This window comes from Dipodomys merriami, unplaced genomic scaffold, assembly GCF_024711535.1.
Source record: "Dipodomys merriami isolate MVZ:Mamm:240054 unplaced genomic scaffold, mDipMer1.0.p SCAF_12, whole genome shotgun sequence".
NCBI lineage: Eukaryota > Metazoa > Chordata > Mammalia > Rodentia > Heteromyidae > Dipodomys > Dipodomys merriami.
Genome location: NW_027202493.1, coordinates 13921411 through 13993499, shown reverse-complemented (window position 1 = coordinate 13993499; position 72089 = coordinate 13921411). Strand labels below are relative to the sequence as shown.

At 39.6% G+C, this 72089-nt stretch overlaps 1 protein-coding gene across 3 annotated transcripts; it reads left to right on the top strand.

The window, feature by feature from the left end:
• The first annotated feature begins 16227 nt into the window (after positions 1-16227).
• Eri1 (exoribonuclease 1) lies at positions 16228-44171 on the top strand. Of its 3 annotated transcripts, none has more exons than XM_070016270.1 (7): positions 16228-16514; positions 18889-19064; positions 21863-22073; positions 23514-23597; positions 26662-26771; positions 29677-29791; positions 40146-44171. In XM_070016270.1, the coding sequence occupies exons 1-7, from the start codon at positions 16395-16397 to the stop codon at positions 40386-40388; spliced, it is 1059 nt and encodes a 352-aa protein (XP_069872371.1). In that variant the 5' UTR covers positions 16228-16394; the 3' UTR covers positions 40389-44171. The 3 variants fall into 3 exon arrangements, with proteins under 3 accessions (XP_069872371.1, XP_069872373.1, XP_069872372.1); XM_070016272.1 differs by lacking the exon at positions 16228-16514 and adding an exon at positions 16777-16794; XM_070016271.1 differs by lacking the exon at positions 16228-16514 and adding an exon at positions 16838-16970.
• Positions 44172-72089: the final 27918 nt, after the last annotated feature.

Sequence of the window (72089 nt, the reverse complement as noted above, 5' to 3'; positions counted from 1 at the left end):
TCAGTTGGAGATAAGAGTCTCAGAGACTTTTCTTTCCAGGCTAGCTTTGAACAGCAATCCTCAACTCTTGGGCTACTGAGTAGCTAGGGTTACAGGTATGAGCTATTGGTCCCTGCCTACTTCCTTATAGTACTAACAATATTTCACTGCCTGTATGCCACAATTTATTCTTTCACTTATTGAAGAGTACCTTGGTTGCTTCAAAATCTTACAATCATAAATGTACCTTCTATTAAGACCTAAATTTTCAACTTCTTGGGTATTTTTTTAACTGAACAATGTCCTAACAAGATTTTAAAGACTATGACATAATATGAAGGCACAGAAGAAACATAATCTAGTAAATATATACTCATTCTGATTTGTAGAGTCACCATGAAAGTGACACATGCAGGTATCTCCTATAGATAGTCAAAATATTCCAAATCAGCAATGAGATTTTTCTGAAATGGCAACAACTTAGTAAGAACTAGTGTATAATTTTCTCTCTTTAGTACTATAGATGAATTCACAGAAATTCATATGTTAAAATCAAGCAACTGATATTTTCTGTTTATATGTAAAATGGAGCTGGAGTCTAGGCTCAAATAATAATAAGTAAGCTGCATTTTTCCTAACATAACTATAATCCTGCAAAAAGACATTTTGTGCAAATTCACACACACAAAAAAATACCTCTGTGTGGACATCTGTCCAACATCCATTTGTTTGACCTTACATTGATGCAATTCTCATTATTGATCCTTGTAGCTAAGGATTATTGTTTCAAAATACCTTATGTAATCCTCCTCATTTCACCTTTAAAAACTTTCATCAGCCTTATAAAACTGACAGAACTATTTTATGGCAACAGTGCTACCCTAATATAAGAATATACTATTCATTGGTAAACAAGATATGAAACCTGGACTTTGTGCATGTGAGGTAAATGCTGCCACTATGTTGCCTTTTAAGTAATTGGTCTTAAAGACCCAGCTTTGGCCCTAACAGTATCATAATGTTTTGTTGTGTGGCTTTTTTTTTTACTTGAGATCTGAATCAAAGAAAGAAAGAAAAATTTGCTGAAAATCCAAAGTTGTCAACTGACTGTTATGACCAAAAAAAGTCCCTTCCTAGTCCCTGGCATTGAGAGCAAGGACTGAAATGACCAGTTAATTCACAGACAGAAAGAGCCCAGCCTTGAGATGTTTTTCCAGGCATTTGGTAACTGCAGCTGGTGTTCAGTCCAGGAACTGCCTTAAGTTTTCAGTCATGAGAAATAACACTAATATAATCACATAAGCAGCAATGAGCTCAATGAAATGAGAAAAGTGAGGTAGAGTATTCTCAGCATTTCCATCTCCAAACATCTGTCTTCAGCAACCCTGTCAACCTAAATCAAGCACAGAATCCCTTCAGGATTTGCTTGTCTGTGAATACTGTGACTCACAGGCAGATACTATAGATCGTATCTTCAATATGCAAAGTGAAGGCATTTAGGGCAAGTGGGAATGCTGGATTGAGAAGAAAGAGGTGGGATAGCAATTCCCAATTCTGGCTCCATATTGGCATCTCTTGGACCACCTAAAAAATATATTGAGGTCTGGGAATATGGCTTAGTGATAGAGTGCTTGCTTAGCATGCATGAAGCCCTGGGTTCCATTCATCAGTACCATAAACAGAAAAAGTCAGAGGTGGTGCTGTGGCTCAAGTGCTTGAATGTTAGCCTTGAGCACAAAGAAGCTCAGAGACAGTTCCCAGGCCCTGAGTTCAAGACCCAGGCCTAGCAAAAACAAAAACAAAAACTGCAGCTGGTTCTCTTAGTTTTACATCTTGAATATATGGAGGTACAGGTATTGATCTATCTATCTATCTATCTATCTATCTATCTATCTATCTATCTATCTATCTAATCCTAGGGAGAGTATTGTGAGAATTACCTCTAAATTTCTATTGTTTTCTTCCTCCTAAGTCAGTGCTCAAGATACACACAGTAACTCACCATACTATTAAATTAAAAACTGCATTAAATTAAAAACTGCATTTGTTGCAGTTCCCATTATCTTCTTCAGGCTCTCCTGTCATAAACTGGCTACCACATTTTCAGTTCAATGGTAATCTTATTATTCTGTCTCTATCTCTGCACTGTAAAAGATGTCAGAATGAAATGGAGTCACTTCCATTGAGCTGCACACAAACAAACAAAAACCCAGCTAAATAAAATAAGGCAGTTGTGAGGATGGGATTTCCTGCATGCATATGCCTAATAAGAAGAACTATTCATAAAAGACTTTGCCTGAACATAACCTTGAATTAAGAGCACTACAATCTTTTTTTTTTAATTTAATTTTATTTTATTTGTGAACATACTGTACAGAGGAGTTACAATTACATGGGCAGGATAATGCGTACATTTCTTACCAAGCATTGCAGCCTCCTCCTTTGTTTACCCTTCACAACCCTTCCCAGCCTCCCCCCTCCCCCCCAATCCCAATCCCAATCCTTCTCCTTCCCCCCCTTCCCCCCCCCCCCCCCGCACCGACGGTGTAAAGCTTGTTTTGGACATGACAACTTGTACTTCTCATTGTTGCAACAGGTCCACCTGTATCCTTAAACAACTGGTTTTTCCCCATCTCCTCCACAAGTTATACTGACATCAAATATAGTGAAAGCAGGGGTTATACTGTGGGGGAGGGACATACAAAGCAACAAAGAGATAATCTTATAAATGCGTTAGAAACACATGCATAAAAGAAAAAAACATTAAAATACATATCTAAGGGTTCATTTTCCTGACATCACATTATCTGACCTTTTCCACTTGACTCATACATCTACTAGATATTACAAATAAGGGAAACCATGGGACCTATGTTTCTTTGGGCCTGGCTTACTTCACTTAATATAATTTTTTCCAAGTTTTTCCATTTCCTAACAAATGGGGCAATGTCATTCTTTCTGATGGAGGCATAGAATTCCATTGTGTATATATACCACATTTTCTTGATCCATTCATCTACTGAGGGGCATCTGGGTTGGTTCCATATCTTAGCTATGGTAAATAATGCTGCAATAAACATAGTTGTGCTGAAGACCACTACAATCTTACAAAAACATTGGACTTGGCTGGGAAGGTGGCTCAGTGGTAGAGCGCTTGCCTTGCATGCATGAGGTCCTGGGTTCAATTCCTCAGCACCACGTAAGCAAAAAAAAAAAAAATTGGACTGTGGTAGAATGCCCTGAGTTCAAACCTCAGTAAACATAAAAGAAGAAAAAAACTTTTGCAATAACATTTTCTAACAACTATTTGTTTAATCTTGGACTGATGTAACCCTTATTATTGATTCTTGTAGCCAAGATTTCTTTGAAAATATCTTATGTAATCCATCTAATTTCCCGTTTAAAAATGTCCTCAACATCTGAATGTTCTGATAGTTTGCTATAGCACGTGTTGAGATGATGTATTACTTTTTTTCCCCCTGGAACTATTTTTGAACTGTAGTCCTCCTGACCTCTGCCAACCAAGTAGTTGGGGTTACAGGAATTAATTATTAAACTTCAAGTAATTTTTCTCTCTGCATGTCAGTCATGTAGTCATTAGTCAGCTTAAAATATTCTATAATAATATCTACCCATCATTGTATTCTGACTTCTGTGTCAGTAATTTGTAAAACCTAATCAGGATCTTGGGGAAGGTCAATTCAGTGATAGAGCATGTGTTTGGCACATGTGAGGCCTTGGGGTCAGGTCTCAGCATCAAAGGAAAGAACTAATAAACAAAAAGCCCTGTATTGTAATGAACAATTATGGTAGAGAATTCTTGTCTTGCAACCAGAAGATTTTCCTTTCTAGTTTGGTATTTTTCCATTACAATTACATGAAGATGGTTGGCAAACAAGGAGGATAAGGCCCCAATGTTATAGTAATGCTATAGTAGTCTTGAAACACTAATGTGTAAAATGAAAGGAGATGACAGCACCTGCCAATGACCCAGGTGTCAAATGAGATGAGTACAAAGGTGGCAATCACTGAGCTGGCACTGGACAGGAAGTGCTCAGTAAGCACCTGCCATCATCATGCTTACTGTCATTATTCTTGAGTGGAATAAAAAATATGGGATTAAAGGTCCATCCACAATCTTTTTGCTTCCAAAGATGTGCACATTCTAAAATGTTTGTATTTAAAATGTGCACTTCAAGATCATTTCATTTTCCTCAAGAGCTTTTCCTTTGAACCTAGGCTAAGAGAGGCAATTTAATAGAATTTTCAGTGTTCGTAATTGAATCTATTCCAGATCCAATTTTGACATTCCCAGCCTTGAACCTCTGGGTCTTGTTAATCCTCCTTCATAAAAATCCATATATATATTTTTTCTCAGACTATGTTATGTCTCTACAATCTGTCCATTTATGCTCTATAAATACTAATCCTAGACTTGTGTAACCAGCACTTTCTGGCCTTAATGGCTCCACAGAATTTGCATATAATGCACAGTCTACCCAGCTAGTGTAAGGTGATGAGATACTTTGTGGTACTAAGATTGAAAGAAAAGGCTGGGAGTGCCAGGCTTCTAACCACTTAGATCTTCCCCTGAGAAGGGAGGAAGGACAGAAGCAGACAAAGCTGACTGTCATTAGTAAGCCTCCAGAGAGTTGTGTGCTGAGCTCCAGGATGTAAAGGATTCCTATGGCCTGGACTAAAGACACAGTCTTGGGGCTGCACCTGCATGACATGGAAAAGATAAACTGCCTCTTGGGCTTCATTTCCTTCAAGAAAAGGCTCAGCCATATAAACATCCTGAAACAACAACACAAAAGATCTTTACCAGCAATACATCAGACAAAGGCCTAATAGCCAATATATACAAGGAGCTCAAGAAACGAAGCCTACCCAAGCTTAGTAAAGCAATCACTAACTGGGCAAGGGAGCTAAGGAGAGACTTCTCAGAAGAAGAGAGAAGAATGGCAAAGGAGCACATGAGAAAATCTCTGGCCATAAAGGAAATGCAACTCTGGGATTCCATCTCACCCCGATAGATTGGCCAACATTTTGAATTTGAACAACAACAAATGCTGGCAGGGCTGTGCAGAAAAAGGAATCCTACTGCACTGCTGGTGGGAATATAAAGGAGTACAACCACTATGGAAAGCACTCTGGAGGTTCCTCAAAAAACTAAACATCGACCTTCCTTACAACCCAGCCAAACCACTCCTGGGCATCTACCCTGAAGATCATGAGCTAGGATATGATAAAGACACCTGCACATCCATGTTCATTGCCAAACTATCACAATAGCCAAGATAATAGAGACTGCCCAGATGCCTCACAATAGATCAGTGGATCCAAAAAAAATGTGATACCTATTTACAATGGAATTTTACAAGCCATTAGAAAGAATAAAATAAAGTCATTTGCAGGGAAACGGATGGAACCAGATCAGAGTGGCAAATGGCACAGGTTTCTCTCTGATATGTGGAAGTTAGACCTAAAACACACTGGGATGTGACAAATAACACAGGATTCTAGATACTCACTGGGAGGATAGTCTTAGGAGAGAATCACAAAGGTGCAATGCCCAAGTGCCTCTCCATATTTATATAAAAGAGTATATATACTAAAATGAACTCCTAAGATATGGAAACAAATGACTTTCTTTAATTTGTGGGTTTTTTTCTGATGATTCTATGATTTCTCACACACACACACACACACACACACACACACACACACACACACACACACACACACACACACACACACACATCTCCTGTAAGTCAGGAGGTAGAGCACCAGTCTGACTAGTGTGGGCTACAACGCAAATCCCTGTCCAGCCTAGGCTATGTAGAAAGACCTTGTCTTAGAAAAGAAAGATGGAAAGAAAAATGAAAGAATGAAAGAAGAAAGACAGAAAGACAGACAGAAAGAAAGAAAGAAAGAAAGAAAGAAAGAAAGAAAGAAAGAAAGAAAGGAAGGAAGGAAGAAAGAAAGAAAGAGGGGAGGACAGAGAGAGGGAGGGAGGTAAGAAGGAAGACCAGTGTTGGTAGCTCATAATCCTGACTGCTTGGGAAGCTGAAAACAGGAGGATCAGGGTTTGAAGGCAGCCTGGGAGGGGGGGGGGGGGCGGGACCATCAAGGCCAGCCTAATCAGAGCAGTCGCAAGACCCCTTCTCAACCCATAGCTAGGTGCAGTGTCACACACTTGTTTTCCCAGACTTTATGGAAGGCTGAGATTAGAAAGATCTCCATATCAGGCTAGCTTGGGCAGAAAAGGCCTAGAGACAGATGGTTGTAGAGTCATATACTTGTCATCCAAGCAATGAAGGAAAGTCTAAAAGTAGCTCAGGTAACTTGCATGGGAAAGAGACCCTATCCTAAAAATAATGAGTGAGAAACAGTGCTGGAGGCATGGCTCAGCAATATCAAGATACCCTAGGTAATGTAAGACCCTGAGCTCAAACTTGGGAGAGGAGAAGGAAGAGAAGGAAAAGAAGGAAGAGGAGGAGGAAGAAGAGGAGGCAGAAGTAGTAGAAGCAGGAACTTCTGACCAACATCATAGAAAAGAAAACAAATCCTCCAAATATCTGAACATGAAAAATAGAGACCTGCTCCCTAAGACAGTAATGATAAAGTGACCCATGAGAATTGGCACCTCTCCCTGGAATATACAATGCGAGGAGGGATAGGTTGGAGAACACGTATAGAACAACATTCAGAACAAAGCTTCACTGCCAAAAGAGCTGTAGACCTAGAAACTTTGACATAGGGGAGAAAGGAATACTTATGATCTTTAATCCATATAATTTGTAACTGTTTTGCTATAGCAGTTTAACTATACTGTAACCAAACATTCAGTTTTTAACTTACTTGACTTTTTAAAGCATATACAAATACCTTTTTTGGTGGGGGAACAGGTATAGTACTTGAACTCAAGTGCCATGCACAGACTCAGTTTACTACTTAAGTCACACTTTCAGCAAAGTTTTTTTTGCTGGCTTTTTAAAATTTTTTATTTTTTGTCAGTTGTGGGGCCTGAACTCTGGGCCTGGGTGCTGTCCCTCAGCTCTTCAGCTCAAGGCTAGCACTCTGCCACTTGAGCCACAGTGCCACTTCCAGCTTTTTCTGCTTATCTGGTGCTGAGGAATCAAACCCAGGGCCTCATGCATGCAAGACAAGCACTCTACCACTGAGCCACCTTCTCAGCCCTTGCTGGGTTTTTTGGAGATGAAATTTCATGGATTTATCTGTCCAAATTTGCTTCAAACTAAGACCCTCTAAGCTCACTCTCCTAAGTAGGTAACAGTGTGAGCAACTGCTGCCCAGCAAATACCATTATTTAAAGGTAAGAACATAAGGATGTTAAACAACAATGTGTTGGGGACTATTAAGATAATAATTGTACAAAGTCAATGAGATCATTGCAGATCCATACATTAAATTCATTAAATTCAACAAAAGTATTATAAGACAACAAAACACCTCTAGCTCTTCAAAGCCGAGATTAAAACAATGCAAATGTAATATATACTAAATCTAATTTGAGTTTTTATTCATTGAGAATAAACACCATCTGTTGTGTGTAAGAAATACCTATATTTAGGAGCTGTAAATGTGGCTTAGTGGTAGAGTGCTTGCCTAGCATGCATGAAGCCCTGGGTTCAATCCCTCAGTACCATATACACAGAAAAAGCTTGAAGTGGTGCTATGGCTCAAGGGGTAGAGTACTAGCCTTGAACAAAAGAAGTTCAGGGACAGTACCCAGCCTCTGAGTTCAAGTCTCAGGAGTGGCTAAAAAAAAGAAAAGAAAAAAAGAAATACCTATATTTAGAGGATTAAAATGTGTCCTCATAAATCATCAGAGAAAAAAACGTAGTAATTATAATAAGTTAATCTTATTTGTAATACCCTAAACAAGCATTACATTAAATCTGAAACATGTAATTTGTTTCTATATAAAGTTTTAAAAATATTTTAATATATATTTGATCCTAAAATGAAGTACCACAAAAATGTCATTTAAGTTAATTTGCTTGTAAATTGTGTTTATATTACCATATAAACTAATTTAACTTAATAACATGTGTTACAGTCAAATGGGAGAAAACTGAATGTATCTCTGTATCTCAAATTTACAAAGTATTATATAAAGTGAATTTATAATAAATAAAAGTATATTTACATGTGAAATTACAACCTCATTTTGTGATCTGAAATAATACTGCAATTATTTTTCAAATTCCCTTCATGAATCCTGGTAGTTATGTTTGGATTGCCAATGTCCTCAAATGCTCATATTTTGGCTTAGTGACCAGCTAAGGATGCTATTAGGCGGCAGTGCAGCTTTTGGGAAGTGAGGTTTAAAGGAAGGAATTTAGGTCATTAGGAGCATGTCCTGAGGGCAAATGGATCCCAGTCCCTTTGCTCTTTTTGTGCTGCTTGGAGGCCATGATGTGACTAGTTCTGTTCTGTCCTAGGCTTACTGCTCCATCACAGACCTAAAAACAGTGGAGCCAGATGACCATGGACTAAAACCAGTGAAGTTGGGAGCCTTTTGGCCATTTTTTCCTCCTTGTAGTTTGTTTATCTCAGGCATTTTGTTGCAGAGATGAAAGCAGACTAACACACTGGGCTATACTATAAAACAGATTTACAGATAAATAAGAACTGGAATAACCAAAAACAAAAATAAAACCACTGGGCTGGGAATGTGGCTTAGTGGTGGAGTGCTGCATGCCTGAAGCCCCAGCTTCCATTCCTCAGTACCACATAAGCAGAAAAAAAAATCCTGAACTGGTGCTGTGGCTCAAGTGGTAGAGTGCTTACCTTGAGCACAAAGAGGCTCAGGGACAGTGTCCAGGCCCTGAGTTCAAGCCCCAGGATTGGCAGACAAAAAAACACCCACTAACATCTTGGGAAGAAGGAAGAGTTGGCACTCAGAAGAGTTAATCTGTCAAGAAAATTCTTTGCCCTTAGCTCCTAGGAAAAATGTTCTGCTTAAAAACAGTATCTTCACTTGGGTGCTTTAAGCCACATCATATAGTCCATGTTATTTGTGTAATTTATAATGAGAGCTTTGGGCCATGCAGTATCCGATCAACTTCTAGATTATTGAGAATTTCTATCATGTATGGGATCATATATTTCTAACTTCCCCAATAAAAACCCAAGATATCAAGGTTCTGGGGCACTTTTCTTGTTGGCAAGACTCCATACAAATAATACCATTGATGCCTCCACTGGGAAATGTTGTACTCAGAACTCTCCTGGACTGTACTGATATGTCTCTTCCCTCTGTTCATTTAAGCTATACTCTTTTACAGCAATAGATCATAACTGAGAAGGTCAGCTTTCTGTGAGTTCTAAAGTTTTTGTGGTCTTGAGGACCCTTCAACTTGCAGTTGGTGTCAAAAGTAAGCATGTCCTTGAGGCTACTTGGTTTCTAGTCCTGACTACCACTAATCCAAATAATCACTTGCTCTACAGTTGTATTCAGGCCAGACAGGGTTAATAGTTCTCCACCCTACTCCTATTTTTTTCTGCTTTCCTTGGCATCATTTCCCAAGGTCCCTCCCTTCAGGAGTTATCAATCATTGGCTCCAGCAGTGGCAGTACCTGTCATGCAGGATCTTTAGTGGCTTCAGCCAAGGTTGTAGCAGCTTCTGACCTCTGGGTGGCACTCTGCTTCTCCCTTTCGCCCTTCTGAATGTTTTTTTTTCTGTCAACTTCATCAACATTCCCTGAATGCTTTCACTGTTCTCTTTTGTTGAAAGGACAATGAATGATTCGGATTTTCCTTCCATGTAAAGTAAATAATAATAATATCTGTCCTCTTTGTCACTGAGCTATCATGAGCATCTGTTATTTACTGGTTGTTAAGTTCTTCAAGGCTAATAACGAATCACCAAATCTCATAGCATTATGAACCTGTAAAAAAAGGGCATTATCTTAAGAAAACAAGCATAGAGTAATGATTTTCTGGAAATTCATTCAGGACAAAGAAAGTACACTAAAATATATATCACAATATCATGAGCATTTCACAGGACACATTGTCCTATAGTTAAAGGTATTTATTTTCTGTAGTCCTCATTAGGCAGTGTGGGATGGCTTCTTGGTTTTTGTTTTGTTTCATTAGAGAGATAGTCTCATTACATAGCCAAGGCTAGTCTTGATCACGCAGTCTCCTGCTTCAGCTTCCCCAGTGCTGGGATTATAGGTGTTAGTGCACCACCATGTGGGGCTTGGATGGCTATTAAGAGCTTTAGGTCTGTAGTCAAATCCTAGCTCCAGCATTTCCTGGCTGCATAGCTTTAAGTAAAGGACTTAGTCTCTCTGTGCCTCATCTTCTCATCTGTAAAACAGGGGTAATAGCAGACTTACCTCACATATGTTCTGAAAGTAGAATTCATAAACACAGTAAGGAGCAATTTTTATTTTGATCCTCCTTGCCCATTTAAAATTTATTCAGTTGAAGAAGTATTTCCCTGCTCATAAATGAAAAAAAAAATCAAGTGATTCCATTATGCTTCTGATTATCTTTAAATAATGAATAAGTTCTAAAGACACATTAAATTGTACAATGTCATATTGATATTTAGGATACTGGGTCCCATATAATAAATAAAGCTTCTGAGGCTGAGGGACATAGCTCAAGTGATAGTATTGGCCTAGTATGGAGAAGGCCCTGAGTTCAATTCCAATAGTAATAACAACAACAACAATAATAGCTTTTGACTTCACTGAGATTCCCTGTCTGGGATTTTCTAAGAAGCATCCAGAATTGAGAGCCTGATCTGCTTTATTTCTTTACTTTGAGCCTACAAGCTTAGTTGGGTGCCAGTGGTTGATTCCTATAATCCTAGTTACAGAGGAGGCTGAGATTTAAGGATCAGGGTCCAAATGATCCTGGGCAGGAAAGTCCATGAGCCTTTTAACTCCAATTAGCCACCAGAAAACCAGAAATGGAGATGTAGCTGGTTTGAGTGAAAAAGTAAGGGAAAGTGCCTAGGCCCAAGTTCAAGGCCCTGCTTTCAAGCCTGAGTATGACCACACACACACACACACACACACACACACACACACACACACACACACACACACACACACACACACACACACACACACACACACACACACACACACACAACTACACCACACATGGCCTCCAGGATTGCTCTCCCAATTTGGAAAACAAGTTTCATAGCAGCATAAACCTCATTCACCTTGCTAGTATTATCTTGGGTCTGCCCTTCTCTCTTGCCCTGGATCCTTTTGGTACAAATCAGACAGCAATTGACTGTGCTTCTTCATGGCAGGGGACACCAATCAAGCATTTCTTGCCTAGAGATGAAGACGAAAGCATGCCTGCAGATCCACTGATACACATGAGACAGGAGAAATTTGCACTCTTTCTTTCTGAACACATTGTCTTCATAATTTTCCTTTCAATTGAAATCCTTTTATAGGCAGGCTTATGATACATTATGACGTTTCTCTCAACATTAGCCACTTATAAGATTATAATGGCACAGTGACATCTGTGTATTATGAATTGCCTATGTGTTTGTGGTATGAAAAACCTGATTGCTGCAGCACAGCATAGCATGGGCCTAGCGCTAGTGGCTCATGCCTGTAATCATAGCTACTCAGGAGACTTATATATGAGGATTTTTCAGCCCAGATAGAAAAATCCATGAAACTCTTATCTCCAATTAACTACCCAAAAAAAGCTGGAAGTGGGGCTGTGGCTCAATTGGTAGAGTATTGGCCTTGGGTATAAAAGCTCAGGAACAGTGCCAAGGTCCTAAGTTCAAGCCCCAAGACTGGCACAAAAAAGAAAAGAAAAAAGAAACCAAAGCACATAAGGTTAATCATGTACAGTGTATAATGATAATAAGTGAATAATATTACTGATTTGTGTATTTACTCCACTACTATATATATATATATATATATATATATATATATATATATATAAAGTGAACTTGTATTTATTAAAAGTATGCTGGCTTGTCATCTGGAGCAATGTACTTATATCTCATTTGATGTTTGCATGATAATGAAATTGTGTAACCAATTCCTGAGAATACACTTTGTTAAGTGAAGCTTGACTTCACTTGACTAGACTGAAGGAGTTAAAGATTGTGTAAGAAGTTTGCAAAACCTATTTTGTAAGCTTTCTGGGTAACTCTTCTGCAACACCAGTTGGTGTTTAGTGTCTATTGTCTTCCTGACTGATATAAAACTGTGGAAGCAAGAGTCCCATTTTTTCCATTTCTTATATGTGAAGAGTCCCTAAGCCAGTGCTCAACTCTTGCCCATAATCCTAACTTCTCAGGAGGCTGAGATCTGAGAATCATGGTTCAAAGCCAGCAGGGGTAGTTAAGTTTCTGAGACTCTTATCTCCAAACCCAACCCCCCAAAAAAAGACAGAAGTAGATCTGTGGCTCAAGTGCTAGAGTGTTAGCCTTGAGCAAAAGAAGCTCAGAGACAGCACCCAGACCCTGAGTTAAAACCCCAGGACAAGGACACACACACACACACACACACACACACACACACACACACACACACACACACACACACACACACACACACACACACACACACACACCACAATCAATACAGCTAAAGCCCAGTGAAGTGGCTCACCCCTCTCATCTCAGCAACTTGAGGGATAGAAAGAGAATGTTTGTTCAAGGCTAGCCCAAGGCAAGAAGGCAAGAAGTTAGCAAGGCTTTAATCTCAAAGAACCAGTGAGTGTGGTAATATGGGTAATCCCAGAATGGGAGAAACGAGGATGGAGGATAGGAGGATGGAGATCTGAGGGAGTCTAAGGAGAAAAAACACATACTCTATCTCCAAAATAACCAACCTGAAGAGGGTTGCGGTGGGGGGGGGGGGTGTTTCCAGTGGTAGGGTATTTACATAGCAACTGCAAGGCCCTGAGTTCAAAACACTACTACTGCCCCAAACAAACAAGCCAACAAACAAAAAGAATCTTGGAGGGAATGGCATTGACCATGCCTTTCCTTGAGGTTGTGTGTCACGGTAGGGTGATGTGAGGGAGGTTGATGGAAACTTTAGCATCAGCATCTGCAACACAAACATTCCTAAGTCAAGGGATGATGATTCACTTTTCAGCTTTACAATTGTGAGAACATGTTTCAACACAGCTATTGCTTTTCATTACCAATGTAGGTTAGCATTATGAAATTACACAGGTATTTGATACTTAATAAGAAAATAAGTTCTGTTAAATTATTTGACCCAACAGGAGGCTAATATAAGTGTTCTGAGCATGTTTAAGATTGATGGATGTCTTATTGCTTTATGATATTTTCACGTTTCAGTTTATAATTGGATTCAAAACCAAGGAGTAAATGTATTGTCATGGTGGACACCAGATTTCTCTGGGGAGGAGTCTTCCAAGTCTTCTACGTGGACAGGGGAAGTTCTGGCTACTGCATTCTGAGAGCTCAGCTAGGGTAGGAGGAGCTCAGAAGCTGATATCTTAATCATTACCATGGAGAATAAACATTCTGATTTCTGCAAGTGGTAGGGAGCATCTAGGGCTCTAACTTAGCTTTCAGCTAGCTTGGTCTTTACCTTAAACCCTTTGTCCTCCTCCAGAGAACCCCTCACCCCCATTTGACTGTGAAATACCTTTAAAAGCCCAGCAGTGCCACCTTATGAAGACTTTAAAATCTATATTTATATCTATATATTGCTAGCTCTTAGCTTTCTCACATCAGCTTTGGGATACTGTTTTTCATATTTTTGATTTCTGTTGTTATCCTGTCTTATTTAGCCTCATGTGGGATCAGATCTTAAAACACCTCTTATTTTTATGGGATTTGAGAAGGCAGAAAATTAAATACACGTTTAATCCATCACTTTACCTTGGAAGGTCAAACATGTCTAACTTCTTTTGTAAGGTCTAGTGTTATGAAGCCTTCTTTTGACACATCTGACTTTAGCAGAATGAATTCTCTCCTTCAAAGTCCTTCAAAGATTAGGAGTGTGGCACGCACTGAAATGTATTCTAATTTGTATTTATGTGTGCTTTTTTTCTCCAGGAAATACAAGAAACCTAACACATAAAGATCATGCATTATTTAATTTTATCTATGTCACCCATCATAATAAACATTGAACACATGCTTGATGTACATCGGAATGTATTATTATTGATAAACATTTGCAAAACTCAAACTCATTCACACATATTTCCTACTGTCTAAAAATAATGAAATTCTCCACACCAATTGCTTACTCCTCAAACTAGAACTGAAAACGTGTTCATCTCCTTTATTACCACATAGCTCTCCTTTGTACATCAAATAGAGCACATTTTGCATCGACTGCCCTCTGGTGGCACGTCAAGAAATGAACTTCTTATTCTGCCATATACCCAGTGATGTTAAATCTCAACATATCTCCCTATTTGAGAATGCACCTTTCCCCCCCTTGAATCCAAAGCATGAGCCAGGCATAGATATAGATCAAAAGCCACAATGGATAAAAAAGGGGTTGGTTTGCACCATGAAGTTGATGTCATTCTAGCAAATCACACACACACATATATAACATTTCAAATAACTTGATGACTTTCTGATACAGTAGGAGACATCAGGAAACTGAACCAAAATGCAAATATGAATTATATGTTTAAAATTTATAATCTATTTCTAACATTTGCTTTAGCTTTTTTATTTCTCAATCTCAGTTATTTCTAAATGTCTAAATCCAATGAATTACTTATACTTTAAATGGCAAGTACCTGACGTTCTTCATAGGATAGATAACCTTTCCCCTTTTTAATATGTCATAGATTCAAACTGAGTTTCTTCCACTCAAGAAGTCAAAACAAATCTGAATCCTATAACATGTAAGTTCCGGCATAAATAAGACAAAATGTGCAAAATAAGCTTTCTTAGATTATACTCAGCCGTTGATGCTGTTGTTGAGACAAGATCCTACCAAGTGTTCCAGGCTGGCCTAGGACTGCAGATTTTCCTGTCTCAGCCACCAAATCACTAGAATTACAGGTCTATATCATTACACTGCGTTTAGTGGATTGTGTTTATTTCTTCCTCTTTCTTCTCCCCACTCCCCCTTAAAAAAAATTTTTTTTTGGCAGTATTGAGATTGAACTCACTGCATTGAACTTTCTAAGGCAGTGTATCTCTTTAACCCTTAGATTGTATTCTTGCTAAAAAGGTCCTAGTGCATTCTCTTCTTCCTGTTTTGAAGGTGACATTGTAAGAAACGCAAAGGAGCAGAAAGGTGAACTCAACAGACCAACAGGTTTTACTCAGGAGGAAAACCTGAGAGGGGCAACCAAATCTCCTTCAGCGGGACTGAAGGTGCAATGGTGCACCCTCCTTACTGAAAGGATCTGTCACATCCATGCCAGGGGACCATGCTGAAGCAGACAGACACAGGAGAAAGATTATTACAAGGTTTATTAGAGGAGCCATATTTCCCCGGGAGAGAGAGCGCATGGTAGCCTCTGCTATCTAGGTAGCAGCAGGGTCTGGGGGTAGGAAGTGAGGTAGATGGGAGTTCAGGTGGGTCTGGGCTGAGAGAGGGAGGGGCCAACTATATGGCTGGAACTCCAGGGCAGGGAGGAACTCAGGTCTGGGTGGAGCTGAGGACCCAAGGTGGGCAGAATGCTTACACTTACAACAAGTGAAATTGGGGGGGGGGGTCGGGGTAGGCAGATGGGAGTGGGGTGAGATGGAGGCAAAGTAGGAAAGCAACCTTGAGTAGAAGATTTCAAGGTTGGGTGTCAGCATCAGAGGTGGCCTTGGTCTCAGGCCATATCTCCACTTCGATCTGTTTCATAAAAACATTCAGATCACAAAGAGAAAATCTGCAGTCTCAAGGGAGAAAGAACAAACGCACAAAAGCACAAGAACCGTATTGCCATTAGAATTTTCAAAGCAATACTGGATACAGAAAATCAATGGAGTTAATATTTCAAACTAATGCAAAAGACTTCAGAACCTGCAGAAAACATTAAATAGAAAAGGCCTTCAACACATTTCCCATCAACTTCATAGCGTCCCTCATTAACTCTAGAAAGGAGGCTAGCTACAGCTTCAAGGAAACGCCAGGGTGTGGGCTTCAACAGGGATGACCACGCCCACTTCCCCTCCCGCGCTTGCGCCTCTCGCGCCTCCTGGCCTCTCCGGCGTTCCCCGCGCGCGCTCGCCTAGTGCGCCTGCGCAGCAGACGGACGCCACACGCTCCCGGAAGTGGGAGGTGCCCGTCGGAGTTTGTGTGGCTGCCGCCGCGGGAACGTGAAACCCGGTAATTTTTCAACCGAGAAGAGCGAGGTCGGAGGGATTTGGCGGAGTGAGAGCGAGCCCGGGTGCAGCTGCGGTAGCTGGCTTCTGGGTGCAGGAGCCGGCATGGAGGAAGATGAACCGAGTGGACGGCGTCGCGATGGCGAGGCCCTGGCTCGCGCGCAGCCCGGGTCGCCAGAGACGCCGTGCGAGGAGCAGCAGCAGCCGCGGCCGGGCCATCTCGAGGTGAGCCGCGGGTCCGCGCCCCGCCAGCCCCTCTCTTCCGCGGCCTCCCTCACCGGGGACGCCTCTTGGCCGGTGGTGGTGCTGCGGCGCTGCAGCCCGCACGCCCCGGGCCGCCCCGGACCCGGATCGGGGCCCGGTGAGCCCCCCCCCCCCCGCCCGGCCTCCACCCCGGGTGTGAGGAAACAGTCGTCGGAGAAGTTCCGAGTGAGAATTCTGCAGCAAACGTTCTCTGTTGCCATTCTACCTCCACCTCGCCCCCGCCCCGTCGGCTCTTGGAGAGGTAGTGGTTTCTGAAGTGGGGAGCCCCCCCCCCCCAACCCCCGACCCCTCTACCCAGGAGAGGTCACTTTTCTTAGGACGCCAGCCTCGGCCCTTTCTCCACTGCGCCTCTTGAGTGGAGCTTCGCCTCTGACTTTTCCCTGTGTCCTACTATTTCCCTCCAAACAGAGTACTGAGGTGTGTGTGTGGGGGGGAGATTGGGGGTGACCCGGGGGCTTGAACCCAGGGCTCGGGCACTGTGCCTAGGCTGTTGTACTCAAGGCTAGTGTTCTACCAGTCGAGGCACAGCTCCACTTCGGTCTTTTGGGGGCTTCTGTGGACACAAGACCTTTTCTCCTGCCTTAGCTCGTTGGAACCATGAACCTCAGATCTCAGCCTCCTGAGTAGCTAGGATTTCTGGCGTGAAGGCCCCCCCCCCTCGCCATGCGTCATTCACAGATCCCCGTTGTAGTGGCAAAAATGGTAAAACAAACAAAAATCTTAGATCTTTTTCATTGATTTTTTGTTTGTTTGTTTTTAAATCGCTGTACAAAGACAACTCTGGATTTTATTGATCGATTTTTTACGAATAGGATAGTTGCTGGCCAGCACGGTGGATTGTAAATTGTTAACACCCAAGCTAGGCTTTTTTTCTTTCTCTTACAAACAAAAGTTGACTACTTCATACTGAGTATTGGCACGAGGTTTTTCTAGCTCTTCTGTTCCTTCCATCTGTGATGTTAACGCACCACAGCTACAATGATCTTTTTGTAATCTGAACTGGGCTGGTTCACTCCCTTCTGCAGGACCTTCTACAAGTACCTCTGGCTTCCCTGCTGTCTTTTGTAGAGAAAGGTCTTTTTCCTTAAGAGTCTTTATGTTTGACTGTCCTACATGCTTCTTCTCCTTCTCTATGTGGCTATCTCGTTCTCCTTGATACTTGGAAAGAAACTTTCTTATGCCCTAACAACCCCACTTCTCTCCTCATTGTAAGACATTTTTATCAAAAGATTTTAAAAATGCAAGTACTAGGGTTTGAACTTAGGACTTCACCCTTCCCTTAGCTCTTTTGAACTAGGCTGCTGCTCTGCCACTTGAGCCACACCCCCACTTCAAGATTTTTGCTGGCCAATTGGAGATTAGTTTTAGGGATTTTATTTTCTGGGCTGACCTTCATATGTCAGCCTTCTGAGTAGCTAGGATTTATAGGCATGAGCCATCAGTGCTTGTAAAGTTTTTTGTTTGTTTTTTTAAGAGACGTATGTAGATACTTCAGTATATTTCAAAGTCTTAAAACTTCAAGATATGACAACTGTTCCAAATTGGACTTAGTGACTATCCTATCTTTTAAAACTTGTCATTGGATGCTCCTAATAAATGAGTATAAAAATTTTCTCCCTTGGGCTGGGAAGGTGGCTCAGTGGTAGAGCGCTTGCCTTGCATGCACGAGGCCCTGGGTTCGATTCCTCAGCATCACATACTCAAAAAGAAAAAAGTCAGAAGTGGCACTGTGACTCAAGTGGTAGAGCGCTAGCCTTGAGCTGAAGAGCTGAGGGACAGCGCCCAGGCCCAAAGTTCAGGCCCCACGACTAGACCCCCCACTCAAAAAAAAAATTCTCTGCTGATTTCAACCAAGCAGAGGGATTCAGCTAGTAAATTGCTTTTCTTTTTAGCATATTTGGGCTTGAACAGACCTTGCCCTCACTGGGCTACACATAATTTTATTTCATACTTGTAATAATGCTGCCTAAATACTATTTATCATTTTACCAAGTACCACTTAAGATAATTATACCTTGTTTTGATAGAAAAAGAAACTGTAGATCAAAAGCTAACAACCCACCCAAGGTCAGCTGAGTTCTGTACTGAAGTGACTGATTCTGACATTAATTCTCATTTTTCTTAGACTCTTTGCCTTTAAGGAGCCTCCTGACTCAGAATAGAGTAGAGCAAGTTATATTGAAAACACATCTTTCATTTTCCTATCCTGGCCTCTCATTGCTGCAGAGGACATTTTCATTGGCTTTGTAACATATAGAAGTCTCAGAAGTTTGAATCATTGAATCTGCATTTGTAATAATTATAAATTAATTCCTCCTCTTTTTTACTTTTACAGAAAAAGCAACGGTGTATTGATGACCAAGAAACAAATAGATCTGAATTCATTACCTCCAACACAAGTGACTTCAGTGACCCAGTTTACAAAGAGATTGCCATTACAAATGGTTGTATTAACAGAATGAGTAAGGAAGAACTCAGAGCTAAGCTTTCAGAATTCAAGCTTGAAACCAGGTAATTAAAAATAACTTTAGCTGGGTCCCAGTGGCTTAGTCTGTAATCCTAGCTGCTCAGGAGGCTGAGATTGGAGAATCGAAGTTTGAAACCAGCTTGGACAGGAAAATGAGAGACTCATCTCCAATTAAGAATGAAAAAAGCTGGAAGTTAAGCTGTGGTTCAAATGGGGGGAAAAGCTCAGGGTCAGTGCTCAGGCCCCCCCCCCCCAACATACACAAAACAAAAATTAAAATTATATAAAGTAGTACATGCTCATCTTCCAACCATAGCTGCCTGAATGTTAAGGTTATTAGGTGTGTATCACTGTGCCTAACTTCAATTTTTAGTTTTTTAGGTTTATTTAATTGACAGATGTAGGACATGTTTCTTTTTTCTTTGCCTATTCATATTGTTTTCATAAAGAGTTTGGGATTTGTCTGAAATCAGGTAGTTTAAAGAAATCATTTATCAAAAAGTGTTTTAGTTTCTAAAATACTGTAGAATGATAGTATGCATCACTTAACTGTATATAGATTGAAATAATAACTGTATCTTTAATGAGATACACATATATGTAGGATGTGAATGGTATTTTACAAATCAAATCAATAATTTTCTATAACTTAGTATATGTGGCAGGAATGACTTTGGAGTCACTGTATTTTGATAAACAATTGAACTGTCCAGCATAAAGGAAAAATTTGATTATATGAAACATGGAGACATAATATTTCAGTGTACCCCTAAATTCTTATTCCCTTTAAATGATATTCTTCCTCTATGCTCAGACTAGGTCCAGATTTCAAGCCCTAGGACTGTTGCAAAAAAAGAAAAAGAAAAATTAAGCTTTGCTGCTTTCTGAAAGAGCACAAATGTATTTTTCCTTCTAGATTCTCTATATCATAATTTGTGAAGAACCTTTTGACTTCATCTTTCCCTGCCTTTCAGTTGTGAAGTTACAATCTGTCACTTATAGAAGATTTTTCTGAAAATTTTTGTCCTTTTCAGATGTGAAGATCAACTGCATACCCTGGCTTGCATGAAAGCTAGAGACCTAGATGTTTATAAATTTATTCAACAAACTGGTATTGAATTCTAAGCACTAGACTAGGCTTTATCAGAAGGTAAATAAGATATTTCCTTACTTTGGAAATCTCAGACTCTTAGGAAAATACACAAATAATTGCAGTACAAAGTGGCCAGTGCTACATTGGAGTTCTGGCCACTTGTAGCATGAGAATACAGAACATTGAAGCCACACACTGGTGGCTCATGCTGTAATCCTAGCTACTCAGGAGGCTGAGATCGAAGTTGGGCAGGGAAGTCTGGGAGACTTATCTCCAATTAACCACCAACAAACCAGAAGTAGAAGTGTGGCTCATGATATAGTGCCAGTTTTGAGCAAGGAAGAGGAGGTAGAGATACAGAACAGAGTATCTTCAATTCAGAAAGAGAACACTTGAATTATGTCAAACAATAAAAGGAAGGATGGTATTTCAAGGAAAAACAAAACTTGTAATTATTTTTAAAATTATTATTATAAAGGTGATATATAGAGGACTAATTCTTGTTTGTTTGTTTTTCTGCTATGATCTTATGCTAAGCCCTTGCTATATAATAATCAAAGTTCTAGAACATGAAAACATACCACATATTAAGGCAGTGACTTACAGGATGTTTTGTCTGTAGTGTATGATGTACCATTGAACATTGGGGGAAAAGAACCTTTGACAGTAGACTGAAACGATAGGTAATATGAACATGGTAAAGAATGAATTGGAAGGCTGTGATAGTGGAGGTGTTTGTCATTTATGAAGAAGCTATGGGAGCCATAGTAGAGATCATTAAGGAGAACTAGATTCTTGGTATTTTGATGAGGTGGGTGTGTTTTGTTTTTTTTAAGGTGAGTAGTTGAATGGGGAGGAGCAAGGGGAAGTAAAAATGATGGATTTTTTTTTATTCCAAGAGCTAGTTTTTACAGCAGTTTCTCAAAAAAAAAAAAGGAAGGAAAAGAGGAAGGGAGGGGGAAGGGCATATGCAGTAGTATATACCTGTGACTTCATGCCCTGATGCCCTATCTTAAATTAACTACCTCTACTCCCAACACCCCCCTTCCCTAAAAGGATGAAAGAAAGAAAGGGAGACTAACCAAGTAATGCAAAGCTTTCACCAAGAATCTACTGAGTGTGATAAGGTTCTTAAGGACAGTAAGAATGATATCTTCTAAACTAGTTTCCAAAGCAACTAGCAGCTATTCAACTTCATATGCCAGGATTACAGTAATTTCATAATCTTAAAGATTTTTTTAGTCATCTAACCTATAAATGCCAATAAAAAAAGAGCATAATAAGGCCAATTTACCTGAATTTTCATATCAGACATTTGTGCATGACCTGTAGAATAATTTAACAAAAATTTCAGGTTTTAGAAGTGGAGCTGTGGCTCAAGTGGTAGAGTACTCACCTTGAGCTGAAGAGCGCAGCGACAGCACCCAAGCCCCACAACCGACCAAAAAAAAAAAATTCAGGTTTTGTGTGTCATCTTAATCTATGGGGCACTATGACTATATTAGTGGTATATGTGGATAAGGCTGAAGGTTGGAAGTTGTATATGTTTTGGAGAAAAGGTTCATGTTGTCTGTTAACTTAGCTTTGAATTTTGCTTCCCTTACATTTATTTTAGCTAGCATTTGATAAATTAGGCTGTGACTTGTCAAGGTTCAATCCAGTACCAGCAGATAAAAGTTCTGATTCTTGAGTGTAAAATTTGCCTAAATAAATTTTATTTTATATATATTTTTATTTTTTTCTATTTAGAGGAGTAAAGGATGTTCTGAAGAAGAGGCTGAAAAACTATTATAAAAAGCAGAAATTAATGTTGAAAGAGAGCAATTGTGCAGACAGTTACTACGACTACATTTGTATTATTGACTTTGAAGCCACTTGTGAAGAGGGTAATCCACCTGAGTTCGTACATGAAATAATTGAGTTTCCTGTTGTTTTATTGAATACTCACACCTTAGAAATTGTAAGTGAATTTTGTTTTTAGTAGTAACTATTTTGGTGTCTCTTGTAAGTTGGAGAATCTCATTTGCTATTTTAGCTAGAACTAGAAGTCTCAGGTGAGTATTTTGCTTTTGTTGTGACATTGTCTTAACAGAAAAGCTTTACTAAGGCACTTTTAGGAATTGCTTCCCTTTTTTTTCCCATGATAACAAAATCTCTTGGGAAGTAAAAAAACAAAAACACCTTAATGCCTGGTCCTAGTCTCAGAGATCCTAATTCAGTTTGGTGGTAGCACCTAGCCCCTGACATCAGCATATAACTTAAAACTTACTGTTTTATTGGTTTTGTTTTTTGTTTCTTTTTTAAATGTGTAATCCAGTTAAAGACTACTGCTGTAGGCATAGGCACTCTGATAGCTATGAATGATAATTAACAGAAATCACTGTCATCATTCTGATGGAAAATTTATGGGGAAAACAACTGTAACCTTCATTTCTAAGCCATATAAAATATATACGAGCTGGGCATCAGTGACTCATGCCTGTAATCCTACTCAGGAGGCTGAGATCTGAGGATCTTGGTTTGAAGCCAGCCCTGGCAGAAAAGTCCCAGGAGACTGTTTTCTCAAATTAAGCACTCAAAAACTGGAAATGGTGCTGTGACTCAGGTGGTAGAGCATTAGCCTTGAGCACAAAGAGGCTCAGAGGTAGTGCCCAGGCCCTGAGTTCAAGCCCCACAACCAGCAGCAAAAAATGCTGGAAATGAAGCTGTGGCTCTAGTGGTACAATGCTAACCTTGAGCTAGCCTTGAGCAAAAGAAGCCCAGGGACAGTGCCCAGGTCCTGAGTTCAAACCATATGACTAGACAAAAATAAAAATAAATAAATAAATAAATAAAGGGAAAAATGATACTATAAGGGCAAATTGATTTCACTTCTTTTAGGGACAGTTCTCCCTTATTTAGATTTTAGGTTTATAGTTTTAAAGTAGTACAAAGTTTTCAATGTTTAGTTCTTCAAGAAATGTTCATTTAAGTTTTGATTTAAAGGTTTGCTTTCAAACTCAGTATCTCAATTTTTTTTTAAATTGCGAAGCAAATAATTTTAATCAAAATATCAGAGGGCTTTGTTAGGGGAAATGAATCCTTTAAAAATTCTAGGTAGCAGCTGGGAAGGTGGCTCAGTGGTAGAGTGCTTGCCTTGCATGCATAAGGCCCTGGGTTTGATCCTCAGCACCACATAAGCAGAAAAGGCCAGAAGTGGCACTGTGGCTCAGGTGGTAGAGCACTAGCCTTGAGCTGAAGAGCTGAGGGATAGTGCCCAGGCCCAGAGTGCAGGCCTCACGACCAACAAAAAAAAATTCTAGATAGATCTGTACCATGAACACCTATAAAGTCAGAGCACTTTTGTTCAATGTGTCATGTAGTTTATGCACATTAAAGTAACTGTTGCCTTCCTTTGTAGGAAGATACATTTCAGCAGTATGTGAGGCCAGAGATGAATACACATCTGTCTGATTTCTGCATCAGTCTTACTGGAATTACTCAGGTTGTGATCTTATTATTTCAAATTAGAGACTTGCTTTCTACAAAGTTTAGAAATTACTGTTACGAGTAATTTAATGTGTTCTCCTTGCTTGGAGTAAAGGTCACCATATTGTAATCAACAAATAAATGGTTGGACAAGGTGGTGAATGTACTCCCAGCTCCTAGAAGACTGAGGTGGGATGGTCACTTGAGCCCAGGAGTTTGAAACCAGCTTGTGCAGCATAGTAAGATCCTCATCTTAAAAAACAAAAAGCAAATCATGTATCATATACTTAACTTTTCCCTTTAAAGAGTTGTAATGATACATCTTAAATATTTTATTTGTAAAATAGAGAATTAGCTGAGTGTTATTGTGCTCTACTTGGGGATAAGTTTTAGAATGTATCTATTTGCAACCTGACTATATTTACTCTTAGGACGTGCTTGTATTTTAATGAGTAGGTCTTTTATTTACTTTCTTAACTCGCTTATTCTTTCAGTCATTCTGCATATGGTTGGGTGTCTTCTATAATATATGCCAAGGAACTAGGTAGGGATTCAGAAAGAGATAGATGTGGTTACAATAAAGAGTTAGAAGTCAGGGTATTTAGCATCTGCATAAGGTTTCCATTGATGACAGGAAATACAGGATGTCGGGGGTGGGGGAGGGGAGAACCTTTCATGTTTTATGCTGGTTACCTTGGGCTGAATAAAGATAAGTAGGGGGAGGACTGGTCATTTCAGGCATGAAACAGCAGAATTTCATGTAGTGTGGGTGGCTCAAATGTACATGATCTAATGAAATGGTCAAGATAGACTGTGTCGTGCCAGCTTAAAAGGTTCTCCTGGGTCCCTTATCTTGAAAGCCTTGCAGAATGTCTGGAGGGCATTTTGTGAGAGTGGTTGATTGGGCTGGTACATTTTAGGAAGTTCTGATAGTTTGGTATTGTTTGGAGCAATCACTCAGGAGATGATGGCTTACAGCTGATAAAAGATTGCCCTTTACTCTTTTTTTTTTTTTTTTTTTCCAAATTTCTTACTGTGATTTAAGTGGTTACATAATTTTCCAAATTTCACAGTATTGTGGGATAGTGATGCTTAGTTAAAGTCACAAACACATTCTAACTTTAATGGGGCAAATTGTCTATCATGGTCTATAACATTTATGAGTTCTATGAGCTTTGCAATGCAGTTATTTCTTCCACATTTCTTTTGTTTTGCACAGCATCAACTGTTCCCTCTTTCCCACTTGTTCCCTCCCTCCCATCGCTGCCATTGAGTTGCTTAGCTCATTTTGATCAATGTCCAGTGCAGCTGATGGGTCCTGTTGTTGTATGTTTTCCCCTGATTCCCTCTAGTGCTGTGTCTTCCTCCTGGTTTCCCTCCAGTGTGCACATATATACCATATATATGAGCAGCAGCATAGGGTTATTTACTAGTGATTCGACAAGATGAGTTTTGTCTCTTAAGTCTTGTTAATTTTGTCTTATCACCTTACATTTTGGATTTAGCATCCACTTATCAGGGACACCATGTGCCGTTTATCTCTTTGCTCTTGGCTTACCTCACTCAACATGATTTCTTCCAGCTCTATCCATTTCCCTGCAAATGCCATTATTTTGTCCTTTCTAATGGCTGCATAATATTCCATTGTGTATAGATACCACAATTTTTGGATCCATTCATCTGTGGTGGGACATCTGGTTGTTTCTATATCCTGGCTATTGTGAACAGTGCTGCACTGAACATATTGGTGCATGTGTCTGTGTATCCTGGTTCCTGTTGCTCAGGGTAGATGCCTAGGAGTGGTATGACTGGGTCATAAGGGAGGTCAATATTTAGCTATCTGAGGACCCTCCACACTGTTTTCTAAAGTGGTTGTATAAGTGTACATTCCCACCAGCAGTGTAATAGGGTTCCTCTTTCTCCGCATCCCCTCCAGCATTTGTCGTTGGCTGACTTTAGGATGTGGGCCATTCTGACTGGGGTAAGGTGGTATCTTAGGGTTGTCTTTATTTGCATTTCCTTCACAACCAGGGATGGTGAACATTTCCTCATGTGTTTCTTTGCCATTTTTATCTCTTCTTCTGAGAAGTCTCTCTTTAGTTCCCTTGCCCATTTAGTCATTGGTTTGTTAGGTTTGGGAGGGATTAGTTTCTTGAGTTCCCTGTTTATATTGGATATTAGCCCCTTGTCTGATATATTGCTGGTAAATATTTTTTCCTAGTTAGTTGGATGTCTTTCTAGCTTGGTTGCTATAACTTTAGCTGTACAGAAACTTTTTATTTTAAGGTAGTCCCATTTGTCAAGTCTCTCCAATTTGTTATTACCCTGGGACTCTGTTCAGGAAGTTCCTTCCTGTGCCTATAAGTTCAAGTGCCTCTCCTACTCTGTCCTGCAGTAGTTTCAGAGATTCAGGTTTGATGTTAAGGTCTTCAATCCATTTTGAGTTGATGTTGGTGCATGGTGATAGGCTGGGTGATAGGCTGGGTTTCTGCATGTGGCTGCCCAGTTTTCCCAGTCCTAGTAGTTGAAGAGGCTGTGTTTCTTCTACTGTATGTCTCTGGTTCCTTTGTCAAATATCAGCTGACTGTAGGAGTATGGTTTTATTCTGGATCTTCTGTTCCACTCCATTCGCCTTCAGGTCTGTTTTTGTGCCAGTACCATGCTGTCTTTGTTATTATGGCTCTATAGTAGAGTTTGAAGTCTGGCATCAAATCCCTCCCGAGTAGTCTTTTTTGCCTAGAATTGTTTTGGCTATTCTAGGTCTTTTGTTCCCTTTATTCTTAAGAATCCATAAACTACTAGGTTGGAACCTATAAAAAGGGAACCACAAGGGATGATCTAAAATCTTATTGGGGCAGGATTGTATATTTCAATTAAAGGCAGTTCCTAATACTTAGCTATGGGCAGTTTTTAGTTGACTTAAATGAAACTTTAGATAGGTGGGGTTAAGCCTAGGAATTCATGAAGTTTAAAGCATAAATAGACTATTTTCATATTGTCCCCTACCCTGTAGTTTATGTTTGGGTATTTTGTAGGATTGGCTGCCTTGACTTTTACATATTCTGTTTTTATGTTCTCAGGATCAGGTAGACAAAGCTGATACTTTCCCTCTAGTACTGAAAAAAGTAATTGACTGGATGAAGTTGAAAGAATTAGGAACAAAGTATAAATATTGCATATTAACAGATGGGTAAGTACTGAGTATAATTATCTTTTTTAATCTTCTAAAAATTAAGCATGGATGTTATTTATTCAACTCTTATAATAACCACAAAAGTATAATTTATTAAAAGTTCTGGAATAACCTCATAACAACAGTGTTCCCTTTTCTATTATTCTTTCTACTTAAAACTTGAATCCTAGGGATGAAGAAGAGAGAAAGCAGTAACAATTAGAGGGCTGGAAAGATAAATATTAATAATACACAATCTAAAATTACCTGAAATCCTGTTTGAATCCTGACATTTGCTAGCTATCAAGCCTTCACCTTGGCCTCAGGGTTCTTTCATTTCATCCTACCTTTTTAGCCTAATCTACTTGCTATTACTCCTTTTTACAGCTGCCCAGGAATTCCCCTTGTTTACCTTTCCTCTGTATTTTATACTTTTCTCTGTTGGGAGACTCTTCCTCACTACTTCTATATGCTTATTCAGAGCTTTCCTTGTGTGTTAACTTCACACTATAATTCATATTGATCTTTTTTTAAAAGTCTGATAACCTTTATGAAAATGTTCCACTCTGACTATATATTCTAATAATATATAACTTAATTTTATTTTATTTTATTTTATTTATTTATTTTTTGTTTTTGGGTCCGGTCGTAGGGCCTGAACTCTGGGCTTGGACGCTGTCCCTCAGCTCTTCAGCTCAAGGCTAATGCTCTACCACTTGAGCCACAGCGCCACTTCCGGCTTTTTTCTTTTTGCTGAGGAATCGAACCCAGGGCCTCATGCATACAAGGCAAGCGCTCTACCACTGAGCCACCTTCCCAGCCCTATAACTTAATTTTATGTATGTCATGAAATTAGAAATCCTTTAGGATCATCTTCCATAATGTTTACTATAGTGCTGGTCTCAAAAGTGTATGCCCAAAAGCATTTATTAATAAAAAGCTAGACAGGGAAAACAGAAAGATTAAACAAGGATTACATGTATTGCACTAAGACAACTCCTGTACCATAATGCTACTATGAATGCTAAAGAAGTAAGTTGTGAACCACTAGTGGTTTTTTTACACTGTGGATGGTTTGTACTCAGACATCAACATAGGTTACAAGAGTTTACATGCAAGAGGAGAATGTTGATTAATCACATGACCGTGAGTTTAGAAGTTTTGGAAAATGTTGATCAGCCTCATTTTAATAATACTCATTTTGATAATACTAATAGGTTTTGCTGTTATAACAGTATGTACAGTTCTATAAAATGTCAAATTCTAGAACAGATGATTTCAAAATTTTTGCAGTTTGTAGTGAGAGCACTAACAGAAACAGTAATTGATACCTCCAAAAATAACATCTCAAGCAAGGAGCTTAAGGGTATGTGGAGATTGCTTTAGATATTAAAAATACACATACAAATAGGACCCTAAGGATAGACACTTTCAATTAGTGTAGTTGAGTATACTCTTGTTGCCTGTATAGTAGATAAGTTGAGGAGTTTTGGCTAATGAGTATAACTTCTATTGTTCCGACTCCCCTCATCTAAGAAGAGCCACATGTGAGCCAACATGGTTTCCACATTTAACATTTAGTATTGGCCTCTTTTTAACTATAGCAAGGGGATTGTTATGATGGAAAGTGTTTTAGCACAACAGATTATATTTCAACTCATTTATTATCTCATTAAGTTGTTTTATTTCAAAAACATACCCTCAAAGAATGCAATATGATAAACCTAGCATTACACATAGTATTAATAAATAGTAAGTATAAGACAGTAAACAAATGCCAGGCGCTGGTGGCTCATGCCTGTAATCCTAGCTACTCAGGAGGCTGAGATCTGAGGATCGCGGTTCAAAGCCAGCCCTGGCAGGAAAGTCTGTGAGACTCTTATCTCCAGTAAACCACTCAGAAAACTGGAAGTGGCACAGTGGCTCAAGTGGTAGAGTGTTAGCCTTAAGCTGAAGAGCTGAGAGTCAGTGTTCAGGCCTAGACTTAAAGCCCCATGACCGACAAAAAATAAAAAGGATAGTAAGCACATAAAAAGTAGTAAGCAGGGCTGGGAAGGTGGCTCAGTGGTAGAGCGCTTGCCTTGCATGCCTGAAGCCCTGGGTTCAGTTCCTCAGCACCACATAAGCAAAAAGAAAAAAGCCGGAAGTGGCTCTGTGGCTCAAGTGGTAGAGCGCTAGCATTGAGCTGAAGAGCTGAGGGACAGCACCCAGGCCCAGAGTTCAGGCTCCACGACCGGACCCAAAAAAAAAAAAAAGTAGTAAGCAAACATACAGTAAATAAGCATAAAACAATATTTAACAAATGGAAGCCTTCCCAGGAATCAAAATATAAAATAAAAATAAAAGTAATCAAGAGTGCTGGGCACTATTGGTAAATGCCTATAATCCCAGCTTCTGAGGTCTGAGGATCATGGTTTGAAGCCAGGCAAGGAAGTCCATGAGACTCGTACTAGTTAACCACCAAAACCCAAAGGTAGACCTATGGCTCAAATGGTAGATCTCTAGCCTTGAGCAAGAAAGCTCAGGATAGTACCCAGGCACTGAGTTCAAAACCCCAAAGTAGTGTGTGTGTGGACACATACATGCATATACACTCACCCACATACAAAGTGAGCCTAATATGAATTAGTTTCTGGAAAAAAAAGTATACTCAGCCTGGCTTTGAACTATGATCCCCAGATCTCAGCCTCCTGAGTAGCCTGAATTACAAACATGAGCCACCAGCACTGAGGCTATCTTTTTCTTTTTTGAAGTTATTTTTGAGGTGTATTGTAGGAAACCAGGTTAATTTTCGAAGCTTGACATTAGGTGAATATAAGAAAGTTGACAAATTCAAACTAAAAAGAATGACTTAAAATACTCATTTGTGTAGTATTGGCATAGTACTTATTGTATGCATTTCTCTCCTGTTTTTATTTACCAGTTCATGGGATATGAGTAAGTTCTTGAACATGCAGTGCCAACTTAGCAGGCTCAAATATCCTTCTTTTGCTAAAAAGTGGATCAATATTCGAAAATCATATGGAAACTTTTACAAGGTAAAATTTCTATACTTTTTCTCTGTATTATCTCAAAATATACTGGCTTGCTATCTTTTTATTTTATTTATTTATTTATTTATTTTTGGGTCCAGTCGTGGAGCCTGAACTCTGGGCCTGGGCCCTGTCCCTCAGCTCTTCAGCTCAAGGCTAGCACTCTACCACTTGAGCCACAGCGCCACTTCCGGCTTTTTTTTTTTCCTGCTTATGTGGTGCTGAGGAATGGAACCAGGGCCTCAAGCATGCAAGGCAAGCGCTCTACCACTGAGCTACCTTCCCAGCCTCTGACTTGCTATCTTTTTAAAAGTACACTTGATTTTTCTACATTTTTTAACAGAAAAAGGCTATATAATTTCTGCTTCATAGATTTGCAGTTCAAATTACAAAGCTAAACCTTTTTCCCCCTCATTTTTCTCATTCACTTTATTTAAGTAGGTGATCTGTATACACATGAAAGCATTTGAACCACTTATTTATATGTGGATTGCTCATAGAACATATGTTCATCACTCAATTTTAATTTTATTTGATCAAACATATAGTGTAAAAATTTAAATAAAACTAGAAGGCTTAGAACAAATGGCAGCCTTTTGCTACAGCCCTCGCCAGAGCTACTGGTTCTGTTCTTTTTAAATTAAAATTAAAAAAAAAATTACCTTCATATTTCTTCGTTGTGTATGTGAGGGGTATGTGTGTGTGTGCATGTGCATGCCTGTCAGTGCGCCAGTGTGCCAGTATCGAGGCATGAATTCAGGGCCTGCCTCATGGCTGCCATTCTACCATTGAGTCAAACCTCCAGCTCTGGCTTTTTGCTGGTTAATTGGAGTCAAGAGTCTCTTAAATATGTCTGTCCAGGATGACTTTCTACTGTGATTCTCAGATCTTGGCCTCTGGAGTAGCTAGGAATACAGGAAAGAGTCACTGGTATGCATCTACCTTCCTATTTCTAAGTCACGTGAATTTTCAGTTTTGAGATGTGTGTTGAATTCCTGCTGTGGAAGGTATTTGGCTCTATTAACCTCCCTCTCCTGTGTGTTCTTCCTCACCCTACATCTTTGTAATAATATTACCTTTATAATCAAATCACTGGAAAATGAGATCATTCATACTCAGAGTTAATGATTGAAAGGTATGTAGTAATTCCTAACACTTGTTTGTTGTAATGTTTTATTCTTCTCTACTAATTTTCTTTTCTTTCTTTCTTTTTTCTTTTCTTTTTTGTCGCTCGTGGGGCTTGGGTGCTATCCCTCACTCTTCAGTTCAAGGCCAGCCTGCTACTGCTTGAGCCACAGCGCCATTTCCGTTTTTCTAGTGGTTTATTGGACTTTCCTGCTGGGGCTGGCTTTGAACCACAATCTTCAGATCTCAGCCTCCTGAGTAACTAGGATTACAGGCATGAGCCACCGGTGCCTGGCTTCCTACTAATTTTCTTACCTATTTATCTAGTGAAATTTTTTTGTCGGTCGTGGGGCTTGAACTCTGGACCCAGGTGCTGTCCTTGAGCTCTTTAGCTCAAGGCTAGCATTCTACACTTGAGCCACAGCACCACGTCCGGTTTTCTGAAGGTTAATTGGAGATGAGTCTCATAGACTTTCTTGCCTGGGTTGGCTTTGAACTACAATCCTCAGATCTCAGCCTCATGAGTAGCTAGGATTACAGTTCTGAGCCACCAGTGCTTTTTTTTTCCCCATATTTTCCTGATTGCATTTATTGTCTTGTATATAGGATTCTTTTAAATATCTTCTGCACTGCTGTTTTCATGGTCACAAATTTTAAAGTTCCGTTTAGCAGGGGAGATCTTTTGTTTTTCTTTCAGTAATGAAGAATAGCTTTACTTGTTATGGTAATATAAATATTTCTTATATAAATGTATCTTCTAATTTGTACTCATTTGTTCAGGGCATAAACCTATGAGTGGAATTGCTGGTTTGTAGGCTATGTGTATTGTTATTACTAGATAATGCAAAAGTAATTTTCCCAAAGGGTGGTACCTTATTTGTACTCGTATTAGTAATGGTAAGTTTTCAGTTGGTGCATATTTTTGTAGGTGTCTGATATTGCCAGACATTATCATTGTTAAGTTAATCTGATGGATGTGTGATGCTTTCATTTGACATCCTAAATGAGAGAAGATAAGTGATCACTCATGAAACTGAATTTGTGTGTGTGTGTGTGTGTGTGTGTGTGTGTGTGTCAGTCGTGGGGCCTGAACTCTGGGCCTTGGCACTGTCCCTCAGCTCTTCAGCTCAAGGCTAGCGCTCTTCCAGTGCCACTCCTGGCTTTTTCTGCTTATGTGGTGCTGTGGAACCGAACCCAGGGCCTCATGCATGCAAGGCAAGCACTCTACCGCCAAGCCATCTTCCCAGCCCTTGAACTTTTTTTTATTAGCCATATGGACTACTACTTTTTGGTGAAATCCCTAAATCTATTAGTTTTTTTTTTGTTTTTTTTTTTTTAAGGAGCTTAGGAATCTTTTCATACTGGTTTATAGTGTGACTTTGTTATGGTTTACTACTCCCTTAAGTATACTTAATAATTTTTCCTCTTATTGGGGATTTTTCTTTTGCTCATTTTGTGATTAAAAAAAAATTATATATAAGCTCACATGAATTTCGTTTTCTTCCAGTTATAGTTTCTGCCCTTGCTCTCCATGCTTGCTAAATGACCAAAGAGAATCACGTATTTCGAAAGATGAGAATTAGAAAGAAATATTTCCTTCTTTCTTGTGCATGCCAGAATACTCTTGCACAACATTAGAACAATTTTAAGGGGCAGAATATTAGTTGCATTTTTAGTATAGTATCAGATTACATCCACAGAGCTCTTTCTCAAAGTCAGATTTCAGGCTGAGCAGAAGATCAGAGAAAGCAGCTCTCACCTAGACGTATACTAGTATAGAAAGGCTAGAAAAACAATTTTCTTCTAGTTTTTTAGATTGCTTGAGACTTATTAATAACTTTGTGAAGCCGAAAGGGAAGTGTGAGCATTTTTGAGGTTTCTTATTGTTATATGCTATTTTCAAAGACTGTTTTCTTTGAAATCTGAGAATATTTTAACTTGAAGTCAAACCTTTTCTTGTTCAGCTGGTTTATGATTTTAGGGGGGAAAAAAGTCTTCCTAAGTAGACTGGTTCTTGGAGCATTTTTACAAACCATTCAACACAATCTGGCCTGTTTTCCTGCCATTCATTCACCTTTCTACTAGGATACCTTGTTAAGACTTTTCCCTTTGCAGAATCAGATGTGTATGTTGTGTGTGGGGGGGTGTTTTCTGTTGTTCAGGTTTGCATAATTTTTTTAAACAGTATAATAGAGCTGGGTACCAGTGGCTCACACCTACAATCCTAACCACTCAGGAGGTTGAGATCTGAGGATCAAGGTTTGAAGCCAGCCAAAGCTAGAAATAGAGCTTCAATGGTAGAATGCTACCCTTGAGTACAAAAGCTCAGGGACAGCTTCTAGGCTCAGGGCTCAATCCCAAAGACCAGCACAGTGAAAAAGCAATATGATAGAATGAATTGGCCTTTGGCCTTTGGCCTTTGCTTAGTAAAGTTAACTTTTTCTGTCACTGTCTAAAACTTCTTGTTTTATATTTTGTTTTTATTTTTTTGCAGTGATAAAAATCTATCACATCTGCTTCTTTAGTCATTGTTAAAGTGTTGAATTTGATGGTGTTAAATACATTCACATTGTTATACCATTATCACAATGTCCATCTCTAGAACTTTTTGTCTCCTAAAACTGAAACTGTGCTTATTGAACTTCCTTTTTCTTAGCCTTTGGTGACTATCATTCTTTCTGTCTCTATAAATTTAACTTTTCAACAGACTTCCTCTAAGTGAAATCAGCATATTGCTTATTTAACAGCATAATGTCTTCAAGGTTCATACATGTACTATGTCAGAGTTTTCTTTCTTCCTCTGGTTGAGTAATATTCTATTAAAAATGTATGCTACATTTGAAAAAAATTCCTTTGTACCTTGAATGTTTGGCTATTGTAAATAATGCCATAAGGAGGATGAATGTCCACATAACTGTTGTAAGTCTCTTAGTTCTTTAGGAACTGAAAGAATTAGACCACCCATTTTAAAATCAGGATTTTTTTTTTAAATTTAATTTTATTTTATTTGAGAACATACTGTACAGAGGGGCTACAATTACATGGGCAGGATAATGCATACATTTCTTACCAAGCATTGCAGCCTCCTCCTTTGTTTACCCTTCACCTCCCTTCCCAGCCTCCCCCCTCCCCCCACCCACTTATACCCCCCTCCCCCCCCACACACCGACATTGTAAAGCTGGTTTTGACATGACATTTTTTACTTCTCATTGTTGCAACAGGTCCACCTGAATCCTTAAACGACTTGTTTGTCCCCATCTCCTCCACATGTTATACTGACATCAAATATAGTGAAAGCGGGGGTTACACTGTGGGGGAGGGACATACAAAGCAACAAAGAAATAATCTTATAAATGCGTTAGAAACACATGCATGAAAGAAACGAAAACATTAACATATTTAAGGGTTCATTTTCCTAACATCACATTATCTGACCTTTTCCGCTTGACTCATACCTATACTAGATATTGCAAATAAGGGAAACCATGGGACCTATGCTTCTTTGGGCCTGGCTTACTTCACTTAATATAATTTTTTCCAAACCTTTCCATTTCCTAACAAATGGGGAAATGTCATTCTTTCTGATGGAGGCATAGAATTCCATTGTGTATATATACCACATTTTCTTGATCCATTCATCTACTGAGGGGCATCTGGGTTGGTTCCATATCTTAGCTATGGTAAATAATGCTGCAATAAACATAGTTGTGCTGGTAGCTTTAGTGTGGTCTTGTTTGTAAACATTTGGGTAAATGCCCAAAAGTGGGATTGCTGGATCATAGGGGAGATCTATGTGAAGTCTTTTGAGGAACCTCCATACTGCTTTCCAAAGTGGTTGAACAAGTTTACATTCCCACCAACAATGAAGTAAGGTTCCTTTCTGTCCACATCCCCTCCAGCATCTGTTGTTGTTAGAGTTCTTGATTTTTGCTGTTCTAACTGGAGTGAGGTGATATCTCAATGTTGTTTTGATTTGCATTTCTTTTATGGCTAGGGATGTTGAACATTTCTTCATGTGTCTATTGGCCATCCTTCTTTCTTCTTCAGAGAAGCTTCTCTTTAAGTCTTTCTCCCACTTATTTATTGGGCAGTTGTTTCTTTGAGGATTTGTTGTTGGGTGGTTTAATTTTTTGAGTTCCAAGTATATTTTAGATATGAGACCCTTGTCCATTGTATGGCTAGTAAAGATCTTCTCCCAATCGGTGGGCTTTCTATTGATCTTGCTAGCTATGTCATTTGCCCTGCAGAAGCTCTGCAACCGTATGCAATCCCATTTGTCCAACCTTTCTTTGATTTGTTGTGCTTCCGGGTCTCTATTCATAAAATTTCGGCCTGAGCCAAGGAGACCTAAGGTTTCTCCTATTCCATCCTGTAATGTTTTCAGAGTGTCTGCTTTGAGTTCAAGGTCTTTGATCCATTTGGAGTTGATTCTGGTGCAGGGTGATATATAAGGATCTAGCTTTAGTTTTCTACATGTAGTTAACCAATTTTGCCAGCACCATTTACTGAAGAGGCTGTCTTTCTTCCATTCTATTGTTTTAGCTTCCTTATCGAAGATTAGATGGCTATAGGTCTGTAGGTTCATTTCTGGGTTTTCAATTCTATTCCATTGGTCCTGAGGTCTGTTCTTATGCCAATACCAAGCTGTTTTGATTACTATGGCTTTATAGTAGAGTTTGAAATTTGGTATTGATATTCCTCCAGCAGTGTTCTTTCCGTTGAGGAGCGTTTTTGCTATTCAGGGTCTTTTATTGTTCCATATGAATTTTTGGATTGCCTCTTCTATTTCCTTGAAGAATGAGGGTGGAATTTTGATAGGTATCGCGTGGAATTTGTAGATAGCCTTGGGAAGTATTGCCATTTTCACGATGTTAATCTTGCCAATCCAGGAGCATGGGAGGTTTTGCCATTTTTTAAGTTCTGTGTTGATTTCCTTTTTCAAGATTTTAAAGTTTTCATCATAGAGGTCCTTCACTTCTTTGGTTAAGTTAATTCCTAGGTATTTTATTTTTTGTGGGGCTATTACAAATGGAGTTGCTTTCCTAATTTCAGCCACACTTTTCTCATTGTTGGCATATAGAAAAGCCATTGATTTTTGGGGGTTAATTTTATAACCTGCTACTTTGCCAAAGTTTTGAATCAGCTTGAGTAATTTGGGAGTGGAGTCTATGGGATTCTTTAAATACAAGATCATGTCATCTGCAAAGAGGGAGAGTTTTATTTCTTCTTTCCCTATTTGGATCCCCTTTATGTCTGCATCTTGTCTTATTGCTGTAGCTAGGCATTCTAATACTAGGTTGAAGAGAAGTGGAGAGAGTAGGCATCCTTGTCTTGTTCCTGAGTTAAGAGGAAATGGCTTTAGTTTTTCACCATTGAGTATAATGCTGGCTGTAGGTTTGTCATATACAGCCTTTATTGTATTGAGGAATGTTCCATGGATTCCTAATTTTTCCAGAACCTTCATCATAAAGGGGTGTTGGATCTTGTCAAATGCTTTTTCTGCATCTATTGAGATAACCATGTGGTTCTTATTCTTGCTCCTGTTGATGTGATGAATAATATGAATTGATTTGCGTATATTGAACCAGCTTTGCATCCCTGAAATGAATCCTGTTTGATCATGGTATATGATTTTCTGGATGAATTGTTGAAGTCGATTGGCCAAAATTTTGTTGAGAAGTTTTGCATCAATGTTCATCAAAGAAATGGGTCTATAGTTCTCTTTCTTTGATGAGTCCCTGCCTAGTTTTGGGATGAGGGTTATGATGGCTTCATAGAATGTGTTCGGTAGTGAGCTTTCTCTTTCAATTTCATTGAAGAGTTGGAGGAGTATTGGTGTGAGCTCTGCTTTGAAGGCCTTGTAAAATTCCGCTGTAAAACCATCTGGTCCTGGACTTTTCTTAGCTGGGAGGTCTCTTATTGCTGTTTCTATTTCAATGCTTGATATGGGCCTGTTAAGCTGGTTTAACTCATCTTGGTTTAGTTTTGGCATGTCAATATTTGCTAGGAAAAGGTCCATTTCTATCAAGTTCTCAAACTTATTAGCATAAAGTTTTGAGAAGTATTCCCTTATAATGTTCTGAATCTTGGTTGTTTCCGTTAAAATCAGGATTTTTGTGTAGGGAAGTTCTAAATAATATTACCACCTTTCAAATGACACATTTGAAAGTTTTTTTTTTCTTATATCAGAAGTTTCCATTTCTCTTGTTTTAAAATTTTGATGAAGTTTTTATTTTTTCTGCAATGTATGTTTTGGTGTTATATCCACATCACTATCAAATCTAATGTCATGAAGCCTTTCCTTATGTTTTCTGTGAAGTGTTTTATTCATTTTAGATTATGCATTTTTAATCTTTAATCTACTTATTTTTCATGTGGTATAAATCATGTGGTATAAATATACATATAAATCCATTTATATGTACTTGAGGATCCATTTCTGGAGTCTGTTCTCTTCTGGGACTCTTGTTTTATCTTCATCCTGGTACTTTACCATTTTGATTACAGTAGCTTTATAGTAAGTTTTGAAATGAAGATATGTTAGACCACTATTTTTTCTCAGTTGGTTTGTCTGTCTGAGGTCCCATTGAGTTGGTAGATCAGAATTGTTTGTTATAATACAAAAAAGTATTTCAGTATACATCATATTTAATCTAGATTTCTTTGGATAATTTTGATATTTTAAATCTTAACTATGAGCTTAGGATGTCTTCATTTATTAGTGCCTTCTCAAATGTCTCTCAGCAATATTTTGTAGCCTTCAGTATACAAGTCTTTATCATTTCTTGGCTAAGTTTATTCCTGAGTACTTTATTCTTCATGTTGCTATTTTAAATGAAGTTTATTTTGTAATTTCCATGTTGAATTTTCATTGTTAGTCTGGAAACAGTGGGTTTTTCTATGTTGATTTTGAACCTGCAACTTTAATCTGTTTATTCTAAAAAAAAATGTTCTTTTATCTGGAATCTAGATTTTCTATATAAAACAGTGTCACCTGTGGACAGGGACAGTTTAGCTTTTCCCTTTTGGGTGCTCGTTATTTCTTTTTCCTAATTGTTTTAAGTAAAACTTTCAGTTGTTTTAATCAACTGAAAGTAGTGAATGTGAACATATGGCTATTCCTAAGTTTAGAAGGGAGTATGATGTTAGCTGTGGGTTTTCTTACAACTTTTTTTTTGAGGTATTTTCCTTTTCCTTTTGTTAATTTTTGGAGAGGTTTTTGTTGCATCATGAAAGGTTGTTTGATTTTTATTATGCTTTTTACTACACCTGTTGGGGGTGGTCATGTGGTTTTTCTCATTCATTCTCTAAATGTGGTGTACTACATTTTTTTTAGGTCCGGTCATGGGACCTGAACTCTGGGCCTGGGCGCTGTCCCTCAGCTCTTCAGCTCAAGGCTAGCGCTCTACCACTTGAGCCACAGTGCCACTTCTGGCTTTTTTCTTTTTGCTTATGTGGTGCTGAGGAATCAAACCCAGGGCCTCATGCATGCAAGGCAAGCACTCTACCACTGAGCCCCCTTCCCAGCCCTTTTTTAAAATGTTGAACCATTCTTGCTTTCCAGTACACAGTTGTGGTATGTAATCCTTTTAATGAACTGCTGGATTTAGTTTGCTTATATTGAGGATTTTTGTGTTATGATATTTATAAGGGATATATTCCTATGTAGTTTGTCTGTGTAGTTTGTCTATTTTTTTGGTGCCAGTATTGAGGCTTTAAATCAGGTCCTCCCAAGCCAAGTACTTGACTTTTCCAGTAGAAGCTTGTGTTTTACCAACTTGTGCCATACCTCCACTTCCCAGAAAATTCTTTTTTTTCTCTTTGGCCAGTGCTGGGGCTTGAACTCTGGGCTTGGGTGATGCCCCTGAGCTCCTTTTATTTTAAGGCTACTGCTCTATCACCTGAGCCACAGTACCACTTCTGTTCTTCTAGGATTAATAGGAGATAATAGTCTCATGTACTTTTCTGCCCAGGCTAGCTTCAAACCGTGATCCTCACATATCAGCCTCCTGAGTAGTTAGGATTACAGGTGTGAGCCCCTGGTGCCCATCTTGGGGATTCTTAATTACAGATTCAGTTTCCTTACTAGGTATAGATCAGTTTACATAATCTATTTCTTTATGATTTGGTCTTAGAAGGTTGTGTGTTTCTGACATTTGTCTCTCCCAACTAAATTGTCCAGTGTATTGAAAAAGTTATTTTTAGAAGCATATTTTCTAAAAAAAATATAGTGGAAGATACAGTGTGCATTTGCATTATTACAGCTTACAATAGTTACTGATACTTATCATATGGTAGTTTTTCATAGTTTTTTTTTTAAAATTGTAGTTAACATAGTGCGTGTTCCGTAGTCTACCAGTAACCCTAGGAGTACTGCTGCAATCATCGTAGTGATGAACCTGCAGTTCCAAGGTGCACACGTGACTCTGCAAAAACTACAGGATGTAAAGCTATATCAATTTCTTTGAAGTTAGAACAGTGGTCCCTAAATTTGTAGAACATGTTTGAATTAGCCTGAAAAATAACATACAACCCTAACCCCATCTTTCATTTTTACTGTCATTAGTTTTAGTCATCTCAGAAAGCCTAATTACTGTTTATATCTATGTAAGAAGTCAAGTAGTTACAAAGACCATTATGTTAAATTATTAGTTTCAGTTTAAGAGAAGGTTGATCTTTATATGTCTAAAACCATACAGTCCCTTTGTAAATGGTTTGTTAAATTTTATGTTAAATTACAAATGCCTGAGGATTCTGTATTTCACCTAAAACTCTAAGACTACTTTATAAACTATGAGAATTTGCTTCATTTGATCAAGAGTATTGCCTTTTGCCTAACTTTATTTTGTTGTAATTGATCATTTTGGTTGTTTTAGGGTGGGGAAGTGCATATATATATATATATATATATATATTTTTTTTTTTTTTGTTATTAATATGATTGAATAGTTGTACAAAGGGATTACAGTTTCATAGGTCAGTGTGAGTACAATGCTTCTTGGTCATGTTACTCTTTCCTTCCTTTGTTCTCCCCTATTTTCCCCTTCCCATCCCTATCCTCAAGTTATGTCGTTTACTTTTTGTATATTATACATTTGTATATTATACATTAAATATAATGACTATATTTGCTCCCCCATTCTTGTTTTTTTTTTTTTAATTTTAACTTCACTCTGGCCTTTTATTGCTGTTCAGAGCACTAAAGAATGATTTACTAAGCTTTTTATTTTTCAGGTTCCCAGAAGCCAAACCAAACTGACAATAATGCTTGAAAAATTAGGAATGGATTATGATGGGCGACCTCACAGTGGTCTTGATGACTCTAAGAACATCGCCCGTATTGCAATTCGGATGCTTCAAGATGGATGCGAACTCCGAATTAACGAGAAAATTCACACAGGACAGCTAATGAGTGTATCCTCTTCCTTTCCCATAGAGGGCAGTCCAGCTCCACAGATGCCACACTTTAGAAAGTAGCAGAAGTTGGAATCATTCCTATCTGGAGTTGCTACAAAGAGGTAGCAGATGAATACTTATTGAGTGGGCCCTGAAGTGCAAACTTCAAGCACCTTAATTAAACATTTAAATTTTCATTATGATAGTTTGATTAGATGTATGACAGATTTTGTGGAAGTATTGAGTTCTTTTCACCAGCACTTTTGATATGAGCAGTATTTGTTACACAGTAGCAATTCCTGCTTTAGAACTGAATTTTATAATTTGAAATGTCCAAATGTACTCCTTTTGGTTTTAAAATGCAAAATTTTATTGACTTGTTGCTTCAGTACTATGTGTTATTGATGTGGAAATTTAAATCTTTTTGTTTAATTCAGGAAAGATTGAAAGGTAGATCTTACCCCCTCTTATGAGGTTTTATGAACATAATTCTTTTTGACTTTTTAAGTTTGTAAGTGAAGTTCCACCTGAAATCTTCCTCAGTGTCCTTGAAAGATTAGCTCAAGGATGGCATATGGTACCAAAATCTGCAGATGCTCAAGTCCTTTACAGTAAAATGACACCAGGTTTGCATATAACATGCACGCATCTTTCCATGCTCTTTAAATGACCACTAGGTTACTTGTACTATGTAATAAAATGAAAATACTCTGTAAAAACTTGTTGTGCTGTATTGTTTAGGGAATAATGACAAGAAGATGATTTGTACATAGTTGGCACAGATACAAGCATGATAGGCCTAACTATATAATATATGAATAGATTGGAGCTGATCGGTTCTCTACAGTATGAACCCTATTGAGACTGGATCTGACATTGCTTCATTCTGAGGGATTCAGCATGTGCTTACGATGCAACAAATTTAGGTTTTGATTTTTGGAACTTTCTTGTTCTGAAAATCTGCATTTTGGTAAGTTGAGTACAGATGTAGAACCCACAAATACAGAGGGAAAACTAAGTATGGTCAGTTTCCGAAAGTATTTGATAAACATCTGCATATTTTTTTCAACTCATAATTAGAAAACCTAGGTTAGATTTTTGTGTCTGGTTAAAAATTTCATTACTAAAAGATTAATGAAATGTCAGAAGAAATATTACAAAAAAGCAGAAATATCAAAGTTACTCAAGGTTTATAGGCCAAACTTTGTAATAGCTAAGTAAATCAGTGGATATTTTTGGACTTGGTTGTTCTACTCTTTTTTGTGACATAATTCTGCTCTAATTCTTAAGAAACCATGCTGTGAAATAAATCTAAAATTAATGGTAACCACTTAATTTTACATTTTTATTCAGTATAAGTGAAATTATCAAAACCAAGTGTTTTCTACTTTATCTTTTTTTGTTGTTGTTGTTTTGTTTTATTGGTCAGTCATGGGGCTTGAACTCTGGGCCTAAGCATTGTTCCTCAGCTCTTCAGCTCAAGGCTAGCAGCATTCTGTCATTTGAGCCACAGTGCCACTTCAGGTTTTCTGGTGGTTTATTGGCGATAAGAGTCTCACGGACTTTCCTGCCTGGGCTGGCTTTGAACTGTGATCCTCAGATCTCAGCCTTCTGAGTAGCTAGGATTATCGGTGTGAGCCACCAGTGCCTGGCTCTCTTATATTTTTATTATTAAAAACTATTGGTAGCTGGACACCTGTAATCCTAGCTACTCAGGAGGTTGAGACATGTTGATATGGTTCTGAGCCATCCAGGCTGAAAAGTTCTTGAGACTCTTACTGATTAACCACTGAAAAGCTGGAAGGGGAGTTGGGGGCTCAAGTGGTAGAGTGCTAGCCTTGAACAGAAGAACTCAGGGCCTGTATCCAGTTCTTGTTCAAGCTTCAGGACTAGCACAAAAACAAAGCAAAAACTCCACTGATCACCAACAGTAAAATACTAAATTTGAGTTACCTAGTAGATGACCACCAAGTATTGAATTTGTTCTGAACAAATTCTAAAACAGGTATGCTTTTGGATAAAAGCTTTTATTGGTGGAAAGTATGTGTTTCAGAATTAACTTTCCCTAGATAACTATCCATGGGTCAGTTTCATTGACATTATTTGCTACTCCCTTTTTAATCTTTGATAGTCAATTGTAATGATATATTATTTTAACATTATTATGATGTAAATTTCATAAAGGATTTTGAACCCTGGTAGGAGGGTAGGAGATAAGTGGACATTTTTCTTGATGTGAGAATTCTTTGCTCAGGACTGCAGGTTTCTTACTTGAGCCATTGAGTTTCTGCCTTGAAACAGTCATATAATCAACACAATGAAGAATGACTTGTAGATAACAGAAGGCTCCAGGATATGGTTAGCCTTAATATAGATTGTGGTAAAACAAGAAATGTAGGTCTTGTAGGTTTATATAGGAGTACTTGTGAATCATAGCACTTGTTGGTATACTATAAAGAACTACTGTGTTTTAAAGAATTTTCTGTACATTTTCTGTCCTTACTGTTCCAGACCAGAGAAGGAGAAAACAGCAAATCATTGTCCAGTTAACGGATACAAAGCGGTGTCTAGTAGGCATACTCCTTGGGTGATTTTTTTTTTTTTCATGTAGCCTCCTTACCATATGATTAGATTCATGCCCTAGAAAAACTGGTTTCTTGTCACCTCTTTCTAGAGTTGTTGAGACTAGAATTGGAAAGCCTTGAGAATAGCAGGGAAATACTGTAAGCTTGTATCTCTCTTAGCTTATTATCTTTCTACCAAGTACACAAGTACTAAAGCTCATTTCTTTTGAGTAACAGATGTTATCAGTACTCGGCTCAATAAGATAGTTCAGTCTTGCTCATTTTTTTCATCATTGTTGAGTATCTGTTCTTCCCTCTGGTTTGGTTTGGATTAGAAATAACCCTTGGTTTTTTTCCCCTTAATTGTGAATTATGTTTCCTTGCTTTATCCTTTAACTGGTGCTAACATAACATGGGCTTTCTGCTATATTTTTTTTCAAATTCACAATCTGTAGAACCAACTGAAGTATATTCTAAAAGACTGTATATTTCATGTCTGTTTTGTGTTCATCTGGGTAAAAATGCTTAATGTTTGCTGTGAAAAAAATATTTCTAACTTGATCAGAGGACAGAATGAAAATTTTTCTGATTTTTCTTTTTAGCCTTAAGATAAACTTTTTTATCCTGCCTGGTAGGTACAGATTTCTTCTCCTTGGCCTGAAATGAAAAACCAGAGTCACAGATGCTATTGCTGAAGACTAGTTGGAGTAGTAGCTTTTAATGGTCGCACTGGCCTTTCGTACATTAACTGAATATTACCTCTTAACATAGTAATAAAGTAATGTGGAGAGAAGGAAAGAACTGTTATAAAATTCCTAGGGATTGGAGGAAGCATGTGATCAGTATAATCACTTTTAGCTTAGGCTCTGTCCTAGCCTCAGGTAGAAGCACCTGAGATGAGCTCACACTTGCTTTTTGTGAAAGTCAGATAAGGCTATGTGTTGTGCGGTGAAGGAAGGCCTTCCACACCTCAGCTTCAGTGGAGAAGCACAAGCAGCCCAAGATCAGGGACTGTGACTTACATCTTTGAGTTCAATGGTGTAAGTCATACATAGCAGAGTCTAATGATGAATAAATAATCACATCTTAGTTTTCTCTTTGGGACCACCAACCTAAACCCCACCAAGCCTCCAAAGTCCATACATGTGTTAATCTAGAGCTGGCATCAGCAAACAGCTGTCCATGGCCAGATTTGGTCTGCCCATCTGTCTTTGTATTTTTGAAGTGGTAGAACAAAATTGAAAGATTTTTGTAGTATGAAAATTTTATGAAATTTTTTATTTTTGTAAATAAAGTTTTATTGGAACTGAGTTACTATTCTCATTTGTTCACATATGATTCCTGGATGCCTTTATGCTACTTATGCTTGAATAGTTGCTATGAAGACTAGCCAACAAGGTTGAAAATACTCTAGTGCCTTACAGAAAAAGTTTTTCTTCAGCTTCTGATGTAAAGCGATGGGTACATGCCATCAATGCATTAGAAATTGATTATTAACATGAGAATCTAGAGCAGAATGTTAAGGCACAGTGATAGTGTATCATTTAGTATTGAGTGTTAAAGCAATTTAATCCATAGTTTAATATGAATTCTGCGAGGGAGAAGTGACTCTCCTCCATTTCATAGATGGTAGCCTGAAGTACAAAGGTGCCTTGCCATGGTTTAAGTACACAGAATTGGGCTGCGATGTTTATCCTGTGTTCTGTTTCCTCCCCTTGTAGACTTAAGTTCTAATATTCCTTGTCTATGTAGCACATAGAATCTTCCTGTTGGAGTTGAAGCTAGAATTTTCAGTGTAGGTATTAAATGTTATATATCAGGATGTAATTTTACGACTATTCTTTGAAACAAATGTTCCTTTCAAATATAAGATTGGAGACCTTAGGAGGAGGAGAGGAGCATTTTTTTATTGCTTACATTAAAAAAAAATCTTATTAAGTAGTTGTACCAAGGAACTTCATTTCCAGAATTCAAGTTGTGAGTACAGTGCAACTTGATCAATGTTATTCCCTCCATTAGTCTCTCCCGTCACTTACATTCTTATTTTTGTATTAAGGTGATATACAGCAGGTTTACAGTTATGTAAATCAGGTAAGCTACATTTCTTTTTGGACAGTGTCACCCCCTCCTTGCACTCTCTCAATGTTTCCCTCCTATCCCTACCCACAAGTTGTATAGTTCATTTTCAGCATGTGTCTAGTGAGCACCACAGCTGCATTTGTTCATCCTTTGTCCTTCCATTTCTGTATCCCCCTTTTACCCTCCCAAAGACAGATTAATGAACAAATAAAAGGAAAAAAATAACAGCAACATATAAAAACCCCTCTGGTTCCCATTTCCTGGAATTCATGTAGATAAATATTCTTTTATACAATCCGATGCACAAAAACATTGTGCTTTTCTGGGAAAGGCAGGTTTTCTTTGTTTCAAAATTTCCCATTGTGAGGCACCTGTAATCTTAGCTATTCGGAGGCTGAGATCTGAAGATCAGGATTTGAAGCTAACCTAGGTAGGGAAGTCCATGAGACTTATTTTCAGTTAACCACCAAAAAAGCTGGAAAAGGAGCTGTGATTCAAGTGGTAGAACCTTGAGCAAAAAAGCTCAGACAACCCTGTCCCTAAGTTCATGCCTTAGGATTAACACACACATACACACACACACCGTTGTGTTAAGGAGTGATGGTATGTTGAGTTCATAATAGGCAAATGCCAAAAGCCTTAAGGGTGGCTTATGAGTGGGTGAGAGGTAGTCATCCTTTGGTGTCCTTGGAGAACTGATTCTAGAACATTGCCTGTGGACATGGAAGTGTAAGAATGCTACAGTCTTTAAGATGACATAATGTTTGCACAGAACCTTACATGTACTTATGCTTGAAAATCATCTCTAGACCAGGCTGGCTTTGAACCATGATTCTCAGATTTCAGCCTCCTGAATAAATAGGATTCTAATTATCAGCCATGGGTGCCAGCTTACACCATTTTATGTATCCATTTGTTGATGGGCACCTAGACTGAGTATATAGTTTAGCTATTGTGAATACTGTGTTAATTTTCAATTTTTATAGCAGCCTTCTGCTTCTGGTCTTGTCATTGACTTTACCATCAAATGTACATAAATTACAGGCTGGGAAGGTGGCTCAGTGGTAGAGCGCTTGCCTTGCATGCATGAGGCCCTGGGTTCGAACATAAGCAAAAAGAAAAAAAGCTGCAAGTGGCGCTGTGGCTCAAGTGGTAGAGCGCTAGCCTTGAGCTGAAGAACTGAGGGACAGCGCCCAAGCGCCCAGGTCCAGAGTTCAGGCCCCACGACCAGACCCCGCCCCCCCCAAGTACATACATTACATGTATACTATCCTATCTCTGTCTATGGAACTTAGACCTTGATGCTTATTATCTTGATTATATTTTGTCAAGATTTACTTTGATTCCAGCTCCTCTCAACTCCATTCATGTTCATTATGCTTTTGTCATTTTAATTAGGCCTTTAACTTGTACTTTAGAAGTTCACATTAACTGGGGAATTTATTTTCAGTACACTTTCTTAAATATTTTATGGCACAAAGGATGCTTAATTATAAGGATAGGAGAACATATTCCATAAATTCTGCCTTTTTCCTGAAATTTGAAAAATTATCTTGACCTCTGTAATGGAAGTTGCTGGAGTTCTGAGCTGCCTTTTTCCTGATACTGTGCATTGTAAGTACCTTTTCAGATCCCTGTCTATACATGCCTTTCCCTCTAGGGGACAGAAAAAGCAAACAAATGGCAAGTACTCCTTCCTTGTAATTCAGTCTACACACTGCTGATTTAAAAGAAAAAAGAAAAAAACCAAACTGGCCATGGAAAAGGTCATTGCTTACATTTCCTCTGCAAAGCAGTAATCATTGAAACTTTTGGCACAAGTACTCTACTATTTAAATATATAAAACTATATTTTGTTACATATTTAAGACTTTCCACATTAAATGTTGGCAGTAGATAGAATAACCAGCTTGGCACAAATATTGACATCTTAAAACATGCATCATTTTACGTACAGTGGAGTCCAAATCCAGTGCTACTATCCATACATAAAAATATATTGAACTTTTTGTTGCAGTTTCCACACAAGATTTTATCCTAATGACATGCCACAAAGACCCACCAAATGGTTCTGTGGGATCCAAAATACTGAGTTGTGAAAATGTGAGGTTGAATTATTATTTTAGCTTATACTGTTACACAAAGGATGAAAGTAGAGGAATGAGACTTACTGTACAAACTGGCCATTCACTACACTGGAATATCTCCAAGTTGATGGCCACTTGAGCAGCCACCACCACCTCCATCCTATGTAGCTTAGACTATTCAGATCCTGTGTTTGTGGATAGGGTGTCCGGTTGAAGAACAGTGGTCAATTCCTTGAGACTTATTTGCCTTATGACTGTATAAGGGATTGAACACAAAGTCTAATCCATGCTAGTCAGGCACTCTACCACTGAACTATATCACCAGACCTAGAAATATTTTAATGAGATGATCTTTTTCTTCCTGATTTTTGGATGTGGGGCTTGAACTCGGCCTGGGCACTGTCCCTCAGCTCTTCAGCTCAAGGCGAGCACTCTACCACTTGAGCCACAGTGCCACTTCCAGTTTTCTGGTAGTTAATTGGAGATAAGAGTCTCAACGGACTTTGAACTGTGATCCTCAGATCTCAGCCTCCTGAACAGCCAGGATTACAGTGTAAGCCACCAGTGTCCAGCTTCTATTTATATTTTTTACTTATGTCTTTAATTGCTAGAAACAACCCCCAGATAGAAAGGAGTAGTAACTATTAAAGCAACTTTACTCAGTTCTTTAGATTCAGAACAAAGATCACATTGTCGTCTATCTTCAAAACTGATGTTTTTAAGAATTGTTTTAACTTGATGCTGTAGGCTCATGCCTGTAATACTAGTTACTCAAGAGGTGGAGATCTGAGGATTGATGTTCAAGATCAGTCCAAGCAAGACTTATTTTCAATTAACTAGCAAAAGTCAGGGGTGGAGGTATGGCTCAAATGGTAGAGTGCCAGCCTCGAGTGAAATAAGCCAAGCAAGAGTACAGTGTCCTAAATTCAAGGCCCAGTACTAGTGCACACATACAACACAAGAATGCCTTACTTAATCTCCCTTTCTTCATGCTCATTTTATTTTCCAAAATAGTCTGTGCTCCAGGAAAAACAATACTTTCACCTTTGGGCTGGCATTAGTGATCCTACTGCATCACCCTCCTAACTACCTGGAATTCCAGGTATGAATTACCACACTGGCCTTATATTTGTCCTTTTATATCTGATTTCTAGGAAAGGAGCTTTTTTGTTGTTGTTGGGGGTGGGTGGGTGTAGGAAAGTGTCAGTGTAACCATTTTAAACATTCTTGCAAAGTGCTGCTTTGCTCAAATGTATAAGTTGGTAGCATGTAATCAAAATCTTACATTGTCTTAGAACCTGTTTTTCTTAGAATCTTAAATAAGAAAGGCCATATTTTACTACATTTTTTATGACCCTACTAGTTTAAATTCACTTATTCTCAGGGTCTGAAGGAAATAAGGTACAATAAACATTAGGAATTTCTCAAGGCAAAGATGAGTTTGTAGAAATGAGAAGTTGGTGTCTGTGTAAGCTGAGTACTGCTTCGCTAAGCTCAGGCATTGCTCTCCTGTACTTAACTCCTTGTAGTGCATCAAAGTCATTCATCACTTCTCAAGTTCCAGAATTTCTTTCCCCCCTGGATATTTCAATGGGTGCCGCTAGCCCCTTAAATGCAATGCACAACAAAATACACTCATATTTATTCCCTCACCTTCCACCCTTTCTTCCCACCATGCATACAGCCTGTTATGTCACCCACATTAGGGAGCACCCTCTCACCACTCAGGTTCAAATCTGCCAGTTCTCTGCTCTTTGTGGATGCCCAGGCTTCCACTGCCTTACTGCAGGCACACTTGGGCTTTCTGCCCTTTAAGAATGCCTAGACTGAATTACACTTGCATCTAGAATGAAATCTCGCTAACAAACGAACTAACAAGTGTTCTGCTTTCAGGAGGTCTTACCTGGGCCTGCTTCAATCATCCTTTCCTCTGGTTCCCAAATGCTGAGCCATTTGGCTGGCTGCTACAAGATCTGTAGGCTCTGCAAAGCCATTGCTTCCTTGCAGTCTTCATCTCTGTAGGAGTAGTTTGTTTTAATCTAATGTCTAAGTGCCTCTCTAAGATTCTAGCCCTTGAACAGTATTGAATGTGAAGGGGGTACATAATTCTGATTAGTCTTTTGTTGTTATTGTTGTTGGTCTTGGAGCTTAAACTCTGGGCTTGGGTGCTGTTCCTGCACTCTTCAGCTCAAGGCTAGCGCTCTACCACTTGAGCCACAGCACCACTTCTCATTTTCTCGTGGTTAATTGGAGATGAGAGTCTCACAGACTTTCCTGCCTGGTCTGGCTTTGAACTGTGATCCTCAGATCTCAGCCTCCTGAGTAGCTAGGATTATAGGTATGAGCCACTGGTGCCTGGCTATTTTTTTTATTTCTGCTTTTCCATTTAGAGTTGGTGCAAAGCATTCCTGATATTCCCTAGGAGTATCTTAAAGTAGATGTTTCCTGTTTCCTTATGCAGTGCAGTCAGACATGCAACAAGGTATCTGGGAAGAACCTCTATATATAGTGTCCTTCTGTTAGCCACCCATTTGCAAGCCCAAATTGCCTGACTTGACTTAGATTATGTCTGGAGTAGGTGCTGGTGAGTCACACCCGTAATCCTAGCTCCTCAGGAGATTCAGATCTAAGGATTGCAATTTAAAGCCAGACCAGGCAGACAAATCCTCTTATCTCCAATTAACTAGCAAAAAGCCAGAAATGGAGGTGAGGCTCAAGTGGTAGTGCTAGCCTTGAGTGAAAAAGCTAAAGGACAGCACCCAGGTTGAAGTTCAAGCCCCAGTACTAGCACACACATGCATGTACACACACACAGTATGTATATGGTGGAGAATCTTTTCATCTGCCACAGTAGGCAGATGAGAGGCACATAGGCCTGGGATTAATTTTAAATTGATGGCTTCAGAAAATCACTTTATATTTGGTACCACAAAAGAGAAAGACACTTTTAGAAGCTTTTCTTTAGGTTTATCTATTGACACATAGTCATCATACAGTTCATATCCCACCAAAAAATAACTATTTTATTCTAATGGAGAAAATAAAGGCCTTTACAGGAAGGATGGCTCACTGCAAAGTAAGTTTCATGCATATTTACATGGAAATACATAGTCCATTCTAGTAGTAAATAACCTCTACAAAAGTAGGCAGTGGTATCTCCATTAGACTTAAATGAAAAAATTCATATATACCAACATGTTATATTTCAATGACTCTCAAATCCAAAGTTGTCCCATCAGAAGCTCTTCAGGATTTTAAAATTTATTTTTTGGACACAGCATCTCACAGGAAGCCTAGAACTTGCTACCAAGCCCAGACTGACCTCAAACTTAAGATCCTGCTGAGTGTTGGGATTACAGACATCGATTACCACACCTAGCCTTTGAGGGATTTTTATTGGGGAGGTCCTTCTCCTAAGATTTCTATGGTGAGGTCAGGATCTATATTTATTTTAAAACAAACAACCAGCTTCTCAAAGTGACTCCATCAGTTAGATCTGAAAACACTAGTTGAGTGGATGGCTACTGGGCCATTAGCCATTACTATTAGCTATTACTGTCGGGATCTGACCAATCAGCTTATTTTTCCCAAGAATCAGTCCTGAAAAAGACCAGTCATTGCGAGCACATCTCCTGAGTAAAAGTGATGAATGCTGCCCTTTGAGTGGCAGTGACATTTTTCCTTGTAGACAGGCAGTTAAAAACCAGTGAGCAGAGAGAGAAAAGTGTGCATACAAAGCTGTAGAGATGAGATGTGGCAGAGATTCTCTGGCAGCTCTCCAGTTCCCAGTGCCTTCCTGAAGTCTGGCCACACTCCTCTACTGCTTGCCATGAGATGGGTCTTTATCCCTATGACAAATTCCCCTCTATGGTGAAGGCCAGTACAAGCCGGTTTCTGTTACTTGCAGTGAAAGAGCCCAGCTACCAGGAGCCTTACTAAAATAGCATCCTTAAAGAACAATCTCGGCATACCATTCAAACACTATGGTTGGGAATATCAGCTTTCTTCCCCAGCAAGTGTGGAAATGAGCTCCTTGCTCAGGGGAGGGGAAAACAAAGCCCTCTTACTTTTGGCTATCGTTTGTTCAGCTATTAACTTGGTACAAAGAGTGCTCCGTTATGGATAAAACAGGAATTAAAGACACTGTATTGATAGTGAAAATTAAAGGAAGTAAAAGCAAAGCTCAAACCAGCCACTCCCTCCCCCCCCCCCCCAAGGAAATTAAGCCAATTTTATAGCACAGATTAGTTTGGAAGTGGAGCCAGCTTTGCTTCTGCTGATCTCAATCTCCACCTTCTGCCTCACCCTCTGAATGAGCCTGAGGCTGGCAGAGGTCTCTCTGAGGTTTTTGATTGGTTAGGTTTAGCTTATGGTGAAAATGATCAACACTACTTAAGAGACAAACAGAGCCCAGCTGTTCCCAGATGGGAAAACAAGCAGACCACTCTTTTCCAAAGGGAGTTATCCTGGCCAAGGCAGGATGCCTGTAGGGTGTCCCTGCACAGGGCACTTGCATATTCTTCTCTTGAGCAGGAAGCACATACAAGTCTTTGGCCACCACCACACACATAAAAACCAAATGGAGGTACTCATCCAGCCAAAGGACTGGGAATGTATAGCAGCCATGGCTCAGTGTGCTCAGTTATTGGCTGCTTATGTCCCTAATAACCCTGAGGCCAGAGATGTCACTGGGTGCAAGTGGCCCTGAGTCACTTGTTCCACAGAGTAGTCAGCCAGGTGGCCGGCAGATACCTGCCACTAGAAAAGAGATATGAAATGAGCAGAGTCACTCTGAAATAGAAAAAGTTGCTTCACCCAGTCATGCGGGATTCCTCAAGTCATTACATCCCAGACATAATGGGTCTTCAAAGTATGTCCCAGGAACTCAGGGTTCCTTACAGTGTGCTGAGAAAGAGGAGTGAGCTTATATCTCTCCCTGGCTTTAAACAAAGAACTCTGTCTTTGGTTGTTTATTAATTGGGTGATCCATATTTTCATTTGAAGAGTAGATTTATAACTAGTAACACTATTGGTTGCATTGTGTGTTAGAGTGCATGAATACACACAAAATGCCTAGCTAAATTTTTTCACATGCCTTTGCTTGATACCTGCAAATGAATCCAAGTCCCTCTACTCTGGAGGTCCAAGTGACAATGTCTTTGGAAAGAGCTACAAGGAAAACAAAAGCTCGACCTTTCTTAAAAGTAACTGTTCTCAGTTACTTTTAAGAAAGGGAGTCACCAAGAGGAAGTAACAAGAGCAGATGCCCAACTCTTGGATGTTGGTTTCATCCATCTGGGGAACAGCCTGGGTATAATTCTGCATTGGAAAAGCAGGGATTGGGAAATACAGATGAACACCGATTTAAGGGTATCAAAGAGAGCAATTTTCCTCCTGCAAATGATTCAATTGATCTTGTAAAAATGTTATTTAAGCGAAAGAATGACAGAAAAACTCATAGTTTTCATGAAAGATCGAGAAGACTTTTTTCTTCCATCTTCTCCAGGATTGGGTGGAGCAAAGTGTTACTTGGCTATGGATCTGTGTACACCGTGTAGTCACTTTTTTGGTGAACTTGGAGAACAGAACAACATGTGGAGGAGACAGGCATGTTGCCCAGTGAAGTTAAGCCCCACCGTATGTGATTTTTTTGTTGTTGTTGTCAGTCATGGGGCTTGAACTTAGGGCCTGGATGCTGTTCCTGAGCTTTTTTGCTCAAGGCTAGTGCTATACCACTTTGAGCCACAGATCCACTTCTGGTTTTGAGGTGATTAGTTAGCGATAAGAGTCTCATGACTTTGTTGCCTGGGCTGGCTTCTAACCATGATCCTCAAATTGCAGCCTCTTGAGTAGCTAGGATTAGCAGTATGAGCCACCTGTGCCTGATGTGATGATTCATTTATGTGCCAAGTCTGAGACCCAGAAAGGGTCTCATTTACATTTTAGTATAATTTAAAAAAAAATTAATGCAAAAAATTCATGCTAACCCAAATGTCATGAATTTAAATATAGTCAGCAGATGACAGGGCTAGTGTTGATGTAAAGGAAATGAGTTGTACACGAATAAAGTTGGATTCCACTTTTATTTAAAATGGAAAATTGGGCATTCATTTTTGATTTTGACATTTCTGTTTGTTTATGGTGCTTGGGATAGAATACTGGGCTTTGTATTTGCTAAGTAAGGACTCTACCACTGAACTACATCCCTATCACTAATTTTGGTTTTAAAAATATTTTATCAAGCTGGGCACCTAGTAAGGAATCTGAATCTGTAATCAAGAATTCCCCAAGCTGGGCACCAGTGGCTCATGCCTGTAATCCTAGCTACTCAGGAGGCTGAGATCTGAGGATAGTGGTTTAAAGCCAGCCCTGGCAGAAAAATCTGTGACTCTTATCTCCAATTAATCACTAAAAATCAGAGGTGGCGCTATGGCTCAAGTGGTAGAGTGCTTGCCTTGAGCTGAAGAGCTGAGGGACAGTGCCCAGCGCAGAGTTCAAGCCCCATGACCAACAAAACAAATTAATAAGCCGGGCACCAGTCTTAACCCTAGTTACTCAGGAGGCTGAGATCTGAGGATACTAGTTCAAAGCTAGGCTAGGCAGAAAAAGACAGTGAGACACTTATTGCCCCTTAACCACCCAAAAAGCCAGACGTGGAGTTGTGGCTCGAATAGTAGAGCACTAACCTTGAACCACTACAACAACAAAAAGCTCAGGGACAGCACTAAGCCCTGAGTTCAAGCTCAAAGACTGGCACCAAATCAATAATTACATTAAATAAATAAATATCAAAATATTAATTTCTTAAATTCTGTTCCATAAATGAGTCCCAGGAAACAACTTCTTTTTGACTGTCCATCCTTGTGAATTGAAGGAAGGAAATATAATGAAAGCAGGCCCTTCATAAAGCAGCAGAACACTAGGCCTCCCAACAACCTGATGAGATTACCTGCATGAAAAGGACAACTTCAGAGAGATTACCTAGATGTTCAGAGTTGACAGTAAAGGAGAGGAGAGAGAAGGGGAGGGGAGGAGAGCAGAGGGGAGGGGAGGGGAGGGGAGGGGAGCAGAGGAGAGCAGAGGAGAGAAGGGAAGAAGAGGAGGTGAAGGGATAAGAAAGGGAAGAGAAGAGGATGGAAGTAAATAGTGGAAGATGAGGAGAGGGGAGGGAAAGGGAGAAAAATACTTTCAGCTAGTGTCATTAGGAGAGGCCTGAAGTGTCCTAGTCTGTTGATTCATATAGCTGGGAGGAGTTTTGGGTCCAAACAAGATTACTCACTGTCACCTTGCTAACTTTCAGCATCTTCCTCAGTAATAGGATAAAACTAATAATGTGCTGTCCCACGAGGATATTTAAGGATGGATAGATAGATAATGACTTTACCTATGCCTGGTATATTGGAGGTGTTTAGAAACAATTTTTTACATCAATGTAAAATTTTCTGTCCTAGAAATTTTACTGCATCCTCTTCCTCTTCCTCCTCCTCCTCCTCCCCCTCCTCCTCTACCACCACCTTCTTTCCTCTCCCCCTCCTCTTTCCTCTCCCCCTCCTTTTCCCCCTCCTCTTTTTCCTTCTCCTCCTCCTCTTCCTTCTTGGTTGAAATCAGGTACTGGGCACTGTCCCTGAGCCTTTGTACTCAAGGGTAGCCCTCTACTACTTGAATCATAGCTCTACTTTCAGTTTTTTTGTTAGTTAATTGAAGATAAGAATCTCATGGAGGGTTGGGAAGATAGATCAGTGGTAGAGCGCTTGCCTTGCATGCATTAGGCCCCGGGTTCCATTCCTCAGCACCACATAAGCAGAAAAAAAAAGCCAGAAGTGGCGCTGTGGCTCAAGTGGTAGAGTACTCACCTTGAGCTGAAGAACTGAGGGACAGTGCCCAGGCCCAGAGTCCAGGCCCCACGACTGGACCCCCCCCAAAAAAATCTCATGGACTTTCTTGCCTGGGCTGGCTTTGAACCATGATCCTCAGAGCTCAGCTTCCTGAGTAGCTAGGATTACAGGGGTGAGCCATTGATGCCTGGCTAGTTTTTAGTTTGTGTTTGGAACCTGTGGCTACTCACTGATAAAATGCAAGACTATAGACCAACCCGGTCAATGTTGTTGCATAATAGAATCTATGTGATGTGGTCACTCAAATGGATCAGGGTTCCAGAAGAAATGGAAGCCCGAATCCTTGTATCAGCTTTAGAATTGTTGCTGAGTGAACTTAGATATATTCCTCCACATCTCTGGACCTCTCATCTTCCTTCTGAAGTGAGAATAATGTCATATTCCTTGTTGCTCTTTAGCTGAGGGGGGGGTGTAAGGATACTAGTGTAAAAGTGACACCATGCACACTCACATAGAAATAAGCTTTGTAAGATGTAGTTTAGTGGGCTCATTTTGGGGGGCTAATTCAATTGGTTCTGATAGTGAACTCTGATGATCTTTGTACACTTATTACTGGGGCTTGAACTCAAGGCCTGGGCACTGTCCTTGGACTTCTTTTGCTCAAGCCTCTACCACTAGGCCACATTCCCAGCCCTGGACACTGATTCTTTATTCAGGACTTTAAAATGAAGGAAAGGGGCTGGGAATATGGCTTAGTGGTAGAGTGCTGGCCTAGCATGCGTGAAGCCCTGGGTTCAATTCCTCAGTACCACATAAACAGCCAAAGCTGGAAGTAGGTCTGTGGTTCAAGTGGTAGAGTGCTAGCCTTGAGTAGGAAACTCAGGGACAGTGCCCAGGCTCTGAGTTCAAGGCCCAGGACTGGCAAAAAAAAATTTAAGGAAAGGATTAGTTGGCAAATAACCCACTTGATCTGTGGAAGTAACTGTATAATACTAGGTAGATTGCTAGTTTGAATACATAGAGATGTTAATTCTAGTGTTAACTATATTATTTCCTCTTAAGAAGCCTAGTTAAGGAGGGTTTCCCTCTTAGTTCTGCCAAAATGACATCTTTTCCTTAACTTGTCTATTTTGATCTTTCTAAGTGTTCCACATTCTCTCTATGCATTTGAATGATCATCTTTTTTTTTTTCCCCTAGGGCTAATGTAATAGATCATGAAAATTTTCAGCCTTTTTGACTGTAATTGCTTAAAATTCCCACTGCAAATGCGGAATCATTTCCCAGCCATCCAGGGAGAATGAGGAGAGTGTAGTGATTGAGAGCTTGGGCTCACTAAATAAATGTCTTTCCTTGGTTAAATAAGGGCACAATAGCCCTGATCTCATAGGGTTAGAATGTGAAATTAAAGATTAATGTTTATAAAGTGCTTAGAATTGTGTCTAGTGAGTAGTAACCACTCCATAAGCGTTGGCCATTATTGCGTTGACCCCCAATTGTGCTGGCTTTTATTGTACTGGCCTCTGTGCCATAATGAGTTGAAGCTGGGACGTTCTCTGTGGGTTCAGCTGCTTTTGTCAATGTTCTCTCTCTCTCTCCCTCCTTCCTCATCCCTTTCTCCTCTTTTCTCTCTTCTATTTCTCTGCTTTCTTTGATTTGTTTTTTCACTGTATAATTGAGGAGTATATAAAGAAAGCACTTCTTGGAAGTCTTTGTTTCCTGTTTCACAATGCCTCTCTTTCTCTACCTCCAAGTCTTACTGTTTTTCAGCCCAGAGTCAAGAATGGGATGGTCTGCAATAGTACTTTGTAAACCACCAAGAATGGAGTTCTCATTCAATCGATGATATTTGATTAGTATTATTAATTTGTGGTTATTTATGCTAGTAAAGCTAACTCATGTTAATAAAATAATAAAAAGATTAGCACTTCAAAGAAAACAGTTTCTAACTTGTGTTTACTAAGTAGAACTAGAAGTTGCTGTGAAGTTCTGCAATATCAGAACATGAATACTTAAGGATATCTGATGTGATATGGTCAAGATTGTGAGGGGAGCTGGGCATGGGGTCATGCCTGTAATCCTAGCTACTCAGGAGGCTGAGATCTGAGGATCACGGTTCAAAGCCAGCCCAGGCAGGAAAGTCCGTAAGATCTTATCTCCAATTAACTACCAGAAAACTGGAAGTTTTCAAGTCGCCTTGAGCTGAAGAGCTCAGCGACAGTGCCTAAGCCTGAGTTCAAGCCCCACCACCAACAACAACAAAAAAGATTGTGAGGGTGACCTGGCAATCAATGTTGAAAAATGTCTACCCAGTAGTGATGAGTTGGTTCTGGTAGAAGAGAAATGACAAAGATTATGATCCTTGCCCTTGAAGTTCACTCTCAACAGTGGGACACACGAGGCTTTCGAATATGGTTTACCAAAGAATAACATGACAGCAACAGTTTTCCTTTGTTATAGTCCTTATAGTTCTAAAATTAGAAACCAATAAGATCCTGTTTTCTGTGTTTTTCTTGAAGAAGTGAATTCAGACTTACCAATTTACAAAAAATACATACTGGAAGATGAGAATTATTCATTGAAAAAGAATATTAAATCTGTAATTCTTTACTGTAAAAGACATAAAGAGAAAAAGAACACTCGTTCAGCCTTAAAAAAAATAGAAAATCTTCCCTGTAATCTCAACACTTGGGATATGGAGGCAGGAGGATTGTGAGTATGAAGCTGGTCTGGACTACACATCAAAACAGGGCCTCAAAAAGAAAACCAAAAACAAACAAAAGGAAACCTTGTGTCGTTTGCAGCCATGTAAATGAGCTGGTAGGATATTATACTCAGTGAACTATGCCTGGCACCGAATACTACAGCTCAGTTCTAAGTGGAATCTGAAACACTGCAACTCACAGAAGCAAACAGAATGTGGTTGCCAGGGGGTGGAGGGTGGAGAATGTGGGGGGATGTTGGTCAGAGGGTGTAAAGTTTCAGTTAGGGTGAATACATTTTGCAGATCTGCACTCTGCTATAGCATAGAGATGATAGCTATTAAAACTGCACCATACTCTTGAAATTTGCTGAGAGTAGATCATAAATATTCACATCACACATGCATGCACACATACAAATACACATGCATGTGCATGCATGCACACATATACACATGCATGTCAACATACCTCTCACACACATAGTGGTAGCTATGTAAGATGATGGGTATGTTAATTAGGTTGATCTTGGTAACTATTTCACAATGTACACATATATCAAAATATCAGGTATACTGGGTGCTGGTGGCTCATAATCCTAGCCACTCAGAAGGCTTGGATCTGAGGATTATAGTTCAAATCTGTCTGGGCAACAAAGTCATGTGAGACTCTTATTAACCACCAAAAAGATGTCAATAGAGCTGTGGCTCAAGTGATAGAGTGCTAGCCTTGATCAAAATAAAAAAGCTAGTGGTAGAGTGTTAGCCTTGATCAAAAAAGCTCAAAAACAGTGCCCAGGCCATGAGTTCAGGACCCCAGGACCTCACACACACACACACACACACACACACACACACACACACACACACACATAGATCTCTCTCTCTCTCTCTCTCTCTCTCTCTCTCTCTCTCTCTCTCTCTCTCTCTCTCTAGGTTATAGAGATAGATAGATTTAGATTAGATCTGTGAAGTACTGTCATTAGCCAAAACCCTGACATTACTTTTTTTCTTCTTCAAAGTAGTGGGTTTGTGCTTGTGGATCACTTTTAAAACTCTGTACTATATATACTGCCTCTGATACTAAGGTTTTATGTATAGCATAAGGAAGCTAGCTCTGACTATATTTTCCTAAGAATAAAGACTTATTTTCGTCGCATGAAAAAAAAGACACACACATACAAATTTATTAATTGTACCTCAATAAAGCTGGCAGAAAAGAACTTGTGGTTTAAAGTAAGAGTTGATAAATACTCTTGTGATAATTTATTTTATTCTTAAAGAGTATGTGTAAATGTGCAACCTTGGAAAATGCTGAAGATATTTTCTAAGCTAAGAATCAGTTGTCATCTCATTGCTCAAAGATTGTAAACTTCTAATTTCTGTTTTGAATAGGGAATTCATGTTTATAAAGAAATGACAAAGCATTTTCCTCACATCTCCTGTGAGCTTCACAGGGCCGTGTGTGTGTGTGTGTGTGTGTGTGTGTGTGTGTGTGTGTGTGTGTGTGTGTGTGTTGGAAGGGGGTTAAGGGGGAAGGAGTCTGTATTTTAAATGGGATCTTTGCCTCTGAAAGCTGACACTTGGCAGAGCTCTAAGTTGGCAAGTGGAGGAGCCAGGGTTTATACTGGAATCTTAGCTTCAAACTCAGCATTCTTGCCAAACACACAAGAAGAGATGTTGTGTGATTCATTTATTTGACATTCTCTAAGAGGCAGAACAAATCTCTGGGTCTAGAGATGGGATCAGTAGTGGAGTGGGTGCTGGGAGCTGGTAGGTGTTGATGATAACTAGGAAGTGCAGAGATGGAGGACTTGGTGTTTTGGAAATGTTCTGTGTGTTGAGTTGGGTGTTGGCTATACAGGGGTATGCCTACTTGTTAAAATTTATAGAACTATATACTTAGGAGCTATGGAAATCATGTAGGCAAATTCTGTCAATCTTAACATTTATTTTTCTATCAGTGATTCCTTATTGCTACAATAACATATCATCACAAGCTTGGGGTCTTAAAACAATTCAAATTGATTATCTCAAAGTCCTGGAGGTGAGAAGTTAAAAATGAGTCTCATAGGGTTGTGGGCAAGTCTACCTAGACAAAATACAATAATATTTCCAAATGACCCAGACAACTTATGAGAAAGTACAATGCCATAAGAGTCAATAAGGGAAACAAACCCATAATGTCTGTAACCAATATAATAGACACTATATTTTGAGGGCATATTACACAGATAGAAAAATAAATAAGCTGGAAAAACAGATGATTGTATGCATTGCTCATATACTCAAATGTGATACTGAATGAAATTCATCAGTTACAGAACACTATTGCATAATTCTGTTTATTTGGAATTGAAAAATGCAACTCTTCACCTTGGTATTAGAGAATATACTCTCCAGAAATAAAAATATGAAGGGACAGAAGGCAAGGATTATGCTCTGAGCCTGAATAGGAAGGAAGGAAGAATGGAGAGAGAAATCCATGATGTTTGGGGAGAATATGAAAAGGTGTTTGAGGTATGAGAAATTTCTATCTTAACTTTGGGAGTGGTTATATATTTACATATTGACTGTACATTTTGGTTTGATAACTTTGTATATGTGTTTCACTTCACCATGAAAAAGTAACCAGTGGCTGAGAGTAAGGGAAGGGGTGACATTGGCTAAGTGAAATGTACTCGTAACTGTGACTCCTCTGTACATCACATTTACAATAACAAAAAGTTAAGTTAAATGCCTCCAGGGGGACTGGAGGTATGGCTTAGCCGTAGATCACCAGCTGAGTGAACAAAATCACCAAGGGCCAGGCATGGCTGTGCATGCCTATGGTTCCAGCTACTCAAGAGACAGAGGTAGGAGGGTCACAATCTGAGGCTTGTCTCCTTAGCCACGAATTGACTTCTTTTAAATTTGAAAATTCTCCCCATACACTTGCTATTTCTGAAATCTCACTATATGCAATTGACCTGAGGATGTCTTACATTTCTGGAACTGCCAGTGAAACTCAGTGGCTGCCCTGTTTTTCCTTGGCAGGCTGGGCTTGGAGTTTTGCTTTTTGGTTGAAGCTGTCTTAGGCTGAGTGGGGGTCAGGGGTTGGCAGAGGCACTGGTCTTTCTGTCACAGGGGTATTTTGTTTTGTTTTCTTTTAACATAGAGTTTTGCTATTTAAACTAGGTGTTCATAAAACTCCTGCCTCAGCCTCCCAAGTGCTGAGATTATAGTGTACATTATCTTGCTTGCTTCATGTTTTTTTTTCTTTCTCAAGCACAAATCTTAGCAACCTCCTCTTTCTTTTTAGCCTTCATCAAGTCCATGGTTTGCTTTTCTTCCCAGTACCCACCTGTATCTGAATTTATCTTCTTTATTTATCGGTACCCTTGTTTATTGTCTTCCTCTTCAGGAGTATTGTCACATGAAAGTCAGGCAATAAAGCTGGGTGCTGGTGGCTCACACCTATAATCCTAGCTACTCAGGAGGTTGAGATCTGAGGATCACTGTTCAAAGCCAGCCTGGGCAGAAACATCCATGAGACTCTTATCACTAACTAACCACCAGAAAACTGGAAGTAGTGCTGTGACTCAAGTGGTAGAGTGCTTGCCTTGAGCTGAAGAGCTCAGGGACCATGCCCAGGCCCAGAGTTCAAACCCCACGACCACCACCACCACCACCAACAACAAAAATCATGCAATATTGTGAGAGTTATGGGATGGAGGTGTGGCTCAATTATAAAACAATTTCAGGATCAAACAAAAGGGGGAAATAGGGTCGGAGGCATGACTCAGGTGATAGAGGGAGCATCAAACAATGGGTGAAATAGCATCAGATATTGAGTTTGAATTCCAGTCTCCATCAAAAAACAAAAAAAAATAAAAATAACAAAAGAGGTAAAAGTAAGTTAGAGGAAGGAAGTACATACATTACACACAAATACTACTTAAAAACTAGGAGCTGGGGATGCAACTTAGTGTGTCACACTTACATACCATACAAGAGACACTTCAAATAAATGATTAGTAGGATTGAGGAGTTGATGAGTTGAGCATTTATTAGGATTTTAGATCCACATAATCAAATAAACTCCTCAAATGTGAAAACAACCCCATCAACCATGTTTTATGAGGATCTTTTCTCAAACAGTTTTGTCTCTGGACCTGGGTATTTATAAATTTACTAATATGATAGGAAAAATTTAAATAATAATTTAATGTTTCCTTGCCTAGCTACTCAGGAGGTGGAGAACTGAGAATCATGTTTTCAAATCCAGACCAGGCAAACAAGTTTACAAAACTCTTATCTCTAAGTAACCAGGAAAAAGCCCAAACTGGAGGTTTGGTTCAAGTTGTAGAACACCAGTGTTGAGTGGAAAAAGCTGAGAGACAGCTCAAGGCTCCAAGTTCAAGTCCTAATAGCAACTATGTAAATAAACAAATAAGTAAACAAAATTTTTATTTTTTGTTGGAATGTAATTTGGAAAACAAAAGAGCTAATTTTTCTTTTAAAATCAGGGTAACATAACACAAGAACTTGAGGGTGAAGAATCAGTCGTGTGGAATGCCTTCTTGCTCATTTTTCTTATCTTCCTTGAGAATGGCAGGTAAATTAAAGATTACTGTATCACCTTCTCCCAGCACTAGGAGCAGATTTATTTTCTCTCTCTCTGTGTGTGTGTGTGTGTGTGTGTGTGTGTGTGTGTGTGTGTGTGTGTGTGTGTGTGTGTGTGTGTGTGTCCTGGGCACTGTCTTTTTCATTTAAGACCAGCATTCTACCACGTGAGCCACTGCTCCACTTCTGGCTTTGTGGTGGTTAATGGAAGAGAAGAATCTCATGGACTTTCTACCTGGGCTGGCTTTGAACCACAATCCTCAGATCTCAGCCTCTTGAGTAGCTAGGATTACAGGTATGAGCCCCTGGCACCTGGCTTAGGAGAGAATTTTTGTAAGTAAAAACAAGTTGTGCAACCATAATGATTCATTTTAGTCAAGATGAGAATGAGGAGTATAAACAGCAGATCTAAAGGCATCTAGTTCTATGGGGTCCCAAGATGCCCAGCAAAATAGTGGAGTGCTCTGATCTGCCAACAAGACATGGAAAGGAAGAATGTGGCTCTTCTCCCACTTACTTATTTGTTCACCTCTGGAGCATTCATAATGAATACACACAGCCCTTATTGCTCATAAGGACCAATTAACCCACTTAATCAGGGCATTTGCTCCTTGCAACACACAGAAAGAGAGCACTTGGCATCTGAAAAGATCCACTGGTTTGTGGATCCAAGTTCTTTTAAAAAAAAAACATTATAGTACTGTGAACTATATTTCTAACTTGGGGCTGAATTCTCTTAAAAATCCCTAGAGCCTACAACACATTGGCAGATCATGTGTGCAGGGCTGAGTAGGGAGCGTGGTCATCAGAAAATCAGGACTGGGGGAGGAGAGAGACCTTACGACAGTGAGCGCTGTCACTCTGCAGAGACCAGGCACATTTCTTCTAATGCAGTACTGCTAGATGTTTTGGTCTGTTGATTTTCCAGTGTTTGTAACCCAGAGCAACTTATCTTTCTTGGCATATCTGGAAAGTGACCTGTTACTAGGTTTATTGGACTCACAAGGGAAAGTCATTGTGTTGACATGGTCTGATACTCGACAGAAGTTTGAGACGATTCCTGGCTATAGACACCTACAAGGTCAGTCTTTTCTTAGCCATCTTAATCAAGTGAATAATAATCAGTTAATGTGACATAGCCGTTGCTCAAGGGAGCTGTGGAATTTGATAAATACATTTCCTTTTCTGGAATTTATATTCTGGTTATAACATTTGAAACCAGAACGCACACCCATCACAAAATGCCTAATGCTTAAGCTAGCTCTCTCTTTGGAATCTGACATAATTAAAAGCAGCAAGTCTTTGCTAAATTCCTGAGAATATTGGCACTATGTGAGAAATTCAGGGACACACAAGAAATCAATGTCCTAATTATATAAAAGAATAAAAAAATCTCTTTATTACTTCCTGTTCTTCTAAAAACTACTTTGTCCAGAAAGGGCACCATAATTGACTTCTTGGATCACTCCCTCCCGCTAAGTTTTTTAAGACAGCCAAAAGGTGAGCATCTTCTTTAAGATGTTTAAGCTATAGCTGGCCATCTCCAGTAGCCCCTAGATCATCTTCTCTCAGGACCAGCCACCTCCCTGTTTCTTTCATGTGATTCAAAACTCTGCTGTTCTCTGACCTCATTCTAGCCTCCAAAATCTCCCATTTAAGGATGGTGCCTAGCCCTGAGTTCAGCATTCCAGACATGTCTAGCCATTTTTCTCTGAATATGACTACCTATTGATATCACCTAACGTGGCTAAAGTTTCAACCACACCAATGCATTGTTTGTAAGGAGTAACTTGGGATCAACCCTAAAATGTTTATTTAGCGAGGCAGTAGCTACTCTAGCTACTCAGGAAGCTGAGATCTGAGGATCATAGTTCAAAGCCAGCTTTGGCAGATAAGTCCTTGTGACACCATTCCTAATTAGCTAGCAAAATGCTGGACTGGAGGGGTAACTCAAGTGGTAGAGCACCCATGATGAGCACAAAAGCCAAGCAAGAGCCGGAGGCCCTGAGTTCAAGCCCTATTACTGGCAGAAAAACATACACAAAAACCACGCAATTTTCAAGCCAATAATACTTTTGTCACACCCATGTTTGTGAGCTTCAACAGGGCAAAGTCCTTCAGCTGTGGAATTAGAGAGGCAGAGTTTTCCTTGGAGGAAGTGAAGCCCAGAATGTAAGGATATGAATTTCCCTGCACTTGATCCATAGTCTTTTTGTTGTTGTTGGTCGTGGGTCTTGAACTCTGGGCCTGGGTGCTGTTCCTTAGCTCTTCAGCTCATGGCAAGCACTCTGTCACTTGAGCCACAGTGCCACTTCTGGTTTCTGGTGGTTAATTGGAGCTAATTGTCTAATGGACTTTCCTGCCTGGGCTGGATCTGAATAGCAGTCCTCAGATCTCAGCATCCTGAGTGGCTAGGATTACAGGCGTGAGCCACCAGTGCCCGGTGATCCATAGTCTTTGATATTACCTTTGTTTCTAGGGTCTGAGGCTGAGCTCATCCTCATACCACATCCACCTTTCCCTGGAGTGGCTGTAGGCTTAAAAATGACCCCAACAGCTTTAGTGATACATAATGCACTCGACACACAGTTCAGTCAGGAGTGTGCAAGCTTGGTCAGGTGTATGCAACAGTCAGCCACATCAACTGTGGGGCATTTTCATCCCTGGAATCCTTTCCTCCTCGTGCCGGAGGGATAAACCCACAAACCCTTGTGTATGCTAAACAAGAGCTTTACTGCTTGAGCCATATCCTCACAACTTTTGTTTTGGTTTTGATTTGGAGACAGGAACTCACTAACTTTGCCAAAACTGAATTTGAATTTGTGACCCTCCTGCCTCTGGCCCCTGAGTGGCTGGTGTATACACTGCCACATCTGGCCAGAAAATGGGTTGTTGTTGTTTTTTTTCTATTATTTCTCTATTCTCATACTCTTCAGCCCTATGACACTACTAATTCATTAAAAAAAAAAAATCTTGAGGTGCCAGATGCAGTGGTATATACCTGAAGTACCAGCTACGTAGGAAGCTTAAGTTTGAGAAGCTCTTGAGACCAGTAATAGAAACCATGCCTGGGAGACAGGCAATAGAGACCATGCCTAAGAAAGAAAAAGAAAATAGAAAAAGAGAAAGAAGGAAAGGGAAGGAATGAAGGAGGGAAGGAAGGAGGGAAGGAAGGAAGGAAGCAAGGAAGGAAGGAAGGAAGGAAGGAAGGAGGGAAGGAAGGGGCTGGGAAGGTGGCTCAGTGGTAGAGCGCTTGCCTTGCATGCCTGAGGCCCTGGGTTCAATTCCTCAGCACCACATAAGCAAAAAGAAAAAAGCCGGAAGTGGCATTGTGGCTCAAGTGGTAGAGCACTAGCCTTGAGCTGAAGAGCTGAGGGACAGCGCTCAGGCCCAGAGTTCAGGCCCCATGACTGGACTCCCAAAAAAAAACGAGGGAAAGAAGGAGGGAGGGAGGGAGGGAGGAGGAAGGAAGGAAAAGAAGGAAGGAAGAAGGAAGGAAGAAAGTCTTTCAAATCTGCACTCCTCTCTAAATCTCTAAATCATCTTCTTGTTCTTCTTCTTGTTCTTGTTCTTCTTCTTCTTTTTTTTTTTTTTTTGCCAGTTCTGGGGCTTGAAGGCTTGAACTCAGAGCCTGAGTGCTATCTCTGAGCCTCTTTGTGCTCAAGGATAGTGCTCTACCACTTGAGCCACAGTGTCACTTGCAGTTTTCTGGTGGTTAATTGGAGATAATGCACTTATAATGTACTATGTGATTTTTTTTTTTGTATGTTCTTCCCCCATGATATAACCACTGTTTTCACTGCATTTGATTCCAGCGCTCTGCATCTGGTATATACGTTTTCCTAATTTGGGGAGGGGAAGGAAAATAACAAAATGCTGAAATAAGGATACAGGATGATGTAACAACGAGTTGTACAAGACACTATGTTGAAAACGATCTTTACAACTTTGGGTGGGGGAGGGAGGAGTTGGGGAGCTGGAGAAGAAAGGGATGGTAGGGGAAAAACAAAAGAGGGAGTAAAAATGCTCAATAGGCAATAGACTCATTACCTTGCTCATGTAACTGTAACCCCTCTGTACAGTATCTTTAATATATATAAAGAGTCTCACAGACTTTCCTGGCTGAGATGGCTTTGAACCTCAATCCTCAGATCTCAGCCTCCTGAGTAGCTAGAATTATAGGAGTGAGCTACCAGTGCCCAGCTGCTCCATTATTTTTGTCATTCCTTTTCTTTTTTGGGGAGGGGGGTCCGGTGGTGGGGCTTGAACTCTGGGCTTGGGCGCTGTCCCTCAGCTCTTCAGCTCAAGGCTAGCGCTCTACCACTTGAGCCACAGCGCCACTTCTGGCTTTTTTTTTCTTTTTGCTTATGTGGTGCTGAGGAATCGAACCCAGGGCCTCATGCATGCGAGGCAAGTGCTCTACCACTGAGCCACCTTCCCAGCCCCTATTTTTGTCATTTCTTTAGAGCTTCACCTTGTCTGTGGTCTCCCTTTCTATCCGAGCCAGGGTGCTAGGGGACTTAAGAATCCATTGACAAAGTTGCAGCCAAGGGAGAAGCTGAGGGTTGGCGTGGGAACAAAGCTTTCTCACATGAATGGAAGCCCTGACCAGCCTTTGGAGAATCAGTATCGCTTGCCAGCTTCTTCAGGGAGACCCACGTGCCCACATTCATCTTTCTGCCTCTTCTCAAGTTCAAGCCACCTTGTGGACCAGCTCTCCACTGAGTGGTTCCTCCCTACTCTCTTTCATTTACATACATCTTTTTCTCTGCTAGCCTTCAGGAGTTTTCATTTTTATTCAGGACACTTGTCAGGGAACAAATGCCTAACCCTTCTTCTAGCTTTGGCTGTCATTCACTGTGGATATTGGTAGACTTCTCAGCCATAAACTTTATTGCCAATCTTATCTCTTCTGCTTTGTCCTTGGATTTGGAAGCAGGAATCAACATTATTTATCTTACCCAAAGGCAATATCTTAGCTATCTTACAGCGGCATTAACCTGTCAAATCATCTCAAAGACACAAGGCTCAGTAGATTTATGGGAATGGAGAGCCCCCTCTTATGAGGTGACTGTCCACTTCCTTACTGAAGTATAGCTACTGTGGTCATGCATACTTCTAGGAAGGTGAGGAGAGAAGTTCCATATGGGGGTGTCTTGGAAAAGGGTACCCCTTTTCATGGTGAGCAGGTCAGCAAATACATTTTAGAGGAGATCCATGAAACAAATTTTATGCAATAACAAGTAGATGAAATTTGATGAGTTCCATTTTTATTTCTTGTTGTTGTTTAAAAATTACAAGATTGGCCAGGCCCTGGGGGCTCACACCTGTAATCCTAGCTACTCAGGAGGCTGAGATCTGAGGATTGCAGTTCAAATCCAGCCTGGGCAGGAAAGTCTGTGAGACTTTTATCTCCAATTAACTACCAGAAAACCAGAAGTGGCACTGTGGCTCAAGTGGTAGAGTTCTCGCCCTGAGCTGAAGAGCTGAGGGACAGTGCCCAGGCCCAGAGTTCAAGCCATGACTGACAAAACAAACAAACAAAAAAAAAACAACAACGAGTTTTTAGGGTGCAGAAATAGAGGGAGGAAGGGTGAACAAATGCAGTTATGGTATTCAGTATATACCATGTGGAAAATGAGCTATGAAACTTGTGGGATGGGAGGAGGAAGCTGTGGGAAAGCAAAGGAAAAGGTGACATTGTTAAAAACAAATGTACTTGTTACCTGATTTATGAGATGGTAACCCCTCTGTACAACACCTTAATAATAACGATAAAATTATATATATTAAATAAGATTATAAAATGTTACTGAGTAATGTGGAGTATTAGAAAGCCTCTTTTTGTTATATAGACTTATTCACTGTCCAACTGTTTTCTTTCTTTCTTTCTTTCTTTCTTTCTTTCTTTCTTTCTTTCTTTCTTTCTTTCTTTCTTTCCTTCTTTCCTTCTTTCTTTCTTTCTTTCTTTCTTTCTTTCTTTCTTTCTTTCTTTCTTTCTTTCTTTCTTTCTTTCTTTCTTTCTTTCTTTCTTTCTTTTTTTTTTTTTTGAGTCCGGTCATGGGGCCTGAACTCTGGGCCTGGACGCTGTCCCTCAGCTCTTCAGCTCAAGGCTAGCACTCTATCACTTGAGCCACAGCACCACTTCCGGCTTCTTTCTTTTTGCTTATGTGGTGCTGAGGAATCGAACTCAGGGCCTCAGGCGTGCAAGGCAAGCGCTCTACCACTGAGCCACCTTCCCAGCCCCTCCAACTGTTTTCTATCTGATGAAATAAGACTGGAATGGAACTTATGTATAAGCCAATGAAATCTTTGTTTTAGAGTCTTTCACTTACTACTAATGCAATTTACGAAAGAGTCTGATCCTGTAACAGGTTATGAAATCACATGATTCAGTAATCATAGCATTTTTTTTTTTTGTATTGTACTTGCATGAGTGCTAGTCCGGTTTACTTTCTTTTCTGTGTGTGTGTTTGTGTGTGTGTATGTGAATACATGCACACTCACACTGGCATGCATGCATGCACATGTTCACATTTGGGCTTGAATTCAGGGCCTTGCACTTTACTTGGCTTTTTCTGCTTGAGACTAGCACTTTTTCACTTGAGCCCAAACTTCACTTCTGGCTTTTTGTTGGTTAATTGGAGTTAAGAGTCTCATGGACTTTTCTGCCTGGTCTGGCTTCCAACCATGATCTTCAGATCCTAGCCTCATGAATAGTAAGGATTATAGGCATGATCCACCAGTTCCTATCATGTTTCCTTTCTTAAAAGTTCCCGAAACCTTAGCTAATAGAGCCCTTTTAGATTGTAAGGGAAATTGGCATGGCTTCGTGTGTGTTTTAATCTGTAGAGTCATTCGAGCAAACTTTTCTCCTCTAGCACTCCAGGGAGGTGACAGAGAGGTGCCACACGTGTACGTGTAGATTCTGGTGAGTAGATTCCCATGGCCGTCAATTTTCCTTTCCCAAGACACATCTGAACCAAGGGCCATATATGGCAAATGTTCAAGACTCAAGAATGAGCCACCAGCTCCAGGACATTCTTCCTAATGAGTCACAGTCAATAAAATTTGTTTTCTTAATGACTCTGAAGTAGACTTCTAACAGCAGACAGGCAGCATACAAGAAAAATCTTATCAACTCTCAACATCTCCTGTTGTCATCTGACTGCAGACAGACCTTCCACCCCAGCAAGCAAAGTGACTCATGTTTCCACTTAAAGCGAACACCCAGTTCGCTCCTTTTTCTGTGAATTCCTAGGTTGTATCATGTGAAGAACGAGAGAGATACATACTAGAAAATAGTTTTAGCCTTTGGAGTCTGCAGAGAGACAATTGAAGAGTTTAGTATAAATATGAAATGTCTAAAAATACTTTCCTCTTAGGGGCTTACCTATAAACCTTAAGTGATGAGATAGCACTCACCCTGTTTGGTGAAGTGGGGAAATTTTTAGAATTGTATTCTATTCTTTGCACCTGAAGAGACTATGGCAGACTTAGTGAGGCCACAAGTGATCTTGTGCACACAGAAGGGTGACCCTGCCGGTCTGAGAAATGAGGGAACACAGTGATGACTGTCCAAAGGTTAACTGTCATGATGGAAAAAAAGAACATCTTAAGTCAGGTGCCAGCGGATCACACCTGTAATCCTAGCTACTCAGGAGGCTGAGGTCTAAGGATCAAGATTCAAAGCCAGCCTGGGCAGGAAAGTCCGTGAGATTTTTATCCCTCATTGACCAGCAAAAGGTTAAAAGTGGAGATGTGGCTCAAGTAGTAGAGCATCATCCTTGAGCAAAAAAGGCTAAAAAAAGAGCTCAAGGCCCTGAGTCTGAGACCCAGAGTTCAGGCCCCAATACCAGCCCACACAAAAAAAGATAAGTCTTAAAGAAAGTCACATGTGAGGTAGGCATGTGAATTTAACTTTAAGATACAACAAAGAGGAAATAAAATACAAGAGTAGTCTCCATATTTTTTTCCTATTAGCCTACATTCAATATACAAGAAGCCCAGCATTTGAAGCTGCTCTCCTGAGGAGACCTGATGCTATCAGAGAAGAAAGATTGATTATAAGATTAAACTGGTGTGAGGTGAGGAGTGGAGAGGGAGCCTTAAAAAGGTAGGAGGAGCTGTTAAGGAAAACACTCTTAATGGCTTTCCCTGTCTCCATTCTACTGCAAATTCTGTTTTCTTCTGAGCACACTGAATTGGGAACCAGAACCTTTATTAGCTACTCATTTTCTACACAACTGCAGTCACCCCTCTGCATCCATGAGGGAGTGGTTCCAGAGCTCTTAAAGACTACCAAAATTGGCAGACACTCAGTACATAAAATGGCACATTTATTTGTATGTAACTTGCACATATTTTATATATTATTTTGTGTTTATTTTTTTTTGTCAGTTGTGGAGCTTGAACTCTGAGCCTGAGGGCTGTCCCTGAGCTTTTCAGCTCAAGGCTAGCGCTCTACCACTTAAGCCACAATGCCCCTTCTGGTTTTCTGGTGGATAATTGGAGAGAAGAGTCTCACAGACTTTCCTGCTGGGGCTGGCTTTGAACCTCGATCCTCAGATCTCAGCCTCCTGAGTAGCTAGAATTACAGGTATGAGCCACTAGCACCCAGCTTATATTATATATTTATATACTAAATATTTTTATACTATATGCATCTATATTATATATTTATGTATTGCATTGCTTATCATTCTGAATATGCTATAAATGCTGTATGAATATGAATTGCACTGTCCTGATAAGGTAATATCGTAAGGTATATATATATGCAGTACAGACACAACTTATTGGTCTTCCAAATGTTTCAAAATCTATGGTTGGTTTTAATCCTTTAGCATGGAACCTGCTGGTACAGAGGGTACTGAAAGTTCTTTTTGTGGCTGTAGACATCTTTTTCCAGCTGTGTTCATAATCATCCCACCTCCGCTAGAGGAAGGTTAGATAGAAGGGGAGACAGGGAAATGATATTATTTCCAACCAATGTCAAAAGAGTCAGACTCAACGTTAAAACTAGGAAGTAAGCTGAAAAAAGTAGATACTCACTCTTCTCCTCCCATATCTATCTTTTTATCTTAAATTATACGATTAGGAGATAGGTTAGAAGAGGCTATTTAAATATCTTCTCCTTTGAGAAGACCTTTGAAGGTTATCTAAATATACTTTCTCCTTTGAAATGGTAAAAATGGGAACTCTTCATGGATGTGTAAAGATAGAGTCATAAGACCTGTCAGGCAGAAGGAAATCCTGAAGGTTATCTGTGTTTTGGATAGGCCTTACCCATTTTACCCACCCCAAACCAGTGTCTACTTATTAGGAGTTGTAGACTGACTCTGTTTGCCTAGTTAAAAAAGTTTGAAAACTACACTTAGGGGCTGCCACTTTGAATTTTTTTTGTCTTTCATATGGAGAGCTGGAGATGTTTCATTTTTTTTCCTATTCCTGATTTAATTCCTGGAATATTAAATAAGTCCTTGCTAAAACTTGAGACACTCTGAAATGCTTTTCATGAGTATATCTCAGGGTCCTGAGATTTTGCGAGGAAACTGGAAAGCTGAGGGTACCCCTCTTTCCTTCTCCAGTGACACTGTGATTCTTAAATATGGCCTGTTTCCAGCTTCTTTTCTCTGCCATCAAAACATCCTTCCTCACCGATTCTAGCCCCTGTGTCTAGAACATTTTTAAGGCCCAGAAAACCACTTTTTTTTTTTCCATGAAGCTTACCACATCTAACCCTTCCTCATGCCAGGTGAATACACCATTGCTTTCCAGTATTCCCATAGCATTTTCATGGCCCACCTGATACTGTCTCAAACTATCCTCTTTTCCAACATTATGCAGGTGTATAGCACTCTGCAGCTCATGCAGGATTTTCAGAGGTGGGTGCATCAACACATTGTTGTTC

What these genes read in the sequence shown, in the direction of transcription:
- Eri1 (XM_070016270.1), top strand. Translation starts at nt 16,395, where the DNA reads ATGGAGGAAGATGAACCGAGTGGACGGCGTCGCGATGGCGAGGCCCTG. An exon ending in GAATTCAAGCTTGAAACCAG is followed by an intron (nt 19,065 to 21,862) that starts GTAATTAAAAAT and finishes TTTTCTATTTAG; the next exon opens with AGGAGTAAAGGATGTTCTGA. An exon ending in ATACTCACACCTTAGAAATT is followed by an intron (nt 22,074 to 23,513) that starts GTAAGTGAATTT and finishes CTTCCTTTGTAG; the next exon opens with GAAGATACATTTCAGCAGTA.